At 38.9% G+C, this 72,089-nt stretch overlaps 1 protein-coding gene across 1 annotated transcript; it reads left to right on the top strand.

The window, feature by feature from the left end:
* The first annotated feature begins 24,065 nt into the window (after nucleotides 1–24,065).
* Nucleotides 24,066–59,477, top strand: LOC115429122 (uncharacterized). The gene is made up of 2 exons (XM_030148374.1): nucleotides 24,066–24,124; nucleotides 57,526–59,477. Exons 1-2 carry the CDS (start codon nucleotides 24,066–24,068, stop codon nucleotides 59,339–59,341), a joined length of 1,875 nt encoding a protein of 624 aa, XP_030004234.1. The 3' UTR covers nucleotides 59,342–59,477.
* The last annotated feature ends 12,612 nt before the right edge of the window (nucleotides 59,478–72,089 follow it).

Below are 72,089 nucleotides of genomic sequence, written 5' to 3'. Positions count from 1 at the left end.
TTGACTGAAGAGGCAGCAGAGTTTTAGGACTGACAGAAGATGTGTAGCACAGAAACACACAGATCCCTTGCACATGACATAAAAATCTGATAACTGGGAGTAACCAGATAATTGTAATAATCAGGTCTGACACCTTCATGCACTTCAGAAATATGACCTTGGTTTGGACATTGTAATCCATTATCTGATTTCTTTTGGAGAATGTTTGTACATGATGGTAGACTTAAACTTTGTGTTATTGTCTTCTGCAGAAGGCTCACGTTTGACTATGTAACTTCTCTCTTCTATGATTTTAATGGTTTTTACTTATGCTCAGATGTAAAAGAATCACATAAATCAGATTAACAGGTATAAAGGTGTATTAATCTGATGTCTCATAATCAGATTACTGCTGTTATCGGATAAAATAGATCAGGTTATACAGTTAACACGATTAATAATGATCAGATAACTCCATAAATCAGATAATAATCATAGTATTAGTATGTAAACAGAAGCACTCAAGCACCCACTCATGTTTTATTACATTACCTCTGTTTTCTATGATTTGTTTCTTACTTTTTTCTTTTAATTTTTTTTACATGTGCAAATGTAAAAGAATTAAATAAATCAGAGAATACATGCATGAAGATATCAGAGAATTGGAGAAAAATACAGGTGTGTTAATTTGATTTCTCATAATCATAAAACATATCAGATTATGATGTTTACAAAATCATATGAATAATCTGATAAATCCAGAAATTGGATAATGATCGGACTATTAGTGTGCATGTAAACAGACTCAGTGACAGATTGAGCTCAGTAGGAAAACAGGGAGGCTGAATGCACCATATAACACATAAAAAGGGAGTGACACACTTCACTGATTGTGTTCAGTTCAGAGACAGAAAATCTGAAGAGGGATGTATGCATTATGTCCTGCTGGAATGAGCTAAAATCTTTTCTGACCTATGTGGTTCTTACTTTGGGAAATCAAACAATGGACTAAATCCTTGCAGTCAAGTTGCTGGAACTGTTCACTTCACTTTAGCAGCTGAGACAAATTGCTAATTGTTGCTAATAATTGCTTGGTCCCAGCTGACGACACCAGCAGGGTTCTCTGTGGGGAGCCTTTGGCCCATCTTCTCTTCATGCTGAGAGCCGGCAGTGCCGACTGAGACAAACCAACAATTAGACCAACCTCTCTGCATGGACTCAGCTGCTGGTGTTAAATTAACTGGATGGACTGTGCAATAAGGAATTAGATAATGAACCAGACCACCACGGTTTGGGAAAACTGGAGACTCAGCCATTTTTTTTTTTTTATGAAATAACTTAAGAGCAGAAGGGAATGTGGAAGTAAGATGGACTGTAAATCTAAGACTCTACTGCAGTCTTTATAACAGCTCTCAGTAAATCGCCCCCCCCCCCGTATCATATCATATGCATGTGCAACCATGCTGTTGCTACTGTTAACTGTGAAATTTCCTCATGATGGGATACATAAAGTCATATCTTATCTTATCTTATCTTATCTTATCTTATCTTATCTTATCTTATCTTATCATTCAATTAGAAGAAGTTTAGCTTTTGCTGCCTTCATTTGCTGTTGGAAGATGATCCTTTCACTAGTGAATTCAAAATTACAAGTGCGTTGTGTTCAAGTGCTTTTCTTGTAACAAAAGAACAAATGGCTGACACTAGGGCTGGAAATCTTATTTGTAAGGCTGATATGATACACATCTTGATACAGCATCTCCGATCTGATATATTAAAGATATGTGTGTGGCACCTCTTAATGCGATATGATACGATTCACATCCAAATCACGATACAGAGCTGTTAAGCACATTCTGATTCAACACATTCATTCTGGTAATAAAAAATATGCGGTCCAATTCAATGAGCTTAATTTTTTATGTATCAAATAAGACCATTACTTTTTATAAAGTGTTTTTTGTGCAATTTCAGAACACGTGCCTCACAAACAGTCATGTGAAAAAGCAGTGGCGGACCATACATTTCACACCTAGGCCTTCAGTAGTGCTCCGTCTGAATCAATCCACCCCTCAATAACTATTTTATGGTTATAAAAAACATCTTATTATGCAGAAATGCAGTATAAAGAGCCATTGCATCACAGATAGATAACTCGTGTAGCCACAATAAATGCCTTTACTGAATAAACAAACCTGGGGTGCACAAGTCTCCTTCTACTGCAGCTACAGCTGCGACACACATGAAGCCTCTGTCACAAATGCCGTTACGAACGGCTACGAACACCGTGCAAATGATTTATGATCAGGGTGATGGATGTGTGTGTTGGACAGTTAGTGTTTTTAACATTCACTTCTCTATTATTCTTGTGTATCTTTGTTTTCTTCTTATACCTTCTACTTCAAATTTTTTAATTTGATGTCTTATTATCACTCCAAGTTTCGAACAGTACAGGTCCGTTTTCGCACAGTAACGTGTGATTTCAGCACCACGGGCAGCACATGATCCCAAACACAGAAAATGCACATTGACAAAAGGCTTAATGTAAAAATAGGTTAACGTAGTTTAATGTCCAAAAAAAGCATCAATAATCACCAACTTATATACTGACATCTGTAATGCTGGGATAGGCTCCAGCGCCTCCGCGACTGTCTGGAGGATGAAGCGGTTCAGAAAAGAAATGAATGAATGAAATGATGAATGAACAGTACTCTAAGATTAAACTATGTTCAGTTTTTTTTGCAGAGGTGAAAGTGGACATGACTACAAATGTCCACGTGAACTTTGGTGATGATTGATCACTGTTCTGGGGCATTAAACTACGTTAAGTTGTGTTTTTTATTAAGCGCTTCAGAATGTCCCTCTTCTTCCGCTGCTGTCGGACTGAAACACCGTAAGACTTTCCTACCATCGACTTGGGAGCACCGTGAGTTTCACATAGGGCTGATGTGCATTGACCTTATGACCAAATAATTCATGAAGTGGCCGTAGGTCTGATGTAGGAAGGTTTCAAGGCAGCCTTAGGAACTGTGACAACTGTATACGGTGTTCGTACGACTCAAAATCACGTCATTTTCTCATGGCGGCCTTAAGATGCTCTTGCGTTTTGAACAGCAGCCATACCGACTTCATTAGACAGCCGTAAGAAACTACTGCTCCATCTACAAACGTCTACGAATGTCTACAAACTCCAGACCGCATACGAACCGGGAGATTTGTACGAACCCATCGTTCGGAGCTTTGTAACTGAGGCTTAAAGAAGCATCAATAATAACCTCATTAACTCGCAGTATTATTTAGGAAAATAGCAACATTTTACTCACCAAAAATTCTGATTATTTGTACACAAAATCCATCCTCCTTTCTTTCCTCAAAAAGAGTTCAACTACTCTGTTGTACAGATTATCCGTGCAGGTACTGGGGGTACCGGTTTTAGTTAGTGGAGTGAAAGTGATGGACAAATCCTTTTCCTGGTTGTGACCGGCCTCAGAATTGTCCGACCTTTCTCAACTATGTCCAGCTTTTCTTGAAAAGTTCATCTTGAAAATGGCTTTGACAATAAACCTGAAACCGAATCCATTTCTTCTCCTCCTTCAGCCATTGTGAGTTGACAAAACAGCTATTAAACCAACACAACTATATTTCTGTTCGTGCAGCTTGTTATGGATGCCGTTTGCTAGCTTTGGCTAGTACGCTCTCTGACTATCCAATCGCAGGGTGTGAATACGCTGACATTACCGCATGCCTGCTAGAGGGTCTTGGTGTCGCCAACGCAAAATCTGTTTGGTTGCAGCAGCAGTTTCATCAGCACTTACACTTTGCTTGAAGGCCTGCAGAACTGATTGTGAAGGCCTCCAGGCAGATTTCTTTGACTATGACCCTGCCTGGCAACAAATGATGGCTGAAAGGTGATTGGTTAAATGCTTTAACATGAAAATACATGTTGGAAGCAGCACGACCAGGGGAAAAGCTATGAAAGGAAGCGGACAGACCATTCGGAATTATTTCATAAGTATCCATGGACAAAATATAATTAACATTAGTCTGTGATTCAGATATTTTTTAGGCCAGCAGAGAAGGCCTTGCAAGCCCTGACAGACCACCACTGTGAAAAAGTTAGGACTTTGTTTCCAAAGTCGTTTCTCTGCATGTTTCTAACACTCAACTTCTTACTCCCTTGCCAAATCAATTTGTAATGTAATGTATTCATAATGTAGGCAATACAGAAAAAGGTTCTGTCACTTTAAGAAACACCTGCACAGAGTATTCTGGGATGCACTGTTAAATTTGTATGCCACTGTTTAAGGAAGTATCGCCAGTATGTATGGCAGTATTACGTGCAGTTGATATAGTAAAAAGTACACGTTAAGAAACCACGTCATCACCTCCCTTCTATGTCTTCTAAGATTCAGATACAGACATTACAGTATTCATTGGCAGCGCTCGTGCCACAGTGCATCCATGTAGCTCATACTGTAGTGTGCAGTGTACACATGCATGAATGTGCAGCACACGTTCACATGGGTTTGCAGAAAATAAAAACTTTACCCAAATAAAGGGTAAGACTTTTAAATTCAAGTAAAAATATATTCTATTGAATGGATTGAATTTTATTGATACAAACATTCTGTCATGTCTCGTCAGAGTTGTTAATCATGTTAATGTTTAGTGTTTCATGTCTCGTCTTTGGTTTTCAGTGTTTCGTCTTTGTTTAATTAGTCACTTTATGTTAAGTTAGAGTTTCACATTTTGTCCTGTCTTGCACTTCCTGTTTTATTTTGTACACATCTCCTCCCTCTTGTTTCAGACCCTGACTTCCTCCCTTTGTGTGTTTTCCCGCCAGTGTGATTGTTAGCCCCACCCCTGATTGTTGTCACCTATGTTCCCCTACCTCATGTATAAATAGTCCTGTCTCCCTTTGTCTTGTGCCAGTTTGTCTGAATCCATCAGTGTCATAAACGTCAAGCGGCCAACCTGGGTTTTTCCATGTCTGTCAGTTTTTTGTTACAGGTTTTCTGTAAGAGTTTTTTGTTCATCATAGAGATTTATTAGCAGTTTTTTTTATAACCTCCTTATGAGTGCTTTTTGTTATATCACCTTTTTCTATATTAAAATACGTTTGATAAAATCTTCAGTTTTTTGAGAGTCATGCTTTTGAGTCCTCCAATTTGTAAGTCAAGGAGTTAACACATTCAATAACCAATGCATCGTAAAATCATTCCAAACTTTTCATTCACTCGCAACTTCTCTACCAGTGCACTCAGATTGTGTCAGCGTATCAATACGTATCAGATAATCTTCCAATTCCAAGATGACACCCAATTTATCATGACCTGTCGCTTTGGTAAAACAGTTTTGGATGTGCTATTATATAAAATTGAAGTTGCTTTTCAAGGCTTCCGTGCTGAAACACACAGTAGAACAGTAAAGTCATGCTCAGGTCAGATCTGACAAAGTGTGATCAGTGATTGGTAATTACAGCTGTCACTCACATATTTAAGTCACCCAACCTTTCTGACAAAAATGTATGATTAGACAAAATCAGGACATCACATATTCTACACATAAAAACACAGACCAAGAGTAGCTAAAGAAGTCTTTAACCCTCTCAGACTATTTGGGCAACAATATGCAGACTTGTAATTTTGTAATTGTGTTTTCCAGTGATGCTAAGAAACTACCAAGCACTGCAGATTTAATGAAATGCTAGATCTTTGCATCATATGTGAGTGTAAGCAAGCTAGTTTTACTTGAATGCAAGAACGAGTAAAATTAAACTCAATCAAATTTTATTTCTATAGCGCAACATCAAACCAGACTTAAGCCAATTCACAGACACCAACAGAATCCTCCAGGAGCAAACGCTTGGACACAGTAGGAAGGAAAAACTTCCTTTAACAGACAGAAACCTGGAGCAGATCCCTGCTTTGGAGGATAGATGTCTGACATGACCAGTTGGGGTTAAAGAGAGGGTTAAAGAAAGAGAAAAAGAGAGAGATATATAGAAATATAACAAATACCCATAACTGGTACTACAGCTACTCCAAATACATGTGATAAAGTGGATATACTACTACTGCAGCTGGTAGTACCAGTAATAGAAACCTTTACCATCTATCTAACTATTAGGGGTGCAACGGTACAGGTAGCCCATGGTTCGGCCCGTACCAAGGTTCTTGAGCCATGATTTCGGTCCAGTTTTGGTAAGTGTTTTGTGCGCAAAGAGAATTTTTTTTTTTTTTTTTTCTCCCAGAATTGTATTTTTATTTTGCTTGTCAGCAAACTGAATTTCACAGTAGTAACAAATTATATCACTGTACGGAATAAAACAACACTTTCTTACCCTTGACTCTTTGTATATAGTGGTATAAAACAGACACATGCACACATAAGGCCCAAAGGGGGCTTTTTTAAATAAATGAATTCCTGTTCTTCATAGGGATGTAAAAGAAAATGGCAGCATAAAAACACCACGGTTATCTGCCATACGCATTCACTTATAATAACATGTCACAGTATTGTTTGTGTGCCAGAGTCCGGCACCAGGTCGTGAGTACAGGCATGGGTAGAATTAAACGAAATGCAGGTAGCAGGCAAGGAAATGAAAAAATGAAAGAAGATTCATGGTTGAAAATAATTTGCAGGATATTTAATAGGCCTGTAACAGTACAGATACCGAACCAAACTCTTTCGGCATGCACCTGTTCGGTTCGGTACACAGCTGTACCAAAACGGCACAGTATGTTGAGAAAAAGAAAAAGGAATAAAAGACATTAGTCGATGCGCAAGTTCCACAGGGACATATTGAAGGAGCACACATTTACCCGAAATACGAAATAGCAGCTGCCATAAGGTAAAAAAACAAAACAAAAAAAAAAACAAATATGATGTCAACCTGGAAGGAAGAGATTGAGGACCCTCATCACTTTGGGTTCAGGTGAAAGACAACGATAGGGAAAGAGATGTTGATAAGACTAACATTGTTTGCCGCCTATGTACAGTTGTTCTCAAACACTTACACTTGCTCTCTCTGTCTGTCAGTCTCTTTGTGTCACACACACACACGCTGTATAATAGAGGAATAGAACCTGGGAGTTGGACGTTGAAAGTATGTAAAGTTTCACTTTTGTTTCACGCCAGTGTTAGTTATGGACCACACCCCCACGTATATAATTGCCCCCCCCAAGCTCCGACAAAATAAAAAAATACAAAAAAAATACCCCCCCTCTTTGTTTTTGACCAATCGCACCCTGCGCGCGCGCACACACACACACGGTACATGGTTTTCCTGAGCACCCTTGCACCCCTAGTAACTATATGATAAACACTAACAAACCTATATGGATAAATGAATAATGATGATAGAGGCAGGAAATTTGACCTGAATGGAGTAATATGTTACCATGTTATGGTTCATTATGCAATGTCCATTGTTCTCCATTACTGTCCCACAAAACCTGTGGAAATGCTGATTCATGAGATGGAACAAGAGATACTGAAAGCTCTGTCTCAAAAAACAACAACAACAGCAACAACTAAAAAACATGGGTCAGTCACCACAGGCAGAACACAAGGGAAACACTAGGCATCACAGCAAGAACATGGAGATTGGCGTAGATGTGATGAACTGAACTGACACAAACGGAAGGTGAGTCCAAGGTAATGTCTAGTGATAAGGACAAGGAAACTAGGAAAAAATAAGACAGAAAAGAGGGATAAAAGGGGAAAGAAAAACAGAAAAGACCTGACTAAATCATGACAATAGATGGACTTGTTTACTTGCAATAGAGCAGTGAACTCAGATTCGATCACAAGTAGTCAGTCAAGATGGACATCTGAGGGCTGGAGAGTGAGGACGTCTTATTAAGAAAACTTAGAGCGGCTTGGCTTAGCCAGAAGGTAAAGTGTGTTTTATGTTATTTGCAGGATTACTGTCGCTTTTTATTTCTTTCTTTTGCTTTTAAATATTGATTTTATCACTTTATGCTCTTCATTTTAACTATGTTATCTAGCACCTGGAGATTGGTTTACAGTTGCATAAACATCCCGGGTCAGGAGCCAATATTAAGATATGTTGTTTATGTCAGTTGTATCATCAATATTATCAGGGGTTTTTATGAGGCAGGTATGAGAATAAGAAATGTCTACATAAAACTGTTTTAAAACTAAAAAGCTGAAATCAAGGGGGAAAACATTATGCTCATCTTGATCCTAACTAAAAGAAAAATATACATATAAGTGATTATGTTCCTGTTTGTTAATGCTGTGGAAAAATAAAACTACTTTTCCAAGCCTGAGTGGATTCACAGAGGAGGGTAAGAGAAACTGATGAGTAATTGGTACTTACAGCTGTCAGTCACATATTTAACCCTCCTACCAGGCTGTAAACACTTGTCTTTAGTCCAAGTCTGAGAACAACCACGGGGGGAAATTTCTATAGCTTGAAAATCAAGTGCATAGAAGTGGGTATAAATCTCGTTTCCTCTCAGACTACTGGGTTTACATTATTTTTGAAAGGTAATCATGGTGTTTTTGTTAAATAACAGAAAAATGTATCAAGCACTGGACTTCAAAGTATTTGTCTTCAAATAGTATTTATTCTAAGAGGTTAATCAAGTGGATGAGTGGTGGGTACACCTTGACAGATAAGTAACCTAAACATTTCAGGTGAATTCACATGGTCCTAACCTGATAATAAATTGCTTTACTGTGCAGAGAACACATTTATTTTTAGAATAATTGGACTTTATGCTTCACAATGTGCTGTTGTCCCAGTTTATATTGTCGGTGAGAAGCTATTGCCTCATCTCTCGGTCTTGGACAACTTAAAATATAATAAGTCTTACAAACACACTGTGCTAACTCTGGAGAATGTCACACTTTTTCCGGTCTGTTTGCCTCAGTTCCTTGCTGGGGATGGTATTTATTTCACACACTATCCTCTAGCCTCATTAAATCCATTATGCTGTACTCTTCTTCCACCACAAGTCACAAGGGCACAAACTCATCACTGCTCCTTGCGGATACAATATGGAGTTCTGCCAAACTGGTCCCTCCCCACAAGCACTTCACTAAGGAGTGTCACTCTGCATGAAGTCACACTCTAGCTCCTATGTGTGGAGGGCTCTCTGTATTAAGGAGGACACAATAAATAAGTAAATGTGAGATGTGCCACCTTCTAGCATGAACAGATGCTCCTTTATTATGTGTTATTCCCTGCATATATCAAGCTTCTGGGAAACAATGAGCATGTGCAACAAAGTATGTTTTTTTGCTTCCTATTACACTAAAACCTACTTTTTTTTAAAGCCTAAGAAGAATGCAAAGTGTATCTGCATGTTCAAAGCAATACACACTAACAGATTTGATCCAGTATTCAGTATCTGTCCAATACTGACCACAAACAAGGATCAGGTTTGGAGAAATTTGGAATTATAATCCTTTATGATATGCAGGATAATACGTATGAGAATGCACTTTGAATGACATGCTGTGAAGTGGAACAGTAGCAGTCACATGGTACCTGTCCTGGAGTAAAGCTGTTTGCAGTACGTCAGTGGTGTAGGGCTTTTTCAAGCTGACTGACCCAAAAAACAAAGCACAGGAATGCAATATGCAATGTCATTGTTCCAGAGATGGCATAACAGCAGAAGCTTCAAAACAACAAACCTCGTAAAACATTTGCAGAAGCATCACATAGAGGAATATGATGAATTCAAGCAGGCAGCAGGAGCCAAGAAGAAAGATGACACACAGACTTTGCTATAAGCCTTAAGCAATTTCCCCCAGACAGCAACAAAGAAAGGTGACAAGTCAGAAACATATTTCTTTTTATACCATGGGTGATATTTATTTGATTGTTAATGCTGTACATCATTTTAAACACTTTAAAAGTAAGACTAATGGGATGAAAGATTTAAAGGTTCAAGAAGATTGATGAGCTTTTGTGTTTAAGGCTAAGGTTAACTCACTTTGTTATCCTTGTAGAGAAATTATCTGTATTTTACCCCTAATACACAAAGCACAGAGCATTAGCATTAATTTTCAACACATTTGGCCATTGAAGGGGTAACTCCAGTAACTCCACTCCTCATTAGTACCTTGGCCAATGACACTGACATGAGGATTACAATACATATACTTATTTTTGATGACATGAAGTGTAAGTTGGAGTCCATCCTGTGACCAGTGCTGTTCATTTGTTGCAGTTAGTTAATGGCAGTGGTGGAGAATCCCAGATCCATCAAGTAAAAGTCCTGCCTTGTATTTGTTCCAACCATTCACTGAACCAGCCCATTTTGATGAGCACAACTCCTCATCCAGGTAGGTGGGATAATCAGTGGAATCACCTGTGTTAAGTGAACAGGTAGAACCGACACATGGCAGGACTGTTATTTTATGGTGCTGGGATTCTCCACCGCTGGTTAATGGCACATTGTTGCTGCTGTAGAAGAACATAAATGCAAGCACTCTTAAAAAGAACCACAGGATTTTTGTGAAATAAAGATTTCTCTATAGACAATTAAGTAAAAAGGCTTTTTTTTTGTTTGTTTGTTTTTTAATTAATGATTCAACTCAGAGAGCTGGAGTTGGCTAACCCAAACAAAAGGCTGGCTCCTGACAGTAAGAAACTGACAGAATTGGAAATTCTTACTCTGATTCCACATGATACTAGATGCTAACTCTCAGACAAAATGTGTATTTTCTCACAGGGTGAAAAATAATTTCAGGACAGATAAAATGGTGGAGCAAAAAGACAACACTGTCAGAGCATAATATATCCCTGAGGTTATAGCAGAGTGGTTAAAGTTGCTTACCATGATAACAGGGATGCTCTGTGGCTGTTACTGAACTGGTGCAAAAGGTAATAATTTTACATTTTCACACAAACAGGAGTAAATGCCCTAATCTAATCTAATGTTTTAGGATGGCCAGAGCCAGAGTACCCAGAGAGAACCCACACAGACACGGGGAGAACGTGCAAACTCCACACACTAAGGTCCCACCCCCATCAACTGGTGTTGGAATCGAACCCAGGACCTTCTTGCTGTGAGGCACAAGTGCTAACCACTGCACCACTGTGTCACCTGGGGACACATTCATGTAAATTGCAAAGTCATGTGAAACTACCGTTTGCTATTTTTGACATGTCTATATGGAGAATACATTGAGTAAATAGTTCTGTTTAATGTGTCTTATTGAATGGAAGTTGTTTGTGGTCAATAGATGTGTTATAACGAGAGAACCTGAGCTCAACATTTTGAAGAACCCACATTAACAGCTTAATTCCATGAAATATGCATTTTGACCATTTGGGTGACCTTTGACCTATAATTTGACCTTGAATCTACACCTTTTGTAGTGCAAAGCACTCTTAAGATATGACATGTCTCACAAAAAAACATTTAAGGGCCCAGCATGAGCATATTGCTAAATTGTACTTAATCAAAAGTGAGGAAGGTTTGAAAGTTGCCAAAAACCCCACCTTTTCAGGGTTGGAAAAGTAATTTTCGGGATGGGGGGGGGGGGGGGGGGTTTGGGCTTGATTTGAATTTTTTTTCACATTTTTGTATTCCCAAGACATGGGAGCATTAGAAAATCTGGGCTAAAGTTGAATCAGAAAATTTTCCTGAAATAACCCCCCCCCCCCCCATATCAGTATCAATAAATATTCAAGTTTGTCTAACGTTAATCGGTAACAGAATTGAAAAGTTTTGAGGTGTCTTTATAAAATACCAAGACTGATGCAAGCTCCTAATGGCAGATTCTGTTGAGTGTACAAACCAGTGGCGATTTCTCACAGACTGCAAGGGAAGCCCGGGTTCCCCCAAAATTACGAAAATTAAATGGTTAAATATGTACGATTGTGTTGACATTTATTGACAACAAATGTGTTAGAACACGTTCATCTCAAAGATGAGTTCGTTCAGAATCAGCTTTATCACAAATCAACGGACGTGATGTTGTTCACTTCTCATACATTCCCGTTGCGCTGTTTTCTCATTCGATCTCTGCTCAGTGCATTTGTCCGTAGACTGCGGGCGTCTATGGGCTTCAATGGGACTGAGTGGAACAGTTTTTGTCATTGCCACAAAACTGGACGGTAATTGGATAAATGCCACGATGTTGTCCCGCCCCCGGACGCCGGGCGTCTCTGTGGGTGAATGGAGCTGTGGGCGGAGCTCGGCCAGGCTGGATGCCAGAATCCCGCGTGCTGACTGGAGGATCAGTCGAAAGGCTGAATCCTGTTTGATTGACAGCTGTTTTCAGATCTACTCCTTCACTGACACAGTTCAGTTTAATACCGTCGCACATTCTGCAGTGAAATCAGAGAAACCACTATGAAATTACTCGTTCATTTCTTGCACTGTAAATAAAACACACTCATTGTACTTCCTTGTTTCAATTTAACATAATTTCAGCGTTTTCTTGTTTCAGTTACATAATTTAATCATTTCTTGTTCGAGTTTAATATCGTTTTGTCGATAGTTAAATCAATCAAACTGTCGGCTAGGTCGGAATGAAAGGAACATCTCTTGTTTAAAAAGGCTGAAGTCTTACACCCACAACACACTGGGACAAGGCAATCTGAGCAGTCCCAGCTCTGCTGGACATTCAGAGGACACTGGTCCAGTCCCTGGAGAAAGACGCCTACTTGGTACAATAAGGTCACTGAGCATTTTCTTAAAAAGGAACGGAGGGCCGAATGTATGTTTAATTAACTTGACAATTTTTTTTTTTTTTTTTGTAAGCCGACAATGAGCTTCCCCTGTCTGAAAGACGAGCAGCCGCCACTGGTACAAACATGTCCGTGCTGCCAACTGGTTTTATAACAGAAAATCATCTATTAAATGGCATACTTTAATGCATAGCCTCCAGTTGTTAACTTTTGGAAAGCTGACTGTGCCTTCAGTCTGAATGGCTTTCCATCGTCGTAGCCCAGTGGTTACCAGCCATATGCCAGAGAAGCCCAGGAGCCGGCAGGATTTCATTCCAGCCAATCACAGGAGCAGGTGATTTGTGTGATTACACCTCCCTCTCTGGTTGAAGGTAATAATCGGTGTAATCAGCTGCTGTAGTGTTTGGCTGGAATTAAATTTTGTAAAACTTTGGCACTCTGTGCTGTATTGCCAGACACAATTGCTGTTGAGGATCCTCCCCATTGAAAGCATATCCAACGCTTTAGCCTCAATATTATAGGATGATGCATGGACTGTAATTTTTTATATTAAATGGAAGACATTATCTGTTATCTGGTCCCAGAATAAAAAGGTGAAACATTGATCAAGGCATCCTTTTTCATCTATGGTCTTGCTGTGCAGCTATGACAAATGATATAATACTATTATAATACTATAATGATATAGAGAAAAACAAAACAAAAACAGTATTATATAGTCCGGAACAAATAAAATGCACAACCACACACATATATTCGCATATCTACTTAAGTAAATGCATCTTTTTTATTTTATACTCTCTGCTACGTCTTCTTTACTGCTTTCTCATTGTGTTGTGATTTTCCCATTAATGCTTACTGTAGATACAGAGGTGTAATTGAAAATGAAAGATTGACCTTATCACCAAAACACATGGGTTTGTTATACCTCTGATAGAAAGAAGACAGAGGGGCATTTTTAGCACTCAGGCATTTTACAGTGACCTTATTTGTTGTATTATTTATGTTTTTGTGGTTTTATTAAAGCTTGATTTTACCCCTAAAGAGTGATATTCCACCACAGTCTATTGTGGCCTACAATGCTATTCCTGAAGTCAAAGAAACATCACAATGTAACTTGGGTTATCTCAGCTTCGACTTGTAAACTAAGATGACCAGACACAACATGATCTTTGCATAAAACCAACAGGCAGACACATAAGGTACATCACCTTATGTGCTCAGACTTTTTAAGACATTTCATTCTATGCGTTTTTTGCTAGCCTATATTTTGGAATTCTGACATTATCCCACTTTTGTTACTTTTGTGTTAGTTCCCAAATTATTATTTTTTTCTCTGTTTAACCTTTCTTAAGTGATTTATCACCATTTATTCTGATATTATCCTCTGTATTTGTCTTTTTTCAGTCAAAATCAGATATTTTCCTATTTTTAATTCACTGATCATGTAGATGATCATTAAAACTCAGATTAAAGCTAAGGTAAAATACTGTATATCATTAACTGAACTCAAACCCAGTGTGTCCATCCACTGTCATTTATCAAACTCCATGGGTTTTACTGGTGAATCAATGTTGTAGAAGATGACGGTGTTTCCACCTTCACTACGGAGCCGCTGAACGTCCAAAAGGGTCATATCTGATGGCCATGAAAAGATGAAAAATTGGATTTTATGTAAATTATTCACATGTATTGTTAGGATTAATTGATCTACAGGTATTAATAATTTAAGATCAGTTGATAATTTTGGTCAGCAGTGGATGTTTGGGTCTTTATGGGTTGAAGTGTGTGTGTATATATATATATATATATATATATATATATATATATATATATATATATATATATATATAAACACCCTTTGAAAAGCTGCAAAAAGTTGGAAAAAAAAAATGAGTATGAACATGTCGACATGTCTGTGCCTACAACGTAAATCCGATTCAGAGAAAACATAAGACTGGAGTTATGCACAAATGGCATACGCATATCTATGGATTTTAGTGTGTATTAGCAATGACACTGTGTCTCTTTGTCTCATTGTTCCTTTTCTTTTCCCGTCCATTAGTTTCCATTGTGTCGGCCTCCCATCGTCTCTGTCTCCGGGTCTCATCAGCTTCCATTGTTAATACAATGCTTGCAGTGATGTAACAAAGTTTTTGTTCAACATAGCGGGTTTTATAGTCACATGCTGTATATCCTGTCCTTTTACAATAGAGATTTTCTTTAATTCCTTCAGCCTGACTGTCTTGATCACAGCCCTATAGTTTTCCTTTGGCATCGGAGAACAGTGCAGGCTCTGTGGAAACAGACTTAAGATGAAATATCAGACTCATTCATTAGCATACAGATTAGGATACTGAGCTCTGTCATTGTTTGAACATTGAAGCAATTCAGTGCCCAAAGCCAAATCTCTTTTCTAATCCATTTTAAAGAGTGGAGTGATCAGGAGTCAACAACACAAAGACTAAATCACCTGCTGGTGACTTTAAATCAAACTCTTTAATATAAATGACCTGCCGTTTTATTTCAGCTTCATGTACACTCACATTTCACATATTGTGTATGCACAATCAACCCAGTTAAACTGTGTACATGATACTCCATGTTTGTATGCATCACTACCCTAATTCAAATGCAGCAGTGTTATTGTTTACGAAGGTGCTAGCTCAGTAAATTTAGTTAATACACAACTTTACTTACTCAGTACTGCTGTAACTGACCTTTCAATATCAATGCACACACACTTGTCCAGAGAGTGAAAGTAGTAAACTGGCTTTTAGACAGATTTACAGTCCGTAAACTTTCAATCGCTGGTTTATGCACTGCCGAATGTTTTTGCTGAGACTCCTAAATGGAAGAGAGAGTAAAAGGACAGGCACAGATGAGAAGAAGGTGTGTGGATGGGGGTGCTGTGTGTGTACACTGAGCAGGACTGAAAATGAAGAAGCACAGTCCTTCAAGTGGCCTCTTGAGGCTGGTTCCAAAAGCAGGTTGATCTCCATAGACCCAACTTTACAGCAGAAATAAATATATTTAAAGCACATAAAGAGTTTTGTTCTCTATGGCTAATTTCCCTCTTCACAACATCAATGGAGGGTGAATTTTTACAGAAATCAGCAGTTTATGGTGAGTTATATTAACTCTTTAAGTGCCAGACAGTTAAGGGGCTAATAAGCCTTAAAAGTGCCACAGAATTTGGCCGTTTTTCAGTATTTCGCGTCGTTTTTATAATATTTGAAGAATCCTGCAGAAAACCGCTCGGTAACATCCGACCGATTGCTGATTAGATTCAAAACGCACCAGACGAAGCCGATTCATTATTGATCGTAATTTGCATAATTTATAATAATAATAATGATAATAATAATAATAATCATCTTTATTTATATAGCACTTTTCATACATTAAAAACTGTAGCACAAAGTGCTTTACATATCAGTTTAAAAATCAGTACCGCCCCCCACCCACTCACCCACACACACACACACACACACACACACACACACACACACATATACATGCAAACCCACAAGCTCACACATACTTAAGAAGACTGACTGAGCACGGGTAGACCAGAACAAAAATGTACAAGTAAAACATCAATTTAGGAGGCGCTGTCTCAGGGAGCCATCCGCACCAGGATGCAGCCGCCGACCCCGGCGACCAGGCACCAGCAACACAGCCCCGCATCCCAACTAGTGGGAGAGGGCCAACTGGGACCCCCACCCACCAGAAAGGAGCGGACCCCAGTGAGAGAAGGCGCCACAGCCCTCGGAGTCCACAGCCGCCCCCCAGCATGGAGGGCTCTCTCTGATGAAACACCGGAGAATAAGAAACATTAAAAAGATATAGAAATATTATTCGGTCACGTGACCTCAAATTCCCGTCTGCTTGGTCTCAAAAGGGGGACACAGAAAGAATGTCATCGAAATGTGAGAAAGAAATGGGGGTGGATGGTTTGTTTGTACACAAATGTGGCGTGTTCTCCAAAGCCGATCTGATTGGCCCGTGGCACTTTACAGGTTGTTTTCGTAAAGCCGATTTAATCGGCCCATGGCACTGAAAGTGTTAAGCTTTAAAGTTCAGCATAATTAAAGCTATGACACATGGGTGCTGTTCACGTGGACCTTGACTCATCATTTGGTGTTTTTGGAGTCTAGCTTTCAGACCTTTTTATTGAATTAAACTCACTTTTCTATGAAAAATCAGTTTAGTGCAGAATTATGGATCACCTTAAACAAGAGACACACATTTGTATACATGATTACATTTTCAAAGCTTAAGATCTTATATTTTGACAAGATCAGGCCGTGATGGAACGTTTGTCTTGTCATGAATCTTGAGAGAATATTTATACAATGACTCTAGAGGCCTTAGGGTTGATTTACAAGCCTGCGACCTTCAGCCTGTGATCTTCAGTTTCTCATTTCCTGAAGATAAATAAAATTATGATAACTTATTGTGGGCGGTATATTTAATTTTTTGCCCAGAGAAATTTCCACTTTTTACAGTTAACACATAAATGTGGTAAAGTAAATAGCGCTCCCATGGCCCTTTCATTAGAACATACATTAATAAATTATATGACAACATAAGACCATCAGTAGCATAGTTCCATGACTTTTAGCAGAACTTTATAAGAATACCTGATCTGTTAACATGATTTAGCAAACTTATCTGAAATGAATTCACTATGATGACTGACTGAATACTGCTGTAATGAAGAAAAAATGTTTTATTTGCCTCAGCATAAGCATAACACAAAACTATAGATGGCATACACATACTTACTTAGGTAAATGCGCTGTTTACCGTTTTCTCACTGCATTGTCATTTTCCCATTAATGCTAAATACACACATGTAACTGAAAATGAAAGACTGACCTTACCACCAAAACACATGGGACCTGAAGCTTGTTATACTTCTCAAAGAAATAAGAAAGCAGGGCGTTTTTGGCACTCCGGCATTTTACGATGACCCTGTTTGTAGAATTATTTATGCTTTTGTGCTTTTGCTGCTGTCACAAACTTGGATCCCTGCTGGTCAGAGGGTTTTATTAAAGCTTCATTGTTTCCATAAAGGGCCATATTCCACCACTTTTGCACATTATCAGTCTTCTGTGGCCTACAAGGTGATTCATGTAGTCAAAGAACCCAATCCTTCACTATGTAATTTGGGTTACCTCAGCTCGGTCTCATAAACTAAGATGACCAGACACGACATCTGATCTAATATGAAATTAATTCACCACTGTTGTCAGCATTCATAAGTCTGTGAAAAAGGTCAACTAATTTTCATTAGTATCTTTAAACATTATGTGATGTTGACATTATTGTTATCAATCACAGATGTGTTAACATCTGATATTACTTGATGGCATTTATAACACAACGGTGCAGTAGTTCGGTCAGTTCCCATGACTCCCCAGTTTCACCTTGTCTACATATGATTACTTCTGATATTAACCCATAAAGACCCAGTGCTACTTTTGTGGTAGTTCCCAAATACATTTCTCTCTAGATTTCACATTTTTTAAGTAATTATAATATAAAATCTTTGTACTTTGTGTTTTTTGAGTGAAAATCACATATTTTCCTATACTTAATTTACTGATCATGTAGATCTTCATTAAAGCTCTGATTAAAGTTGAAGGTTATTATATCAGAAACAGAGAAAACTAAATAAAAGGTGATTTTCTCATCAAATATATCCTTAATTGAACATAAAACAAGTGTCTCCACCCACTGTAATTAATCAAAGTCCATGGGTTTTACTGGTGAATCAATCTTGTAGAAGATGACAGTGTTTCCATGTTCACTACGGAGCCTCTGAACATCCAAATGGGTCATATCTTATGACTATGAAAAGGGGTAAAACTGCATTTTACACCAATTACTTAGATGGATTGATAGGATTAGTGGATCAACATTTATTAGACATTTTTTATCAGTAGATGATTTTGGCCACCAGTGGATGTTTGGGTCTTTATGTGTTAAAATCCAAAATGGTGATGACCACTAATCCACGAACCAGTGGTCAATGTCACAGTGGCAATGTTCATTTTTATCCAATCTGTGGTGTACATGTGTCAAGAAAACTGAATACCCCTGGAGAGACCAGTGAAAATAACTGGTTCTGAGGTCTTTTGCTGCTGTTTTATTGAACTTTTAAGTTCTCTATTTTTCTATTGTTGCTTCAGTTTTACATTTCCAGCTGATTAGATTTTGATCAGTTAATTATGTAGTGCCAACAGGAATCAAAAAAAACTTCTAAAACTGGCATTTTCCTGCTCTCATTGTCTGAATTCCACTGTTTGGATTATATCGGATTGCCCTTGTGGCCTGACTTTCTCCCCTCTTTTTAATTTCTGTGTTTTATCTTTATTTCTTCTCTCCAGGCCTGAGCAGCAGGTCACTAATGCACGCCAGTGCTTGTCACTTTTTCCTCTTCCCTCCTCTATTCTAAGTCTATTCCCCAAACATGTCGTGTTCCCCTCTGGGCCTCAGCAGGAGGTGTTGTCATCTACGACACTGCATGTTTTGTCCTCATGTAAAATGTCTTCTTCTCTACTTTCATCTTTCCCTATCCTCCCTTCCTTCTCTCTTCTTTCCCTACAGAGTTCTTCTACTTTGAAAATCATTGCCTGTTTGTCATCCTCTCCGATGTCCCCTCAAAACCTGTACAGGAGGTCTTGTCAGCTTCTCTTGGAGTCTGTCTGGAACCCCTGGTACCAGCCTTTAATAGAATCTTTGTTTCTGTGTATGAGAGAGGATCTGGTGGATTTAAACAGAAAGTGTGTTGTACTTTTTTCTTTTCTTTTCTTTTCTTTACTCTTTTCTTTTGTTAATAGAGATAGAGATGTTTTGGGGACAGAATAAATAATACCTGACCTGGAATAAACAAACACTGGAGACAATGTTAGGTTAGAGTTGTGGAGAAACAGCAAAAGAGACTAAGGGCCTGATTTTCTAAGATCGCAAGTAACGGAGGCAAATTTGCCTGCTCGTGCTAAAAAAATCCATGTGCTGTTGATTTGTGTGTCACGAGTGATCAACTAAGATTGCCTGCACAAATGACAACAGGTGCAAGTCTTGGAGACTGTCCTGCTTAAATGAGGATTTTGTGTGCACTACTGGTTATCATGGAGACAGTATGCTGGAAAAACTGCTCTGGGATACACCAGGACAAATGGCAACAGTGCGCTGGAATGATTCAGATGCATGGAAATGTAACGTTGTGAGGAGTTTTGTCACAGAAGGTATTGCATGACTCCTCCTTGTGACTGGCCCCAAATCATCCCCTAGTTCATCTAGAAGTTCTAAAATGGCATTGCTGAGCAGTGGCGCTGGATTCATTTTAGAGGTGTGTGTGTGTGTGTGTGTGTGTGTGTGGGGAGGGGGTGAATGACTGTCAGGCACACATAATTTTGTCACACTGTAGCCTAATGTTGATGCGTATTTTTAATCACAATCATCAGATCAAGTGGAAATCTTTGCTACAAGAGTCCTGTAAAGTGTGGGGGGGGGGGGCATACATCTCAATTATTTTTTCTTCCGTCATTCCAAAAATGTTGAGGTGAGCAGAAAGGATTGGTTCTCTGTGTTGCCTTTGGTTGTGCCCATGCTGCCTCTGCCACAACAACTGCAGCCAGTTTTGCGCAGAGCTGTGCCAGTTAAAACCTACCTGTCAGACGTGCTAAATATAGACGCAAAATCAGCCACTGCAGTCAGTTTCCGGTTTGGTAAATCACATTGTGCACTCTAAATATGTATTTGCATGTACTCCTCCCAATAATTTTTCACATTCTGGCAGAAATGCCCATATTGCATATTCATCAAGGCAAACACATTAAATGGGTTGTGTGAGCTATTTTGCCCATTTGAGAGGTGCAACCCTCAGTGTGTCCTGTTAGTAGATAAGCTTCAATGTGTTTTTGCATGCGCAGTCAAGTTTGCACACGTTTTTACATGCACAAACTCTTGGTAAATCAAGCCCTAAGAGACTAAACTAAAACAACAATAAAATCTGATTTCAAGGGGAGTGTTAACTGAAGCCGTGGACAGGGAAACCACAGGCATACAATGAAAGGTCTAACCAAAGTCCAAACCAAATATTTTGTCACATATGTGTACATTTGGTTCGCTTAATTTCACTTTCACAATACTTTTTTGGTAGCAGACCTGTGTCCATAACTTCTTCTGAATTGTATTAGAAATCTGTCTTCTTTTTTGTTTTTTTTAGGAGTATAAACACACTCAGGATCCCCATCAACCCCCCCTCACTTGTTGTTGGCCAGGACCATGCATGGATGGATGGATGGATGGATGGATGGATGGATTCCCATTAGCTATTAGCACTATAACGACTATATTTCTTGGAGTCCACACAAAAACAAGCAAAAGATTCACACATTATTGGCAACCACTGACAAAAAAACCAACACTGCAATATGTAGTTCATACACCAAATAATAAATCTCATGTTTTTATGATGATAGCCTTGCATAGCATTCTGTAATTAGTCCAAAAGTCTGATCTATCCAAAAACCGTTACCACACCATACATGAGCCTGACCTTCACTCACTTTGATGTGAATTCATGCCACCCTGTTTGCTGAGACCAAAGAACCTGCTGTGCAGTCCACTCTGTGGTCTAGTGGAGGTTTCACACCTGCAAATTGGGATGAAATTCTGAAAGTCTGGTCAAAATGATGTATGTGTGAAAGAAGCCTGAGATGCCTACTGAGTTGTGTCTGATTGTAGAGAGGCAACTTGTAAAAAAATGTACTGAATATTTTTACATACTGTACTGTACATACAGAATGTTATGTAAAGATATTTCAAGATTAAACAAACATTAAATGAGTCATTGTGGTGAAATTTTAACTCATTAAATGTGTTACTTTTGCTTCCATTAAAAATATTCAAGAACTAGAAAAGCACTCGGAGAGTGCAGATCTCCACTAAGGCAGATCAGTGCCTCCCCCCCGCCAATCACCACCAAAATTTAATCATTTGTTCCTTGCGCCAGTATCAACATTTCCTGAAATTTTCATCCAAATCCGTCCATAACTTTTTGAGTTATCTTGCACACGGACAGACAGACAGACAGACAGACCAATGCCGGCAAAAACATAACCTCCTTGGCAGAGGTAATGATGAACCATGAGCTCCTGCCCAAAAGCAAGTAGTTTTCTATTGTTTATGCTCTTTACTCTTTCATTGTGCAGAATGATATCTGCAGAGTTTGAGGGTTGTATTTTTACATTTAACCGTCCATCCATTATCTTCCGCTTTATCTGGGGCCGGGTCGCAGGGGTAACAGTCTAAGCAGGGATGCCCAGACTTTCCTCTCCCCAGACACCTCCTCCAGCTCTTCCGGGGGGACCCCGAGGTGTTCCCAGGCCAGCAGAGAGACATAGTCTCTCCAGCGTGTCCTGGGTCTTCCCCGAGGTCTCCTCCTGGCAGGACATGCCCGGAACACCTCCCCAGGGAGGCATCCAGGAGGCATCCGAAACAGATGCCCGAGCCACCTCAGCTGGCCCCTCTCGACGCAAAGGAGCAGCGACTCTACTCCGAGCTCCTCCCTGGTGACTGAGCTCCTCACCCTATCTCTAAGGGTGTGCCCAGCCACCCTGCGGCGGAAGCTCATTTCGACCGCTTGTATCCGGGATCTTGTCCTTTCGGTCATGACCCAAAGCTCATGACCATAGGTGAGGGTAGGAACGTAGACTGACCGGTAAATCGAGAGCTTCGCCTCTCGGCTCAGCTCCTTCTTCACCACAACAGACCGGTACAACAACCACATCACTGCATACGCTGCACCGATCCGTCTGTCAATCTCACGCTCCATCCTTCCCTCACTCGTGAACAAGACCCCAAGATACTTAAACTCCTCCACTTGGGGCAGGGGCTCCCCACCTACCTGGAGAGGGCAAACCACCTTTTTCCGGTGGAGAACCATGCCCTCGGATTTGGAGGTGCTGATCCTCATCCCGCTCGCTTCACACTCAGCTGCAAACTGCCCCAGGGCATGCTGAAGGTCCAGGCTTGATGAGACCAACAGGACAACATACTCCGCAAAAAGCAGAGATGAAATCCTGTGGTCCCCAAACTAGACCCCCTCCGGCCCCTGGCTGCGCCTAGAAATTCTGTCCATAAAAATTATGAAGAGAACCAGTGACAAAGGGCAGCCCTGCCGGAGTCTAACATGCACCTGGAACAGGTCTGACTTACTGCCGGCAATGCAAACCAGGCTCCTGCTTCAGTCATACAAGGACCGGACTGCCCTTAACAGAGGGTCCCGGACCCCATACTCCCGAAGCACCCCCCACAGGATATCACGAGGGACACGGTCAAACACCTTCTCCAAATCCACAAAATACATGTGGACTGGTTGGGCAAACTCCCATGAACCCTCGAGTACCCGATGGAGGGTATAGTCCAGTGTTCCGCGACCAGGATGAAAACCGCATTGTTCCTCCTGGATCCGAGGTTCAACTATCGGTCAGATCTTCCTCTCCAGCACCCTGGAATAGACTTTCCCCGGGAGGCTGAGGAGTGTGATCCCCCTGTAGTTGGAGCACATCCTCCAGTCCCCCTTCTTAAAAAAGGGGACCACCACCCCGGTCTGCCAATCCAGAGGTACTGTCCCCGACTGCCACGCGATGTTACAGAGAAGTTTTTGCCTCCACAACCACTCGGGCTGCAGCACGCTTGGCCTTCCGGTACCCATCAGCTGCCTCCGGAGTCCCACAAGCCAACAAGGCTCGATAAGACTCCTTCTTCAGCTTGATGGCATCCCTTACTTCCAGGGTCCACCACCGGGTTCGGGGATTGCCGCCACGACAGGCACCGGAGACCCTGCGGCCACAGCTCCGAGCAGCCGCTTTGACAATGGAGGTGGAGAACATGGTCCACTCGGACTCAATGTCCCCAACCCTCCCCCAGGATCTAGGAGAAGCTCTCCCGGAGGTGAGAGTTAAAGACCGCGCTGACATTGGGCTCTGCCGGATGTTCCCATCAGACCCTCACAACACATTTGGGCCTGCCGAGTCTGTCCGGCTTCCTCCTCTGTCAGCGGATCCAACTCACCACCAGGTGGTGATCGGTTGACAGCTCTGCCCCTCTCTTCACCCGAGTGTCCAAAACACACGGCCGGAGGTCTGATGACACGACAACGAAGTCGATCATCGACCTCCGACCTAGGGTGTCCTGGTGCCAAGTGCACTTATGGACATCCCTGTGTTTGAACATGGTGTTCGTTATGGACAAACTGTGACTAGCACAGAAGTCCAATAACAAAACACCACTCGGGTTCAGATCAGGGAGGCCGTTCTTCCCCACCACCCCCCTCCAGGTCTCACTGTCATTGCCCACGTGAGCGTTGAAGTCGCCCAGGAGAACTATGGAGTACCCAGTCGGAGTGCCATCCAGCACCCCTCCCAGGAACTCCAAGAAGGCCAGGTACTCTGCACTGCTGTTCAGCCCATAGGCCGAGACAACAGTGAGGCACCTGTCCCTGACCCGAAGGTGCAGGGACGCGACCCTCTCGTTCACCGGGGTGAACTCCAACACATGGCAGCTGAGCTGAGGGGCTATAAGCAAGCCCACGCCAGCCCGCCGCCTCTCACCGCGGGTAACGCCAGAGAAGTGGAGAGTCCAGCCCCTCTCAAGGGGTTGGGTTCCAGAGCCCAAGCTGTGTGTGACAGTAAAATGTGTATTTGTTAGTCACCAAAAATCCAAACAGAGCGGGCAGACCAGCCAGTAGTGCTGGCTGGTGTGCAAATTTTATGGGATGACCTGAAACTATGAGTGCAAGAGTTAAAAGTGAACTTGTGGAAACATGTAGTGGCCCATGGTTAAAGTTTTAAAACTTTACAGATGGAAAAAAATTGATTTAAAGCTTTATCTATGGGCAAAGAGAAGATTCAATGTTAAATGTCAATGTAATGTTTTCATTGACCTGCAGAGTATGTCTTTCCATACCTTAAAACATGACAGAAAGGGGTCATTCAGTTTATAAACTTTTCTTCTTTTTCTGTAAAATCTAGGTTTCAAGCAAACTTTGCTCTGTTTAGCTTTCATACTTACAGTAAGAGTGGCTGGTCAAATAACATTGAGAGCAGAAAAAAAAAATGTTTCAAAGCTGAGTGATTTGGAATGGATTAAAATATCTGAAATGTGGCTTCTGTATATCCCCTGGGGTTGAGATGCACAGCTGTTACTGCACAAAATCATATTTCGTCTTTTCAAAGCTGTCAAGGACATTTGTGAACATGGTTGGATTTAAGCAAAATCATTATGGAAGTAACAGAGGAAGTGCTGGACAGTTTCCACTAAAGTGTGTGTGTGTGTGTGTGTGTGTGTGTGTGTGTGTGTGTGTGTGTGTGTGTGTGTGTGTGTGTGTGCATGTGCGTGTACTATACTTTTACATATAAAGCGGACTTGAATAGAATTCAATTTGGGAAAAAACGTTTTTTTTTTTACTATGTATAAAATATAAAGGTATTTATTTATATATTAATAATATCTCCAGGTTTACATGGTCAATCACTGTCAAACAAATCCTTTTTTTTTATAATGCTTCAATCACCATGGAGGGTTAAAGGGTTAAAGTTCAAATGTTTCTCAAGGCGTCCACAACAAACTGTAGACTTAGACACTGCAGATTTAGTGTTGAAGTGTAAACTGGTCAGCAAGGAAATAGTTAATGCTACTGTAATAGTTAGAAAACCTCCTCCAACATCTTAAAAAAATTGTGTCCTTACATGATACTGTTTGTAAAACTTTCTTTCATATAAGAATCACAAGTTGGAATACATCATAGTTATATTAGTTATGAATGATAATTGAGTTCTATTTCATTACTGATGGTTTTACAAAACAGAAAACTTGACACATTTGTGTAAACAACCAAATTATAAAGGTTAACTGAATTATTCCAAGAGGTTATTGATATTTAGTTTGTGGTATAACTTCAACAGAAGTTTCACTGAAACTGAAGAAATATAAAAGGAAATATACTTCTGAAAAATCTCACAATGTAAATGTGAGATACTTGAAATTATCATCTTTACTGTCATTAATGGCTATATACAGCAGGAACCATATACAGTTGCAGAAAAAATTATTAGACCACCCTTGTTTTCTTCAATTTCTTGTTCATTTTAATGCCTCGTACAACTAAAGGTACATTTGTTCGGACAAATATAATGATAACAATGAAAATCGGTCATAAGAGTTTAATTTCAGAGCTGATATCTATCCTTTTTCCATGTTTTCTTGATAGTAACCAAAATCACTTCAGTTCTTATATCAATATCTATGGCAAGTGCCATGCAGGACAACTGACACAATTAGTACCAGGGGTGTCAAACACTCAGTCCACAGGCCAAATCCAGCCCGCCAAAGGTACCAATCCAGCCGGTGGGGTGAAAGTGCTAAAATTACACTGAAGATATTAACAGTCAAGGGTGTCACAATTCTACATACAGACCAATGTGATCTCAAGTAAAATAATGGGATAATAACCTATAAATAATGACAACTACAAAATAATGTGGAAAAAAAAACAAAAACAAAAAACATTACACTATTAAAATATTTGCATGAACAAACTATCATTTCACAATAAAATACAAATAAATACATAAATAAAAGTAAATACAATCAACCTGAAATGTGCAACTTTAACAATATTCTGCCTATTCCTAAATGTTTTGTGTATTTGTAGATTCACTGTGATATGTAAACTGTGATAATAATAAGCTGAGATCAAATATTGTAGAAAATGTTCTTATTTTAGTCCCAAATTTTAAAATTTTAATAGCATTCTGCCTATTACCAAATGTTTGTGCAACATTGTTCTGTTGACAACTGTTCTGTTGATACAAAACAGGGTAGACCTAGAGCTACCAGGCCAACATGTCATCAGTGTGTCAGTGTCATGTTCAGAAGTATGTATCTTGTAAGCAACCAAAATGGTGGACATTTATGATCAGAGACACAGAAAAATGCATCTTCAAAGACCAATACATTGACTTACATTTACAGACGGCTGCATTTCCTTGTCTTCCATCCATCTTCTTCTGCTTGATCTGGGTCCGAGATGCAGACGCTGAAAAAAAAAAAGGAACAAGAAAGTTGTAGATGAAATCACATTGTACTTGAGCTTTGACAATATTAAAAAAATATGAAATCCAACTGACCTCATGACCTGGACCTGTAGTGGGTCTGCAGCCCTATCGTCAGGTCCTGACTGGACATGACACCTGTGACACCAGGTCTGCATCTGGACCGGTCCTGTTCATATGGTTTCTCTCCCCTGGTCTGTCACAAAATTTATGAACAAAATGAACAAATGAGCCAAAATATAGAGAAAATGACCAACAAAAATACACACAAATGACAAAGATACTCCATAAAATGAACAGCAATTTCCAAATGAATCAATTAAATGTGTCATTTGTCCGATTAAGGGGTTCCACAGCTTTGACCTGGTCTGTTCTGGGTCAGCAAGAAAGTTGAAGATGAAATCACATTGTACTTGAGCTTTGACAATATTGAAAGAAAAAAAAAAATTAAATCCAACTGAAGACATGACCTGCACTGATCACATGGTTCATGTCATCCGGTCCTGGTCCGTGTCTGATCTGCATCTGGACTTGTCCTGTTCCTGGGGTCTCTCTCCTCTTATCTGGTAAAAAAAAAAAAAAAAAAAAAAAAGAACAAAATGAACAAATGACCCAAAAAAATCTAGACAATCATCAACAAAAATACACAATAATGGGATATATAATGTTACCTGTCTATAAACTCAATTTATTCATTATTACTTAGCTGTATCAGCAGTTATCTATGTAGTGTGTGTGTGTTTGTGTGTGTGTGTGTCAGAGTGTGTGTGTATGTGTATTTTTTTAATGCAGTGGTGGTTGATCTTCTGCTCCCTCAGCGCAATCACTCATCTACCTCATCCTTGGATTTTCCTTAATAAAAGGCTCCATCGTTCAGTGTTACCAAAGGCTCTTTTCAGTTGCATACGTCACTGTACTTTGCTGGTGATTAATAGCTGCAACATCACCAAGTCAATGTTGCAAAATGAAACTCTCAATATTTAATATATCCTAAAAACAAAACAGTTTCCCCTGGGATGAGCTGTGTGTGTGTGTGGGGGGGGCAACGACAAGACTTGGATCTTTTGTTCATCGTACAAACTGTCTTTGAACTTCAGAGCTCATGACAAAAGCCTTTGCTCTTTAAGTTTAATACAATGCAAATTAGAAAGATGCACTACAAAATGGATTCATCCAGTAATGAAAGGTACATCACAACCAAATTAACACCAAAGGGTGAACTATTTTGGCTGCTGTGTCCTCAGGGTTATGATGATACATAGAGTGAGTGAAAGAAATCCATGCACTTTAAGTAAAAATGAAAATGTGTGAACACTCTTTTATACTATAAAAGTGATTAAAACAATGCAGTTTTCAGATATATCAGGGTGGCTGTGGCTCACAAGGTAGGACCTGTCCAATAACCAAAGAGTTGGTGGTTTGAATCCTGCTCTGTCCTAGTCATGATTTACTTAAATGATGTTTTGGTGGTAAAAAAAAACAAACAAAAAAAAAAACGGTAAAATAAGCCTGGTAACGGATTAAAAAAAAGGAACATTAGTTTTTTTTTTTTTTACTTACACAAATGACTAAAATGCCTTGTTCCCTACAAAACTTCAAATAAAATATAATTAAATATGTTGACTATTATGTGTTTCTGTAACACCAGTTAATCCTGAAAATTTCATGAAAATCCATCCATAACTTTTTGAGTTATCTTGCTAACAAATAAACAAACACGCAAACACGTATGTACACACGCATGCACGCACGCAAACACACAAAGCAAAGTGATCACAATACCTCCTGGTGGAGGTAACTTAAAAAAACAAACAAAAAAAAAAAACACTAATTTCATGGTAATGGATCAAATGCTCAAAATCTCCAGGCCCCAAACTTTACATGCAATAAAGGTAATAATAAAGTATGAAAATCTCAACATACTACATTGGATACACATAATAAAAAGTAAAATATGGAAAAAAAAGAACTTCATATATTACATTTTTCAAATTGCATTAAAAAAAAAAAAAAAAAAAAAAAAAATTGCAATTCTGAGATGTGCTCTCACCGAGCAGATATGCCAGTCTTCATATGGCTGCAACTTTTTTGTCAACAGGAATTTTTCAAAACCAAAAAAACAGAAAATGAGCTATAGTAGGGTACTGGGGGACAATTATTATTTATTTTTTTTACCAAACATGTAAAGAATTATTTGTTGCTTTGACAAATTTGTTCTTCACTCAACAAATAGGCAAAAGCCAATGAATGCAATGATGGCCTTGCTGTCATGGAGTTGTTGGCTTGTTTTTACATGTTTCCCCTATTTGCTCACCCATACAACCCATAAATTAGAACCTGATCAATACACTCTTACTGAGGTTGTCAGTAGAGAGGTATAGCCTTTCCATAGCAGCTGTAGCAGTTCTACTTTGAGTACTATCAAGCAAAAAAAGCTGTACAGAACTACACGTCAATTCACCATTTACCAGTGGGAGTTAGGAAGTGAAGGCGGACGGAGCACTCTCACCCCCCAACCAGCAACACATAATGGGTGCTGTTCCAGTTTACACACCTAATTTTGAATTGTTCGGAGCATTCCAACCTGAGATAAGTTGGTTTGTAACCTGCAAAGTTGGCCCCCAGCTGCTTCTCTTGACCTGAAGTGTGAACCATTGTGGGTGTGTAATATAATATTCGGTACTGGTTGTAAAGAGAAGATGGAGATGTCTGAGAAACTGGCAGAAAAAGAAGAATGTGGAGTAGTCTGCCAGGGAAACCCAGTAATTGGTGGCAATTTGGTCCTTTCCTGTGTGTCAGGAAAAGCTAGAATGTAGCACAAAAGAAAATAAAGTGGATGCAGAACTAGCCAAACGGTTGGCCAAAGCTAGTTTCAGTGAAACATATGAAGAAATTATAAATGATCTTAAAAAAGAAAACTGCCGGACCCAAATCAGGTGAAAACGTGTCTGAAAACACTCATGAAAGAAAAAAAAAAAAAAACATTTAAATGGAAAGGTTTGGAATCGGGTGGAAGGCAACTTTGAATACCTAGGAGGAATGCAAAGAATAAAATTTTTTAAAATTGTAATAAATGAATTTTAACATTGAAATAAAAATGCTAAAAGAAGTAATTACTAAAAAAAACAAACAAACAAAAAAAGACCAGGAGTAAAAAATATAATCAAAGAAATGCCCAGGGGCTTAAAACAGAGTGTACTAAAAATTAGAAGAGGACTATTATAAATCACACATGCAAAATACAACATGTGCTAAACTCAAACAATAAAAAAAAATGAACACTTGAAGTATGCATTAAAAGGATAAGCTACAAGGATAAGATGGAAATACAAATGCACATGTGCTACCACTCTTTGACAGATGGAATTCCAATCTTGTGCTGAAAGATCATTACAGAAATTTTTCCCAATGATGTTAAAAAAATCTTGTGTGCACTGCAGCCTTAAGAGAAAAAAAGAGATATCATAAACATTGTATGATCTTGATTTAAACAGTTCTCCTCAAAATTGCAAATGCTGCTGGTTTTGTAGACATTAAAGAACCAAAGCTAATTTTACAGAAAAGGCCGATCTTTGACACATAAAAACGTACATAGATAAGTGGTTCTCAAACTTTTTATAGTGGAGTACCCCCTGAAATATATATTTTTAGTCAAGTACCCCCAGCTCTTGCTTCAGCATTTTTGATTGAAAACATTAGGCAAAATTTGTTCCTGTTCCAAAGGTGTCTCTTTTTATTTTCAAAACTTTGTAAACAAACAACATATATTTAAGTTTAATATATTCAAAATAACAAATCTTTAGAAGTAAATTTTGTGTGCAAAATATAAACTGAAAAGTGTCCTCTTTCATTGATAAGAAAAATAAATTAAATGGTCATAATGAATATATGAACCTTTCATCAACAAAAATTATTATTTAATTACTCAAATAAACTCATTTTGAATAATATAAAAGAGTTTTTAAAATGTTACCAAAACTTAAACAAGATGATTGACGAAACTAAGAGTGTCACTTTTATTATATAAATGTATTTGTTGTGTTTTATATTTCAGCATTAACTCTCATTATTTATTTTGTACTCAGAACATGATGACTTACTTAATGTAATGTTATTTAATTTTAAGTAAGACTGACATAGATATTGTTATTTAGTGGCTTAAGAATAAGATGAATCTTCATATTCATCAAAGAAATGAGTGTGGTGGACACTTACATCCATCACTCTGTTTATGTAAAATGCACTTCTCTTTTTCCACAGCTGTAGTGTCACAGCAGAAATATATGGCTGAAACACTGGGAGTGTACATTGTCACTAAGATAACCAAGATCGCAATTTTCTCAAAACCCATCAGAGCATGTTTCTCTTTTCACTAAAAGCTGTTTGGTTATCATGCAGTCACAGCAGCAAATCAGTTTCAACCACAGTGCTGTATATACTGCATGACATAATGATTTATAGGTGCATCAAGAATGAAAACAATGAGAGAGGCAGATTGCTTCCCCGAGCTTTCACCACATAGTAAACTTGTGTAGTTACAATGGATCTCTGAACGAGCATGTGCGTGCATTCACGAGAAAGCAGGAAAGATGACACCAAAAAAGCTTTGAAACTGATGAAAGCCAGCCGAGCAGTTATCATAAAGTCACACACATGAACATCTTTACTTAGAAAGATGTCAAGAGAATGCAGTTTGCTCTGTTGATTGGGTTTTGCAGCAGAAGGATAATTTTGGGGAACAGCTCAACAAGAAGGAAAACAACAGGCTTTTTTATCATTATTTTCAAGCATTTTGTGGCTGTTTTTTTTTATTTGATAAAGTGGAGATAAACAGGAAACATGGGAGAAAAGGGGGTAGGGGAATTACACACGGCAAATGGTCTGGCCAGCTGGTAGACAACAGACATGAACAACATGGTTGTCTCACTAATGATGTACACTGTGCGATAGGTTACTTCCTGTTTATGCAGAGATTCTCATTAGCACTTCTATCACGTCTTAGTAGCTTGTGTCTTCTTGACTTACCAACAAGTTGGAAAGGCAACTTTTTCTTTGGAGAAGATCAAAAATGTTGCTTATAAAGCAGAAAAATTGGGGGGGGTGGGATAAAACTACTCTCATAGACATCTTTAAGGACTTAATGATTTGAGTTTTTTGACATCCTTCTTCTTGCTGGATTCCTTGAAAATATGCTATCTTGGTTTTTGTGGTTTGAGTATAAACCAGGGATGGGGACAGCAACATTCTCAAAGTTCCCCATTCTTTGCAAAAAAAAGCCTCGCCAAAAATCACTGGATCCTTCACAAATAAATAATATGAAGTGAAAAGATAAAGTTTGTCGACTCCTGGAGAGGTTTTAAGTTGGCTTCCATGTAAAACGTTGTGGTCCCCTGTTGATGACCTGAAATTGCCTGTTGTTGACAAAATGATGACAATGTAGAGCTGGAAAGAGTAACAGATCTGGATTGAGTTGAGTTTCTGTATAACAGAGATGTCAAGCCTGAAGATGTGTGTGTGTGTGTGTGTGTGTGTGTGTGTGTGTGTGTGTGTGTGTGTGTGTGTGTGTGTGTGTGTGTGCGTGTCTGTAGGGGAGATCAGACTTTGTCCCATGACATGTGTCACCCGAGACATCCATGCCCTAAATGTACTCTCTCTCTCTCTTTACTTGAGATCTTAAAAACAACTGTCATCTTAGCAATAACTAAAAGACACTATTATTATTCTATATTCACACTGTCTGGCTTTACAGCGGTCAACTAGGGTGCTGTGGGTCTACTGCCTGGGATTACAAATCCAGTGTCTCTTCATGTAATTCCATCTCTGCGTAGACACAAAGTAGGGCTGGGTGATATGGAAAAAAATCATATCACGATAACTTTTTTCATATCAGACGATATTGATATGTATCACAATATAAATCAAATCACTATTTTTTTCCAGCTTAAATTTTCTGCTACTCATAAGTTAGTTGTGAAGACATCAGAAGGTTATTTTTGATTTGAACACAATTTATTTTCTGTCAGAGGTTGAACATGACAGATGTGCTGAAGAACATTATACAACTGTTTCAGATAAATAAAACAGGTACGTATACGTTCTGCTTCAAGGATTGTGTGGATAGGCAATAAAATGGATAAATGTGTGTATATAAATATATATATATATATATATATATATATATATATATATATATATATATATATATATATATATATATATATATATATATGTATAAATTTCCCCCTGCAAACATGTAAACAAACCCTTTTAAATAAGTGACAAATAAGCAAACAGCACAGTCAACCCATTTAAATACAGATGTACCTCATATTATGTTTTGTCTAATCTGTGTATATTTGTCCAATCTGAGTGGTGTAGTGTGTGCAGAAGGGGTTCATGGGTGTGTGAGATAAATCTGGTGCCATTTCACTGAGTAGAAGCAAAGAATCTTAAGTATGTAGAAATTTTCTGGTTAGCACTTTGCATACGGTCCCTAAACTAGTGCTCACTAACTGGCTCCACATTCAAGGTAATTCCGTCAACTGATCGTTAAACACTGTTTGGATGAAAGCAGGGTTTTTATTTTCCTCTCTGTGTTACTAAAGCCACGTGGAGCCGTCATTTGTGTCTCAGTGATTACTGACCAATGATTTATTGAGTTGCAAAGTGCAAATCTGTGAATCTCTTGCCAACTTTACCATGGTGAATGTTTGCGTTCTTCACATAGTCTACATCTATCTCCGTATTGTATTGAAGGCCCTGAACCCAAACGGTTCACACCCTGCTTTTCAGTAACCTGGTTGCCCAAGTTCTCAGGCTTGATGCAGAAGACCAGCCTCCCAATAGAAGTGGGCAGTACTTTCACTGGAGGAGAACTCAAGTAATTAAATCAAAGTCCATACATGACTTCCTATCAGTGCTCAATAATAAGTTTATTAATATCTGTAACCATTTACATGTTATAAGCATCAAAATATTGACCATTATAAGTAAAGGCACATTTGAAATATTTCAAAAAATTTCTCAAAACTTTGCAAATGTTGTCCCGAGGAGGCTACATATAAAATTTGAAATTTTACTCAGCTCATCTACTGGGCACCTAGTGAGCTAATAAAAATACAGGGCAACTATTGCAAGTTTTTTTTTTTTTTTTTTTTTTTGTGGTTTGAGTTTTTTGACTAGTGGGGAGCTGTTTCATTTACTACACGTCAACTTAATCGTCTTATATGTTTCTCAGATTTTTGGTTGCTTTCTGCACAATAAATGGTGAGTTAAAAGCCTTAGTTCATCCATTTTATGATTATGGGTATAGATGATATAATAGTCATCTTCCAAGCAACCTATTTTTGTACAATGTATTGTTTTTAATACATTTATTCCTGCTTCTTTTGTCTAAAGGTCAACCTTAGGGGGGGGATACTGTGGCTTTGAGGATGTTACAATAGTTGGACAGCTTTTCCTGACAATGGCAAATATGAAAAAAAAAAAAAAAAAATCCTCATAATAAAAAAATTTAACTAGAGAGCAAGTAACAATATAATGTTCATATTTTAATGAGTAATTCCAAATTGTGATCCCATTCTCAGTTTGCAGTAATTCAGGTGCTGCAAAGGAAATGAAGGTTATTACAGTATTATAGTATATATACAGTATATAGTATGGATGTGAAATTACTTCAGTTTATCATTGATATGCTATCAGTATGGTTTAATTTCACTATAAGTTTTGTACAAACAATTATGTAATTTTCATTAAACCTCCAAATAATAGTGAGGCAGAAAAGGAAGAAAATAGGGGCAAAAGAGGGGAAGTTGTGTACTGGGGTATTTTTTTTCATCTGTGGGACAAATTTAGTGAAACCTGTCATTTACATCATATATTCCTAGTGTTATGTCAGACTGACTCTCACCAGAGCTTTTCTCTGTGTACGTTGGCTGTGAGCTGCTTACTTCACATATGAAAAATAGGAAGTTGCTCTATTTTTATAAATGATTCACTGCTCTGAGACGCTTCATGCCACACAAAGCCAGTGTGGCTGCTCTAATCTGTTACCATGAGTAGCAAAATGAAAATTGACAGGAAATGCCACCAGTGTGTTTCAGTTAAGGAGTTACATTGGCTTCTATATGATGTCAAATGGTAAACTGACTTGAATTTCTATTTGTCAATTCTACCATCATTGTGCTGTAAAACTAATTTCCAGGTCCAAACAGTCACCAACAACAGAGTCTGTATGGCCATTTACAGTGACTTCTTTCTTTAGTAAAGAATCAGTTAGGTGTCAGAAGCTAAACTGATTTATGTAAAGTGGTTTTATTTAGTATGGATATTCCAAACAGCAGGGGGAAGTCTCATGCCAGAACACACTTAGGACTACTATAAACCACCAATAAATTAGCACTATGTATCCACAGACTGCATCACTCAGTGAACAAATTATAAAACTCATGGTATTACTATACTATACTAATATTATCTCATAACCACTCATTTGGGCAGTCGGTCAAACTAACTATTCACTTATTTTCTTTTATTTCATTTATATTTTTACCTTTTTTGTTTTATGAGAATTTTTGAAGTTTTATTACAATTCATATCATTGTGAATTATGGTGGTAATATCAAGACTCACAATAATAATATTGCTATTATCACTATTACACCATGGACAGAGAAAGTATGCCATGTAGGACCAGGGGCAGGAGGATGGGGGGGTGGGAAGAATGGGACATGTTTAATGCCTTTAGAATTGAATCTTTTAATGTTCAATGTAACTTAAATCTGCATCAAAATAAATAAATAGATTAATAATAATAATAATAATAATAATAATAATCTCAATTTTTATTTCTGTGTGTCATGGTTCCTACTTATGTATTCACATCTCGTCTTTTTATTTTACCCCACATTCATTTTGCACTTCCATTGATTTTGTATCACTATTTTTTGACCACTTTTTGTTTGATGGTTGTGAAATGTGGGTCAACTGACATTTAAAGAACTATTTGTTTTTAAAGTTTAATTTTCAACTAGATTAAATTAATATTTTAAAATAGTGGTGCATGTACTTTGGTGTATCCTAGTGGTGATATACTGCAGCTGAAAACTTGCTTGGATACTGTGCCCCATCAAAAAAATCACTTCATCAGTCACCACTGGTGTTCAGCTGTGTGTGTTGGCATAAATCAGAGCTTTATTTACCTTCTAGTGAACTGGACAGCACAGATAAAGGACTGACTAATCAAAAAAGATGTGAAACACTTCATAGAATCCTTAGTCTATATCAGACAAATCCACAAAGGTTAAGTGTAGCAGATGCAGTGAGAACAAATGATTGTTAAATGGCTAAAACCAAACTTTCCTTTTTTCACAATTAATTAAATCATTGCTCATTAACTTCATCCACTTCCTCAGCTGTTTATTATTACATGAAGTAGTACAAAGGCGACTGGATGTGTTTTATGGACTCAAGGACACAGTACTCCAGGATACTGAACACACAAATGAACACAAGTGGACCTGAAAACAATTGAAGACACCTCGACAAAACAAGAAGATAGCACTTTTCTACCTTGATGGTACTCGATGTGCCTTACAATATGTTGCATTCAGCCATTTGCCCCTACATTCAAACGCTGGTGAAACAGTCACTGGGATGAGTCGGGCTTCATCAAATTGCTTATGGACTCTGTCATTGTTTCAGTTTGTGGATGGCCCACTCTTCCCCCAGAGCCACAGCTGCTTCATCAAAATATGACACTAGAAGAGCACACAGTGCAATGAAAACTGAGGTCAGGGGGTCATGACCAGTCATCAGTATGTGACAACTTGAAAGTGAGAACAGCCTCCTTTATGCAACTTGTTATGCCTCACTTCCTTAATTTAAACATCTCCCTCTTATGCCTCTTTGTCATTTGTTTGTCTGTGCGTTTCTCCACCAGTCTATTAGTCTGACTTAATTTTCCTGCCGACTTGATTATTCAGCCAGTTTTCTGTCTGCTCACATATTTATGCGTCTGTCTCTCTGCCTGCCTATTTACCTGCCAGACTGTCCGTCTATCATTCATCATAAGTGTTTATGCTTTGCTCCACGGTTTGACTCCTCTCCATGCAGTGAGTTAATGACATGCATAGGTAATACACAGTAAATGTGGTTGTGGGCCATCCATCCATCATGAGCCTATAACATATTCAAGGTTTCAGCTTCATCTGCAAAGTCGCTCTTGTCACAGCCTCTCCCTGTCTTCTTACACCTGCCATGGCAGTCTAGTCCTTTATCTTTCTTTCTCTGTCCCGCATTTCCATCATTTTTTTCTCTAACCTTCTTGTAAAAGTTGTTTTTCCCTTTTTTCCCCTTACGTCAGCTTTTGTCTCTGTTGCACTCTCATTTGCAAAGCTGCCTATGCTAACTCATAGCTACAACAAAAGCCAAATTAAAATTGGAGAAACACATAAGCATACTTAATGATTGATCAATAATTACACCTGAAAAGCTTTAAAAAGACGACAAAAAAAGAGCAAGGTTCAGAGCTGCAGAGAATTTAAAATATGGAAGTGCAATACTGTAACTGGAAATGATGCATTGATCTGCAAAAGTGAACAGGTATAGTTTCAACACCACAAATGCATCTTTAACATTCCATGTTATATTGATATAGAATTTGTGAATGGGTTATTTGCTATTATAGAAACGAGAGTTAAAAAAACAAAGATGAAGAGAGTGAGACTGTGAGCATAATAAAGGTGTCTCTGGCCTCAATGTTCAGCTCTGAGTAATGATTGTACTAAACACATGTAATTATCCAGAATTATCATTTATTACCATGAGAGGGATGGATTGAAGGGAGAAAGAGAGACAAGAAAAAGAAACAAGGGTGTGATATGGGTGAAAGCCACATTATGGCAATGGTGGTGAGGCTGCTCTTTGCAGTAATTATGGGTATCACATTGACTTATTGATGTCAGTTACATGTTTTTGTGCTTCCTTCTTTTTACATCTAGAAAGTTTCCTCTTCAAATGGAAAGACAGGAAAAGGGAATGAAAAATGCCTGCTAGTCATCAGTCTTCTGCATATACCTAATGCATTTATCAGTCAAAAACAATATTATCTGATCAGATTGGAGCTGTGAACATGCCTATATGCAGACTAATTTGTATGCACTTTATCCTCTGTGTGAGTGATGGGCATTCACAATGTATTAAGCCTTAATTAATCACAGGACCTATATTGAATTCACCCTAGTCTACATGTGTGTGGATGTGCACATGCATGCAGTATGTGCAGGTATGGATCAGAGTTTAGGATTCAGGCAGTACGCTTCCTCATTTGAAGGATGAAGCCATTTGGCATAGAATCCATTTAGTACAATAAGACGATCTGGAGTCTGTAACAAAGCACTGTCAAACCTAATGAGCAATTAATGTCTAATTCTGAAGAAGGAGCATGAGTGTTGAAATGAGCATTCATTCGTTCTCCTTTACACATGAGGTACTTTGAACTGTAGCTCCAGAAAACGTATTTATTTTCATAAAACGGTGTTCTTCAGCCTCAGGCAATTAATGTCAGAATATAATGACTCAGAGTGGGTATGAATGCATCTGGCAAAATTATATTGAAAAATTACCCACTTTTGTTGCAGCTATTATTTGCTGTAATTGACTCAGATGTTATAGTCATTATTCATTAGTCATTATTTAAGATACATGAAATTTTGGATTTTAAAGAAGATACATGTAGTTGTGACGTAGGCTGGCCATTTAGCGGTTGGAGGTATGTGAAACAAGGAAGGAGACGAGGCAGAAGATGGCGTGGTCCGCAGTATTTTTAATATTTTCAATGTTACCTATTTCAAACAAAGTGCAAGTGCTGAAAAAGTGCAAATGCCAAAAAGCACGAGTGCATATGGAGGTTGGAGCAGCAGCGTCTTCTCACACAGCAGAACCACAACTGATGAAAATGGGCGCCTTTTATACTGTTCCTACAAACTGAACAAAACCACTACAACTCCACAGGGGAATTACAAATCTACATAAATTGTTAAATCTAATCTAAAACCTCCATAACTAAAACCCACAACCTTAACCTATCTAAAACCCAAGCTATATACCTAAAAACTCTAAATCCAAACACCAAAGTTAAATAATACCCATAAACCAATAAAATACACCTCCCAGTTCCCCCACACATTTCCCTGCCTTGGTCCAGGCCGGAACCTTCTTAAGGGCTGTTGTTCATGCAGGGACTCTTTTCGCTGACGGACCTGGACACAAGGACATGGTAAGTACAAACACACCAAACACCATTCACTAAACACTTTAAAATCCACTATCACAGACACTAAACAAAGTTAAACTTAAATATTGCACATTTATATTGCACTGCCTCTGTTTGTGACCTAATTCATGTCTCCCCTTTTCTCCAGGGCCAAGCAATCATCAATTAAAATAGGGCCAGTGCCACTGGATGTAAAACTGAAAAGGAAAGACAATAAAATCAATAAACTACTTTTAAAACTAATTATGTGCAATTATTTTGTTAGTGCAAATATGTTTGTTTAAAAGTGCTGTGCTGTCAAACTACATGCGCAAGTTAAAGTGCTTAGGTGGAAAAAAAAAGGTGCCTGTATTCATACTTAACAGTGACAAACAGCTGTTTGTCACAGTAGTATTAAAATAACCTAAAATTATCATTATGGGGTATTGAAAGAACCTGGACAAAAATAGTCCCACACCTTTAGCTCTGATTACAACACACATTTGCAATATCATTGTTTCAGTCATTTTATATATTGTCATAACATCTATTTCCTTCCATAGTTGCATTAATGGTCAGCCAATGTCTTGTATTCATTGTATAGGTAGAGTTGGACCACTGTGTAAAGTCTTGCCTATCACATTCGACAGAGTCTCAGTGGGGTTCAGGTCTGGACTCTGGTGGCCAAGCCATGTGTGAAAATGTTGTCTCATGCTCCTTTACCACTCTTTCATAATCTGATCTGGATGAATTCTAGTGTTGTCATCTTGGAACATGTGTGTGTCAACAGCAAATAAAAATCCATAGATGTTCAGACCTGGTCATTGAGTACATTGAGGTTTTACGGACACATAATGGTGCTGAACCCAGACCTGACCAACTGAAGCAACCTCAGATCATAACACTGCTTCCAGATGCTTGTACTGTACTGTTCTCACTCTGATGCATCCTTCAATCTGGACTCATCAAACCACATGACCTTTTTCCACTGGAAAACAGTCCAATCTTTATGCTCTGTACAAACTGATAGTTGTTTAAGAAATGAGAAACTACTCAATGTAAATAACTTGTTGCAGCTAAAACATTAATAACTGCAGTAACTATCCAATGGAAGGTTCTTATCTTATGAAAAGTGTTGAAAACGCCTTGTGACTACATCTCTTCACTCCAGTTTCCTGAAAAATAACCATTTTAGATATGAGGTTTCCGTCCGACAGTGACGATATGAAAATCAGAAGGCAGTGCAATCATTTTGGGTGACTGAGTTTTGGTTTGAAGGAGAAAACTTGGTGCCATGACAAAGATGTGTATAAACCAGGACTTTCATACTTTATTCAGTGAGTGATACAGTTTGTGGTGATGAGGCATAAATTTGATGGTGTTATTTTGTTTTTTATAGCTGTGAGTGTGTTCTGGAAAACAACTCCCCACTGCTGCCTTTAAAGGTGAATGACACAAAAACAACACATCCATTTCATTTTCACAAACATGAAAAAAGTGCAGTCTGCTGTGAGAGTGCATATCAGAGGAGATTTCAGAATGTGACACTCTGTTTTAGGGCAACCACATAACTTTCGGAGAGCGCTTGTCACATGAATTTTCAACATCAAAATCTCAATGTAGATGGTAGCTTTATAAATGTAGAGTGTGAACTGATCTGGCACCAATCCATGTCTAAACACAGGGGGAAATGCATGAAGAAAGACTGACACTAGTCTTTCAGACCTCAGAATAACGCAGTCTTTTATTGTAATTAAACCCAAGCACAGGATTTTTTTTCTTTTGGGATTTCATGTACAATTAAAAACAACTTGGGTCAGGTTAAATCACCGTATTTGATCTACTGTCTTTTTTATTTGTTTATTCCAAGTTATTTATTTATTTTTTTTACAAATCATCCCTGGCCACTGTTTGCTTCCATGCCATTAAATCTGTTCTGAAGTTTAGTTCCAATTAAAGCCAAGATAATTCTTTAACCTACATTTGAGGTTTCTCTTAGTCATGTCTTCCAAAAACTCTTTGTTTTCAAACTTTATTAATAATAATAATAATAATAATAATAGATTAGATTTCTATAGTGCTTTTCAAGATACTCAAAGCACTTAACATTTTTCATCCATTATTCATTCACTCATTTTCACATACTGGTGGTGGTAAACTACATCTGATCTGAATCAAATTCAATCATTCAATCAATCAAATTTTATTTATAGAGCACCAAATCATAACAAAAGCTATCTCACGACACTACAGAGCTGGTCAAACCAGACTCTCAAGCCAATTTACAGAAACCCAACAGAATCCTCCAGGAGCAAACACTTGTGACTGGTGACAGTGGCGAGGAAAAACTTCCTTTTAACAGCAGAAACCTCGAGCAGACCCAGACTCCTGGAGGATGGTCATCTGTCTTGACCAGTTGGGGTTAAAGAGAGAGGGTACAGGAAGAAAAAAAAGAGAGAGAGATAGGGGGAGATGGGGGGGAAATAGGGGGAGACATATGGATGCACAGCAAACTGAACTAGAACTGTTAGAAACAAGGACAGCTGGTGCTAGTATAATTACCAATAGCTAGAACAAATGTCCATAACTGTTAATACTACCACTACAAATACAAGTATTAACAGTGGATGTACTACTACTGCAACAGTTAGTACAAATAATAGAAACCTCTACCATCTATGTAACAACATAACACAACACTATCACAACTGTATGGATAAATATATGAGGATGATGAAGGCAGGAGAGACGGACCACAACTGCAGGTCCAGAGATGATCCAGGGAAAATCTGTGAGGTGATAAAACACAGAGACTCCAGGGAAGAAGTCAAGTCAGTAACATGTATTTGCTACAGCATGAATAGAAGAGAAGAGGAAGAAAGAGAAGGTCAGAGAAGAGGAGGAGCAGAGAGGAGGAGGAGATCGGAGAGGAGGAGGAGTAAAGAAGCGCTCAGTGTATCATGATGAGTCTCCCAGCAGTCTAAGCCTATAGCAGCGTAACTGAGAGCAGCCTGAGCCACCCTAACTATTCATCAAAAAAGACAGTTTTAAGCCTACTCTTAAACATAGAGAAGGTGTCTGCGTCCTGGACTGAGGCAGGGAGGTGGTTTCACAATAGTGGAGATTGATAGCTTAAGGCTCTAGCTCTAGCAGAGTCAGGGTCTGCTCGAAGTTCCTGCCTGTTTAAAGGAAGTTTTATCTCACCACTGCCACCAGTCACAAGTGTTTGCCCCTGGAGGATTCTGTTGGGTTTCTGTAAATTGGCTTAGAATCTGGTTTCAACCCACTCGATATGTAAAGCGTCATGAGATAACTTCTGCTATGATTTGGCGCTACATAAATAAAATTTGATTGATTGATTGATGGAGATTCTAGGAACCACCAGTAAGCCTGCATGTTGGATTGTATGGAACTAAAAGCTCTTTCAGATAAGTAGGTGCCTGGCCATGAAGGGCTTTGTAAGTGAGGAGAAGTATTTTAAAATCTATCCTAGCTTTTACAGGGAGCCAGTGCAGAGAAGCCAACACAGGAGAAATATGGTCTCTGATACCGTTTCTAGATAGAACACGAGCAGCAGCATTCTGGATTATTTGGAGGATCTTTAAAGACTTTTTGGGACAGCCTGAGAAACGTGAGTTACAATAATCTAGTCTTGCTGTAATGAAAGCATGGATTAATTTTTCTGCATCATTCTGTGTTAAAATATGCCTGATTTTAGCAGTATTAGGGAGATGAAAAAAGACAGTTCAAGAAATCTGTTTTATGTGTGAGTTAAATGCTAGAGCTTGATCAAAAATAACACCTACATTCTTCGCAGTGGTTTTGGGATCCAGGGTAACACCATCCATGGTGACTACTTCGCTAGACACTGCATCCCTAACAGTTTTTGGGCCAAACACAATGACTTCAGTTTTGTTTGCGTTTGACAGCAGAACGTTGTTTGTCATCCAGTCTTTAATATCTTTCATGCACTCCTGTAGATTAGTGAGCTTATTAGCTTCATCAGGATTAATAGATAAATATAATTGGGTATCATCAACGTAGCAATGAAAGCTGACGGAGTGTTTCCTCATTAAGTTGCCTAAAGGAAGCAGGATGTATAAGATAAACAGTATTGGTCTAAGAACCGAGTCTTGAGGAACTCCACAACTAACTGTAGTGCACTTAGAAGATTAATATTTACAAACTGAAAACGATCTGTTACATAGGATTTAAACCACATTAATGCTGATCCTTTAATACCAACTGATTGTTTCAATCGTTGCCGAAGGATGTGATGGTCGACAGTGTCGACAGCCTCTAGGTCTAATAAAAGCAGTATAGAAACAAGACCCGATTCTGAAGCAGTTAGAAAGTCACTGGTAACTTTGAACAGTGCCGTTTCTGTACTATGACGTACCCTAAAACCTGAGTGGAAATTCTCAAATAAACTGTTGGCTTGAAGGACGTCACATAACTGACTACTATTTTCTCCAGAATCTTTCAATATGAATAGAAGATTTGATGTGGGTCTATAGTTAGCTAAAACTGGAGGCTCAAGGCTGGGTTTTTTAAGAAGAGGTTTGATTACAGCTACGTTAAAGGACTGTGGTACATAGCCTGTTGATAATGACAAGTTAATTATATCAAGGAGGTGGGTGATAAGTAAAGGTAAAGCGTCTTTGATGAGCTTTGTTGGAACTTGGTCTAAGAGGCAGGTAGATGATTTAGATGAAGAGACTATCAAAATTAGCTGACTGATTTCTATGGGTGAAAAGCAATCCATAAAACTAGATGGTTCAATGGTCAACTCTGTAGTTTCTGGGTCCGAAGGATTCAAAGGTGGACTAGAATTTGTGGAGGACAAGGGGCCATTAATTTTATCTCTGATGAGCAAAATCTTCCTATTGAAGAAGTTCATAAAATCGTTGCTATGGAGGGTTGCAGCAATACTAGGCTCATATGCACTGTGGTTCTTTGTCAGTCTGGCTACAGTACTGAACAGAAACCTGTGATTGTTCTTATTTTCCCCTATTAATCATGAATAATAAGCTGCTCTAGCAAAACTAAGTGTCTTCCTGTATTGATTTAGATTGTCCTGTCACGCTGAATGGTGTTCTTCCAGCTAAGTAGAATGCCACTTTCTCTCAAGTTTTCGGGTATGCTGCTTTAATTGGTGAGTATGAGAATTAAACCAAGGAGCCCACTTCCCTTTTTTTTTATAATTGTACTTTTTAGTGGAGCAAAAGCTCTAATGTTTTTTTGCAGAGAGTCTGCCATATTATCAACAAACTCATCAACTTGAGATGGACTGAAATTGAATGAGTTGGGGAAAGAATCCGCTGTGTAATTCAGAGGCAAAATTAAATTAAGCGCTGTTCGGATTTCCTCCTTAAATTTAGATATATCATGATCTGATAAATGTCTAGTATAAACATTTTTGGCGGGAAGGGAATCATTGAATAACAAAAATTCTAAAGTTATCAGGCAGTGGTCGGAGAGATGATTTAGTGGAAATACCATTAAGTCTTCAACTTCCACACCATGAGTCAATACAATACATCCTCCTTCTAATGCGGACCTCTGAGGACCGCGTTAAAATCAGCCCTCTAGTGCAGAATTGGGCGAGCTCACACTTTTAACCAACTAGCCCAGAAATGGGATAGCGCATTTTGCGTTGCATTGGGGTTAACGAACTAATGCACAAACGCATTTAGCGTTGCGTTAGTTGTTAACGAACAAAGAGCAAGCCCAGAAACGGGATCGCGCAAAATGCATTAAATGGTCACATTTTGCATTGCGCTGGGCTTAATGATTTAACGAGCTAGTGCAGAAATGAGCCCCTGATTATTTAGGTGACTAGGAGGAGTAGCTTCATTTAAGGACACATACTCCTCCTCACAAAGCCAGGTTTCTGTCAAACAAATAAATCTATGTGATAATTTGATATAATATCATTGATTAATAAAACTTTGGAAGATAGAGATCTAATATCCAGGAGGCCACATTTGATTTTCTTGTGCTTTGTAACTGTTGAAGTATTGGAGTTGATTTTTATTAGGTTTTGATGTACAGCTGTTTTCCTCTTTACTTCAAAAGTATTAACTTTACAAGTTCGAGGGACAGACACAGGGTTAAAAGTGGGTACCTGCTCTTGAAGTGCAGAGAAGTGTATAAGACTGCTACTCTGAATCCCGGTCACAACTCTGGGTCAGGGTTTTGGATCAGTAATAAACATTTCCAGATTTTTACTAATGAGAGCAATGCCATTCCAAGTGGGATGTATGTTGTCTCTCCTAATAAGACCGGGTTTTCCCCAAAATGTCCACCAATTGTCCACAAATTGTATGTCGTTGTCAGGACACCACCTAGACAGCCAGCGATGGCGTGAAGACATGCGACTAAACATGTCATCACTGGTCAAATTAGGTAGGGGACCAGAGAAAACTACAGAGTCCCACATACTTTTATCGTAAGTACACAACAATTCAATATTAATTTTGGTGACCTCCAATTGGCATGTCATTACCCTTGATGTGAATTACTATCTGACAGTATTTACGTTTATCCTTAATCAGCAGTTTTAAATATGATTCAATGTTGCCCACTCTGACCCGCGGAATGCATTTCACTATGGTCACTGGTGTCTCTAACTTCACATTTCATAAAATAGAGCTGCCAATGATTAGAGTTTCTTCCTCAGTGGGTGTGTGGCTGAGTGGTGAAAACTTGTTGGAAACATTAAGTGGTAGGTGGTGAACCCAAGGCTTTCGCCTGCCTCCATGCTTCCTTCGAACAGTCACCCACTGTTCCTGTTCTCCCAGCTGCTCGAGAGCTGCTGGGGGATGGCTAACCTGAGCTGGTGGGTCCACTCCAGCTAAAGATACCTGGGTAGCTGTCACAGCTATCACTTCATTCATGGAGCTGACCTGTGCCTCCAATTAGCTAAACCTTGCTTCCATGGCTGCAAATACACTGCCTTTATTACAAGTACCATTCTTGCTAAAGGAAGAGGAGCAGCTACTAAACATCCCACACTCCAAGCAAGACAGAAAAGGAGAGTGGAAGGGAGAGAGAGTAGCCATATTAAGCTACCATGGATTAGCCAACTGAGACTAAAAGGATCGTAAGACAGTGCCGTTTGAGTGATAGCTTTTGATATCTAGTTGAAGCTCTTATAACGGGTGACTTTCTAATACACAAGCAATCTAGAATGGCACTAGATATTAGCAGTGATTATACTACAACTACGAAGCAATTCACTGCCACAACAAACACACAACAGGAAATGATCCAAGACACTTTTCGCAGTATGTCAGACATCAGAGGAGGACACTTCTGTAGCCACAGCTGCCCTGGGGCAGGCTGACGGAAGTGTAACACCATCCGACAACCACCAAACATTCGTACACATTCATACACCAGTGTGAGTGATTCTGGAGGCATCATGGGTGAAGGACACAGCACATGACTGGGACAGAGCAGAATTTGAACCACCAACGCTGTGGTTATTGGATGACCTGCTCTATCTCGTGAGCTACAGCTGTCTCGCCATTGTTGCTCAACTTTTTCTGCCACCGCTGTCTGCTTGCCATCTTATTCTGGTAGAGCTGTCAGTCTCATCACAGTTGTCCCCTGCCTGCCCTCTCCATGCGAACTCTGAAGAATCTCTGGGTAATGTCTGCCATCTGGAGTCTGATTCTTTCATCATCGCCCCACCTGGCTGTGAAGATCCAGTGGCATTCTGTTCCATCTGCAGACATTAGTGTCTCACTGAGACAGAGAGTGCCAAGTCTGGACGTCACCCAGAGACCGTCTGGGCACATTATTCCCACCTGACCAGTGGCCTCTCCATAACTGGTCACACACAAGAGAGTATGCTCCAGATTCTATTCCCTTAACTAACATTTCTTCTAGATGGCCTCCCTTTCAGCAACATCCATCTGTTCACAAATCATGAGGTTTTGCCAGGTCAGAATCCCTGAACCATATTCTTTGCCTGGTTCCAAGGCTCAAAGGCCCAAAGTGCTTCCACAAGAAACTCTCAGGAAGTCAGTGAGTTTCACAAATCACTGCAGCAGGGATTAAATATTTTACACTGGATACATTTTGCCCTATAGTGATTAATCTTATTTCACCTATAGAGTTTATATAATAAAGTCTACGAGGGACAAATACCTTTAAAATATATCTGAGGAAAGTACTGCAATGTGAGGCAGTATTGTACAAACAAGACACAAATAAAGTCAGAAATAGACATGAACTATCAGTGTGTGACAGGACAGATGACACCACATCTAGACTCTGTAATGATCATGGATCCACTGGCCTTGACCCATGCACAGCATTTTTTTCTGCAGCAAATGGACTACTCCAGTTAACCACATGAAAATTAAATAAGACACACTTTACAGCTAATTAAATGGCTAAGGAGCTCCTTCATGATAATGTAGTAGTTGTGTGATAATATCATTACCATGGATTAGCGTAGCATTTTTCAGTCCTTCATCCTCTGTTTTATTTTTTAGCAGGTAGCATCCAACATTAAAGTGTACCTGTACTGGTCATGCTAATGACATTAGTTGTGCATTGTGCATTACTTATAAGTAAGAGAAGCGCAAATTCAGCACACACACACAAAAAAAATGCCATTAATGCACCACACTGGACATTTTTATTATGTGAATTACCGGTGGGGGTAGAACCTATGGGGTGCAGCCATTACTGGACGTATGTGAAGTACCATCGTTGATTCCAGGTGATCAGTGCAGGTTAAGAAGTAGCAGTCAGTGAGAGAGATTGAGTGGAAACCACATGTTTTTGCTGTTTGTGCAGCCGTAAGCTTTGGACTCTGCCATTGTCCCAGGGACGTGACCCAGCACTGGCCGAAAATTTGTAATCTTAGACTGGTGTCTGCTGCATGGGTCAGTGACCAGTCCGTCACACCCGAGGTAATCGGATAATACAATGTTACTGTATCACTACCGGTGCTGGAACAGCCCGTGAATGAGGCAGCATGTCGCTGACCATGACTGATTGATGGAGCAGTGACTTAGTACTAGCATGTACTTGACAACGGGCTATAACGTATCATAAAATATATAAGTTATAAGTTAATATATAAGTTACTGGATGGAGCCGTTAGTATATGTGATCTTTTGAAATGGCTAACAATGAAAATTCACTACAGGCACCTTTTAAGATACCTTACTGTCACCTACTCTTGAACCAGAATTAATATCCCCTTAACTAAAGAGCCAAGCATGGATAAAAAAGTAAAAGTCCAGCAAAGTACTTCCATGTTTTTTGCAGACGCTGTACTTGAGGGAATATTCATTTGGTTGCAATCTGCAGCTTTACTGTCAGACGTCACTGAATATGACAACCTTTAAGTCTAGTATTTTAAATAAGCATATACCCAGTTGTTTTGTGTGTGATCATATCCTCCATGTGTCTACATGAGGAAAAGACAGGATATTGAACACAGTCTAAAAACTGCAGTGCATATTCAATAAACCATCTGAGATTACTGGTCTTCCCTCCAATCGGTTGGATCATTATATTACAACACACAAACACAAAGAACAAATAAAATAATCTCCAACCCCTCTCGCTCAGTCCACCACCTCTGGCAGCTGCAGCCCTGTGGGAGATGCTTTACAGTTCCCCGTCTGCCAAAACCTACTGTTTTTAAAGAATGTTTTCTTCTTTTTCCACACTGCAGTAAAGACTCTGAACACTTGTCTCAAACTCAGACAGTGTAGTTGCACTTAAACCTTATGTGAGAGTCGTGTAAATATTGGCTGTGTATTTTGCCTCCTCTTTTGTCTTTTGTCACATGTCAGTTTGGATGGTTAATGTTTTGTTGATATTCCTTTAGGATTCTGTCTGGCATTGATTAACTGATGTTATACCAGAAGACACTGTATTGAAAGAATTGTAGGGTAAATAGGTATATGGCTGTTATCCTAAAAGGTGTATAGGTATGTAATTAAAGTATTAAGATAAGGGGGTATTAACAATGTTCCTCAGCTGGAAATCACAGCCTTGGGTGGCTCAATGTTTTAATAAAACACTTAATATCTGGTGAAAGGCAATAAACCTACATATAACAAATAATGTTGTTTTTTTTTCTGCTAATCAGTGCAGTTCCTCAAAGACATGTAGCAGAATGGGAAAACACAGATACTGTGGCAAACAAAGTCAAAGTCTGGGGTAATTATTAATATGTATCTCACCGTTAATTCTGCCATTAATTGTGCAATAGCTGACTCAGTTTTTATTTATGTTAACACTTAAACAGGGCTGTTTGTCTGTTTTGATGGTGTGAGACCTGAAGTAAAGATATTGCTACATCATCTTCTCTTGTTGCAGGTCAGTGAACACTTAACATTACCTGAACAAGTCACATTTCACTATTCCTTTCAGCATCAGAGAGTTTTTGTTCAGTTCTCAGCACACCAGGTCTGAAAGCAGTGAATGGAAGACAGAGTCACTGCTTTGTATCTCAGTTTTTCTGGCTTTTCAGCTGCTCTCTCATTCATTTCTGTGTGTCCTCTTTTTCATGTTCATCCTCTATCCTGTCCCTCTCTCTCCCCCAGGAAATCAAAATTAACAACAAAAACAGACTTTTCGACAGTCTGTTTGGCACAGAGCTTTGCTATAGTTTGGCCAGACAGACATAAGAGTTGGTCACAAGGTTCTTTTCATCCACTTGTTCACAACTTCAGTCTATCCCATCCCAATTAGAGCTCTGTGTAACTCTGTTTGCAATCATTCCTTCTAGGCTTTACTGCACTGTCTACGTTTTAGTCATCAGTCTACAAATCTGTGAAAAATCATGTCCTCTACTTCAGTTAAATTACAATTATTCTTGTGCATATAGGCGTAATTGTTCATATATTCTTTGTTTATTCATTTATGTTTGTGAATCTCAGGCTCTGTGAGGTGGGGTATGTCATCTCAAGGACTGTCTGTGTCATGTTTGTGCAGATGTTCCAGGGTAAAATGCAAATGAGCTATTCAGTAGAAATACTGAAATGTGTCGCAGGTGTACAGCATAAAGTGTATTGTGGTCAGAGGTGTGTGTTTAGATCAGTTTAACACGGCTGCAAATGTGCTCAGCTACTTATAACTAAGACTTAAGAGCACCTTCTTAAATATGGATTAAAATGTTATGATACAACACGATACACTTTATTGTACTGTGGGAAAATTTGTTTTTGGGCTCAGCAAAAGGTTTAAGGTTTAACTTGGATTATTATCCCAGTAGGGAAATTCAGTCTCTGCAATTTACCAATCCTAACACATACACACGCACACACACACACACAAACGAACACACACTACATTGCATTAGCTTTAGCAATTAGCTAAAGTTACTGCTTTAGCTAATTGCTGCCATTGAAAGCTGCCATTAAGAGCATTCAGGGACCAACTCCAAATTTTCATCAACATTACTGTCAGAGGCAACAACAACAGAATTAACCTATATGTACCTGTTTTTAATATAACTGGAGAAAATGAAAGTGAAAGCTACAATCAATGAAAAGTAACTGACAATGAATAGCCTAGATTAAAAAAAAATAATAATAAAAAAAAAATAATAATAATAATAAACCGCATAACTCTTAATGGACAGGTATTCAGACCCTGTATTGTACTCCTGATGATATTGTATAAGGTCTTACAGTGTTAATGATAGCTGCTACATTTAGGGACTCTGTAACTTCTGTTTGATGGTAAAGGGCAGGGCAAGTCAAATTTATTTGTATAGCACCCTTCATACACAAGGTAATTCAAAGTGCTCTACAAAGGCATAGAAACACATAAAAGGATATGGAAACTGTAGACTAATACTAGGACAAAGCAGAATAAAACATTAAACAAAAGTAAAGTGCAAAAAAGATGAAAAAAGGAAAGAAAAAAATTAAAACAAGAATAACAGACAGTTAAAACAAAAGCTAAAAACAGTCTTGATTAAAATTAAGAGTGTAATGTTAAATCAATCAAAACAGTTAAAATTGTGAGTTGCAGTGCAGGTATTGGAACTGAAAAATAAAATATTGGGGTTTGTCAAATACAAGTACATTTCAAACAAGGTACAATGAGATGCATACGGCATGAATATACTATAAGTTCCCGAAAGGGGAAATAGAAGATGAGTGAATGAATAAATATGCATGTAATATACGCACCAAACCAAAAAAACAAACCAAAAAAAAAAACCAGACAGAACACAGAAACCACAGGAGAAAAACAAACAAACAAACAAACAAACAAAAAACACACATGGAGGATGTCATATGCTCTTTGTTTTTTTGTTTGTTTTTTTAACAAATGAGTTTTTAACCTTAATTTAAAAGAACTGAGAGTTTCAGCAGACCTGCAGTTTTCATTCACCATACAGAGCAACATACAAAGAGAAGTTATTTCTTTCATTAACTAGAAGCACTCGGAGAGCGCAGAGCTCCGCCAAGGCTGATCAGTGCCCCCCCCCCCCCCCCGTGGGCCCCCCCCACCCCCGATCACCACCAAAATGTAATCATTTCTTCCTTATCCCATTTCCAACGAACCCTGAAAATTTCATCCAAATCTGTCCATAACTTTTTGAGTTATGTTGCACACTAACGATCAGTGCCCCCCCCGTGGGCCCCCCCCGTGGGCCCCCCCACCCCCGATCACCACCAAAATTTAATCATTTCTTCCTTATCCCATTTCCAACAAACCCTGAAAATTTCATCCAAATCTGTCCATAACTTTTTGAGTTATGTTGCACACTAACGGACAGACAAACAGACACACAGACAAACAAACAAACCCTGGCAAAAACATAACCTCCTTGGCGGAGGTAATAACACACTTTACCACTGATAAACAACAACAGAGAAATACCTATCCCCCCACTCTGTGTGGAAAAAGAGCAACTTCATAATCATGAGTGCTGCAGTTCATTACATACATTCATATTTCTGTTTTTAAAAGACAGACTCTTGTAGCAAAGGTTACTTTTCCACTTCATCTGATGATTGTGATTAAAAATATGCACCAACAGCCCCCCACTCCCCATTCCAACTCGCCCTTGGTCGGAGAGCCCGCACCACCACCACCACCTCTAAAATGAATCCAGTGCTGTTGTACTATGGTCAACTGTCAAATGCAGCACTGAAATCCAACAATATTAGGATAGAGGTTCTGCCACAGTCTGCGTTTAAGCGGATGTCATTAAACACTTTGACCAAAGCAGTCTCAGTGCTGTGGTGAGCTCTTAAACCCAACTGGAAAATAGCTGTTGTTTAGGGTTAAACGTAATTTAACTGTTCAAAGACAGCTTTTTCAATAACTTTGCCTAAAAATGGATTTGATAGAGGCCTGTAATTTTGCATTAAGATTTTGTCCAAATAGTTCTCTTTCAGCAGAGGTTTGATGGGCGCTGTTTTTAATGCCTGAGGGAACATGTCTGTTAAAAGAGATGAGTTTACATTTTGAAAAAAGTGTTTGGCAAAATATCTAGACAGCAGGAGGAGGAATTCGGTTGTTGTATGATATCCTCCTGGTTTCTGAGGTTTACTGGGTGAAACTGTGTCATGCTTTCTAAATTCATTTTAAATGGACGCAGCACACGACCTGGATTCAAAGTTGATGTACTGACTGATTATCTTATTTTCTGGATTTTCTCAGCAAATTCATTGCAGGCTCTGATGGACTGAAGTTCAGGAGCTGCGGCTACAGGAGGATTTGTTAATCTGTCAACTGTAACAAATAAAGCACGTGTATTATTTTGTTTTTGGTGATGAGGTCAGAAAAGAAAGACTGCTGTGCATTCTTCAGTTTTAAATGGTAATTATGAAGTCTTTCCTTGTAGATGTCATAATGGACCTGCAGGTTTGTCTTTCTCCACCTTTGTTTAGCTTTACAACACTCTTTTTTTCCTTCCTGACCAGTAATTTTTTTTCTTACTGGAGATAACCTTCACTTTACTGTGTGCAGTGGAATCAGATATATTTGAAATCTTGAAGTTGAATTGATTTTTCAGCTCATTCACTGAACCACATACAGAACAGCGGACAGATGGAAGAGAAAAACTGATTAAAAATTTCACTTGTGTCTTCTGTGCCAAACCTCTTAGTTCTTATTTTTCTTTGGCTACTTGTGTGCACAGAAATGGAGCTCTCAAAGAAAACACAGGAATGATCACACATGGCAACATCAGTTACAACTACCCTGGAAATATCTAAACCCTTCGAGATTACCAAGTTAAAAATGTGTCCCTTATTGTGTGTAGACGTTATTGTGTCACACTCTTGAAAATTTTGGACTGGCTCAACCTGTGACACAGTTCTTCAGTTCCTTTGTTTTTGGGGTTATCAAAATTGATGTTAAAGTCGCCAACACTTATTAAACACTCATGATCAATACACATCAGAGAGAACAGTTCATTAAAATCATCAAAAAAGTCTGCACTGTATTTGGGTGGATTTTAAACATTCAGTAACATGACCTGAGGAGAAGACTTCTGCTGAAGAGCTAAATATTGAAATGAGGCCCCAAAATAGAGTTGCTTACTCTGGAGAGAGTGTTTAAACAGAACTGCTAATCTTCCACCTCTCTTGTACTCATGTACTCTAGCCTCACTTAAAAACGTGAAGTTGGGAGGAGTAGACTCAATAAGAACAGCTGCACTGTTATTCAGAGCTAACCGGGTTTCTGTTAAAAACACAAAATCCAGACTGTGTTCAGTGATAAAATCATTGATTAAAAATGTTTTTCTTGCCTTTGATCTGATGATTAACACAGCCATCTTGAATGTCTTTGGGCCTCTATCCTCATTCATTTTTGAAAAAAAGCAGTGACTCACAGGGAATGGATATCAGGTTAGAAAGAGTCAACCATACCTGTTGCTTTAAGATTACTGAAACAGGTACCCAATGGTCTCTGATTACTTCTTTGTCTTTCACCTTGCTACTGGCTATTTAGGATCACTGGTATGGTAAAGGAAGTAGCACAGGGTCTGTCCCATCTCTGGTGGACACCAAAAACTCATATTCAGAATGAAGGACATGGGATGGGTCCTCTAAAATTCTATGTGCTCCTTGTAAGATTGTTTTGCAAATGCGGGGGTTAAGGTAAGCAAACCGGTTGCATAAGCAAACCGGTTTCACAGACTGTATAGACCCACTGTGATTTGTGTACAACTTACACCCTGACCTCATCTACACTATTGACAACATGACATGAAAACAAGACCCTAAATGTATTCTTGACAAATTTGCAGGCATTTTTAACCAGCTGTTTTCTTGTCTTTTCTGTTTTCTGTCCGCATCTCGGCTTGTTATTTCTGGCAATAATGTGTGCAGTATTTTCGTCCCGAAGGACTAAGATGCTGCTTTTATTCCTACTTTAATGTGTTGTCGTTTTATAATAGTACACTGTCCATGCCCCCACTTCCGTCTGTCTCTCGATGTGTCTCTCATTCTGTCCCAGTCCCTTATCCAGCCTGTTAATATTGCCTGTAATGTGTTGCTTTCCTCCAGGAGGAATAAGCAGGTAGTTTTATCTAATCCCTGATTTCCCATGTGACTCCCCTCATGCTGTTCATTGAATTCATCCGACTATCCGACCACTTCAGTTTTCACACTGCCACTAATAAGCCAGACCCGCAGTAAGAGCTGCCGGCTTCTAAATGAGCCAAAATAAAGCACACACACACAGATGGAGAGGTACTGTAGCTTATTATGCAAGTCAAATATAAGTGTGTATGTGAGTGTGTGTGAGTGTTGGTAAATTAGGTGATCAGTGTGTTGTGTGTTAGACTACACAGTGCATTGCAGTACATCCATTATAATCTCTTGTTGAAAATCTCAGCAGGCTTCAGTCCCTTAATCCCTCTTTGATAAGGCTAAAGTAACACCATTATTCTGGAAGTTACACGTTCTTTTACCTTCGGTGGAAAATCCTTTGGAAGTATTTTATCAGGTGTGGAAAGGTCAATGTCAATAGAAAACACTATTAAAGTACTTTCTGTTTCCCAAAAAGGGAAGAGTGTTAAGTGGAGAGGCTATTTCTGACCACTTAACACAACCTGATAACAACAAAAAGTCTAAGAGGTACTCATCGATCTTGTCTCTCCATCCAACCATCATAAAATGGGACACACACAAAAAAAAAAATACATCTAACAACATTCAGCTTCCCTTAACCCATAAAGACCCAATGCTACTTCCTCCTTCATCCTTAAGTGATTTATCCCCATTTATTTTAATATTATCCTCTTTACTTTGTGTATTGTTCAGTGTAAATAATGCACTTTCCTATATTTAATATACTAATCATCTAGATGTAGATGATGATTTTATATCAGAAATGGAAATAACTGAAGAAAAGTGGACTTTGTAAGTAAAATCTATCATTAATTTAACATAAACCAAGTGTGTCCATCCACTGTCATTGATCAAACTTCATGGGTTTTACTGGCAAATCGATGTTGTAGAAGATGACGATGTTTCCATGGTAACTACGGAGCCTCTGAAGGTCCAAATGGGTCATATCTAATAACCATGAAAAGATGAATAACTGCATTTTACACCAATTATTTACATGTATTGATGGGATTAGTGGATCAACAGTTATTAAATATTTTATATCAGTAAATGGTTTTGGTCAGTGATGGCTGTTTGGGTCTGCATGGGTTAAACTGATTTTTTTCTCAACTGTGTCTTTATCAGCACAAAGATAACAGCATAATTCCTTCAAGAATGAGCTCTTTTTCTGATTCACCGATGCATTAAAATTTGTCCTTGTAGGAGAAAGGTGCAATCTCACCAGATCACCTGGCATTTAAGAGAATTTATTCTCCAACATCAACAACATCTGCCAGAATCATTAAAACACCATAATGCTCAGAGTTAAGGGGATGAATGCTCCCAACGATTCACAAACACACAACCGAGAAAACATGTACTTTCACAAAACACGTCATTTTCCAAACAGCTGTGCACCAGTATTTGTGCATTAGCACATGTAGTGAAACACTTAAGTGGATTGAGAGGGAAATTCATTTTAATAGTGGTTCTACGCATAATCTTTTCTTTTGTAGTTTCAATAGAACACATTCTAATAATCTACAATTACATGACAATGACAGTTTCCTATATATAAAACACCTGTTGCAGAGAGACCACAGCATGAAATAAGCTGGCAACGATACACAAACACACCTACACAATTTAGTTGACAGTGATTTGCGTAATCCAGTTTGCTTACAGTATAATGTATATTTATATTTGGTATAAAGTTGCTAGTTTAGAGGCTTGTGGTGCTGACAGAGAGACAATCACTGTAGCTCTGTATTTACTGAAGTGTCTGTGTGCACTTTGTGGGTATTCATTCTGAATCCCAGGACAATGGTTAACTCAACATTTTTTTACAAAGAGATGAGGTTCAAATATGGTTTATGAATGAACTTTATCAATATGCACAGCTTGGCAAAAGAAAATTCCCCACCTGGATTTAACTAAGCAAAGATGTAAGAGCATTTTATTGGATAATTACTGCAGTGATTAAAGTGTTTCAGCTGCAACATGTTGTTTAGCTCTCACTGATAGCTTCTCATTTCGTAAACATCTATTTATTTGCACAGAGCATAAAGATTAGACTGTGTTTCAATGGATAAAGGTCATGTCGTCTGATGAGTCCAGATCAACCTGGTTCCAGAGTGATGGGTGCATCAGGATGAGAAAAGTGGCAAATGATGTGATTACCCATCATGAATAGTGCCTACAGTACAAGCCTTTGGGGGCAGTGTTATGATCTGGGGTCAGTTCAGTTGGTTCAGGCCTAGATTCAGCAGCATTACGCATCTATAAAATCAGTTAACTAACTATCTGAATATACTGAATGACAAAGTCTGAACATCAGTGAATTTTTTTATTTGCTGATGATAGATAGATAGATAGATAGATAGATAGATAGATAGATAGATAGATAGATAGATAGATAGATAGATAGATAGATAGATAGATAGATAGATAGATAGATAGATCTTTTATTGATCCCGAGGGAAATTCAAGACATTCCAAGATGACAACACCAGGATTCTTTGGGATCAAACATTGAAAGAGTGGTTCAGGGAACATCAGTAATCGCTTTCATCAGTCCAGACCTGAACCCCACTGAGACTCTGAGAGATGTGCTGGAGAAGATATTTCTTAAGTAATTTGTCACCATTTATAAAATCACATATTTTCCAATATTTAATTTACATCATTAACTAAACATAAAACAAGTGTCTCCATCCACTGTCATTTATCAAACTCCATGGGTTTTACTAGTGAATCAGTGTTGTAAAAGAAGTTGGTGTTTTCACATTCACTATGAAGCCTCTGACTGCCCCAAAAAATGGATCATATATGTTGACCATGAAAAGATGACGAACTGCATTTTACACCAATTATTTACATGTGTTGATACAATTAGTGGAGAAGAATTGTTGATACAATTAGAAGAAGAAAGGTGGAGATAGGCATTATCACAGGGTGCACTATCTCAGTGACTCTCTTCACCTTGGCCATGAATATGCTCATCAAGGCTGCCGAGCCGGAGTGCAGAGGGCCCCGAATGAAATCCGGACAACGACAGCCACTCATCAGGGCTTTCATGGACGACCTTACAGTCACCACGGAATCCATTGCAGGCTGCAGGTGGATTCTAAAGGGACTTGAGAAGCAGGTGGAGTGGGCCCGGATGCATTTCAAACCTGCCAAGTCTAGATCCATGGTGCTGAGGAAAGGAAAGGTAGAGGACAAGTTCAGGTTTTACATCGCAGGCACAGCCATTCCAACGATCACTGAGAAGCCAATCAAGACCTTGGGCAAGGTATTTGACAGCTCTCTGAAAGACAGAGCATCCATCCAGTCAACCTGCTCTGAGCTGGATGGCTGGCTGAAGTCTGTGGACAAGTCCGGCCTACCTGGAAAATTCAAAGCCTGGGTCTACCAGCACGGCATTCTACCCAGGATCTTGTGGCCCCTCCTTGTCTATGCCGTCCCGATCTCCACAGTAGAGACCCTAGAGAGGAAGGTTAGCAGCCACCTTCGGAGATGGCTAGGACTACCAAAGAGCCTGAGCAGCATTGCTCTTTATGGGAACAACAACAAACTGCAGCTGCCCTTCAAATCTTTGGAGGAGGAATTCAAGGTGACGAGAGCCAGAGAAGTGATGCAATACAGGGACTCAAGCGATCCGAAGGTGGCCAACGCTGGAATATGCGTGAGGACTGGTAGGAAGTGGAGGGCAGAGAATGCCGTCTTAGAGGCAGAGGCAAGGTTGCATCATAGGGGCCTTGTGGGAGTGGTCACACGGGGACGTGCAGGGCTGGGATCCTTTCCAACTCCTGAGTTAAACACCAGAGGAAAGGCGAGGAGGCACCTCATACAGGAGGAGGTTAGAGCCACAGTGGAGGAGTCAAGAACATGCAGGGCAGTGGGGATGAAACAGCAGGGTGCGTGGACAAGATGGGAGAATGTGGTTGAGAGGAAAGTGACCTGGGCTGAAATCTGGAAAGCCGAGCCTCACCGCATTAAATTCCTAATCCAGGCAGTTTATGATGTGCTTCCAAGTCCATCGAACTTGCACTCATGGGGCCTGGCAGAGTCACCAGATTGTCCTATGTGTTCTAAGAAAGGAACCCTAGAACACATCCTCAGCTGCTGCTCTATGGCACTTGGAGAAGGGCGGTACCGGTGGAGGCATGACCAAGTCCTGAAAACCATCGCTGAAGCCATCAGCACTGGAATTGAGCGGGCAAAACGGTCCCGTCCCTCCAAGAAAACTATCACCTTTGTCAGAGCTGGGGAGCAGGCAATCCCGGCTAGAAGACCACCAGCTGGCATCCTGACCACCGCAAGAGACTGGCAGCTGCTGGTGGACCTCGAGCGGCAGCTGAAGTTCCCCAGACATATAGCTGCCACCACCCTACGCCCAGACATCGTCATACTATCAGAGGCCACCAAGCAAGCCGTGCTGCTGGAGCTGACAGTCCCGTGGGAAGATCGGATAGAAGAAGCCTTTGAGAGGAAGCTCTCGAAGTACACAGGACTGATCAGTGACTGTCAACAGGCTGGTTGGAAGGCAAGGTGCTTCCCAGTGGAGGTGGGATGCAGGGGTTTTGCGGCTCAATCCTTGGCCAGAGCCTTCAGTAACCTGGGCATCGAGGGAGAGAGTAGGAGGAGAGCCATCCGCAATGCCACCGAAGCGGCAGAGAGAGCCTCAAGATGGCTGTGGCTCAAGAGAGGAAAACCATGGAGCCATGGTAGCTAGTTGCCATCTGGACACAAGCCGGGGTCTGATCAGCCCTGGCTGGGTCACCTGGATGAGGGTGTATGATGTTGAAAGACCCGAAACACCCAGTGATTCCAGGAACATCACTGAAGATGTGTCCAGAGGCATCAGTAGATGTATTCCCACAGTGGATCAACAGGTATTAAACATTTTAGATCAGTAGATGGTTTTGGTCGCTAGTGGATTTTTAGGTCTTTAAGGGTTAATGCAGCTATAGATGGGAGTAAATGTTACATTATTTATTGTGATATTAAAGCTGCAGGAGCTGAAAGTAAAGGAAAACCCACCAGAACTTTGAAGTCCAAGTCAAAAGACCAAGTATAAAGATGTCCTGATTCCATTACTATGTGGAGGTCAAAGTCGAGTCACATCTGACTGACTCACAACAACTTATTTACCTGTCCTACCTGTCTGGCAACACCCAAGACCTTTTAGAATTCCAAGGGGTTAGAATACTTTTTTCCTGTCTGTCCACTTACATTACATAATGCTAGAAGGTAATTATTGGATTTGTGCATAAAACTGCACTGCATATTTGAGTATATTTTGGACATTACACCATTGTTAAAATTTGTCAAATACCTATTTTCTCTGCTTGAAAATTCATGGTCATAGTGTAGGACAAATGCATGATAAACTGTCAGCAGTGGTCAAAGAACTATTAGTAACTCCAATAAAACTACGATTTTAACGAGAAACTCCTGCTGCATCTCATTGAAACAAAACTAAACATGCAGAACAGGTAACTGGAAGGTCACTTAATCGTTTTGTTAATGAATAAGCTACAACTGCCTCGGAAATACAGGAATTTAATCATTGGTAAAGCATGCATCATCATTCTAAGTACTTTATTTGCAGATGCATCTCTGCAATTTACGCAACACAGGGGTACAGAAAAGCATGAATGATGAAATCATGGTGAAGACAAAGTAGAGGATGGTGCATGTGGATAAAGACTGAATGTATGTGCATGCAATTTATTCTACAGTAATGTTTGAGTCAAACTGGATATAATCTGCAACACACATACATGCATACAGCCAGTCTAAAAAGATCAGAGTTTATGAACCTGACACTGAATATCTGTGCATGCTGCCTTTTAAAGCTACTTGAGGTTTAATAATTGTCCTTAGTTCCTTTATCATGAGATATTTTGGCAGGTAGGACCAAGCTGCTTGGGCTTTAGAGAACACAGTTCAACTTTTCATGAATGGAATGAATAGTGTTTATTATTTCTTCCCCCAGGAATTGCATTGTCTGGTTTTGAGCAGTGAGAGTAGAGCTTTTATTTTTGCAATTGCTGTAATTCAAAAGAACCTTTCAAAAGAACACACTTGGAGTGTGACTTGTTCTCTCTGTTTTCAGCTAAGTGAGTTCAAAATGGTAATAGCAGGTCAGTCAGGACTGGCTGTTTGCAGCAGGAAGCCTAATTATCATAAAGAGTTTAAATGCTGAATGTGTTTCAGAGAGAGGTTTAACAAGCTGATGAGACAGTGCAGACACGACCTGACCTCAGTATTACAATCCATCAGAAATAAATTAGCACAGTGAGCATGTGTCTGTGTGTCCTAAAGGAGCATTATGAATCTGCTGGAATTCAGCCTAAAGGGAGTTATGTAAATAAAATGGCAAATTCTACCATTAAAACCTCTAAAAGACAACTATTTACCACTAAAAATGAAGTCTTTTCTGGTTGCTGAAGTCCGTGCATGACTGAAACATGTCACAAGTTTCATAATTGTCCTAAGCATGTTTCAAAAGGAGGTTTTTCCTTGCCACTGTTACCAAGTGTTTGCTTCTGGAGGATTCTGTTAGGTTTCTGTAAATTGGCTTGAGAGTCTAGTTTCAACCAGCTGTATATGTAAAGTGTCATGAGATAACTTTTGTTATGATTTGGCGCTTCATAAAGAAAATTTCATTTGATTTGATAAGCTCAAAAATCCTGCATAGGTTGAAAGACTTAACTCAGGGAATAACAAGATCCTCTAAGGCCTTAAATTATAATTTTTCACAGAGAAAGTAGATAGCTCTGGGGAGAGCGTGTTGAATATGTGTATGAAAAATACCATTAAATGATGCTGTTTCTTGAGCATCATAGCTTACCTTGTCCTATGCTTAATTAAGAGATCCGCAGTGAACATTAAAGTGTTTACTAACTAACCCTGGAGGAAAAGCATACAGAGACTAATCCAAATTAATCTCAAGGAATTCATTTCTCTAATGAGATGCACTGGGAATATCTATCCTCTATTTTATTTAACTTTATATAAATTATTAGCATATGTGTTTTCCTTAGAGCACAGCAAATATATCTGTAGGTTGATCATTTTAACATTAATCATGTGCACTTTTAGTTTTTCCAGTTCACTGTACACACTGCATTTTTGCCCTTTGACCATCCATATCATGCATTCAACATTTAGATGAGTTCATGCAAATCAGTTATAGACAAACAGTACGTATTACAAAAGAGAAATTTAGGATAAAATAGCAGTGTTTTGTCATAGTGAACCATTTCTTTAATACTCCAAAAACACAAGAATCCTCACCACTTCATGTTCTGGTGTTGTTCCTCCTGTTTGATTTTAGCAGGTTCCATTGTCTGGGTTGAATTGCCTGAGGGGTGAGCTTTAGGCTTTTACACAGGAAGCAAAAGGAGAAGCATAGACAGGTTGGTATTTACCCAGAAGCACCTGGGCACTGTTTATATTGTTGTGTAGAGAACAGAGTTGTGCAAGTTACTTCCAAACTATAATCTATTACAGATTACTTGTTACTGTTCTTTAAAAGTAATTCCTTACCTTGAGTTTGCATGTTCTCCCCATGTCTGCGTGGGTTCTCTCCGGGTACTCTGGCTTCCTCCCAACATCCAAAGACATGCACTGATAGGTTAATCAGTTAATCTAAATTGCCCATAGGTGTGAATGTGAGAGTGATGGTTTGTCTCTATATGTCAATCCTGCGGTGAACTGGTGACATGTTCAGGGTGTACCCCGCCTTCGCCCATAAGTAGCTGGGATAGGCTGCAGTGACTCCCGTGACTATATTGAGGATAAAGTAGGTTCAGATAATGAAAATAATAAATGAATGAATGAATGCCTTACCTTACATTATTACTGTCTCAGAATTGTAATGTGTTACATGACTCCTGTATTACTTTTGAGTTACATTCAGACTTTTGTCATAAATGATGCATACCCCCCCAATACAAGAAGATAGGAGAGCCTTTGGACGCATAAATTTCCGCTCCGAAGTATATGTGGACGGATAGCTCAGTAAGTAACACAATGGTCTATGATGTCCGAATCCCAGCAAAAAGGCTGGCATTTTCAGCATTTTACATGTTCAAACAGGGGCACAGCGCTGAGGACACCGGTAGATAAATCTGAAATCAATAAAGAATTCTAACTAGTCATAGAAACATTAGTTTACCTTGTCATTGCTGATTACAGGGATCATGTTAACTAGCGTCTTGAAAGCAGGGTTAGGGTTAGTAATGAGCATACGTCCATGTGGCCAGTGTACTGTCTTCTGCCATCTTCACCCATTGTCTGAACACCAACAGGAAATAGAACTTTCCTGATGCCCTTTTGATTCCTTAAGTTCTTGTGGTCTTGCTATTTTTTTTTTTTTTTTTTCATTTAGGCAATTAAATTATGGACGAACAATGTTACAATGCAAGCACTACTGAACATGTACAGAGTGAAACATTACTGAAAATTGATTAGTAATGCCTTACGCTACTGTGTTACGGCAAAAAGTAATCATAAGTGTTACTGTAATACATTACTTTTGTAACGTGTTACTCCCAACACTGGTGGAAAACCATGTAAGTCAGGTAACAAGATACTAGTTTGTAGTACATTGAAATCAGAGCCCATGATGTAGGCATGAGGACAGGCTAACTCTACAAAGAAGATGGGAAAGTTTGTGTTATTTCTTTTACTCTTCTCATCAGGAGGTGTCAGTTTCTTGCAGCAATGAAAAACACCCCACTGACACACTGCAGAGAAGCACCATGTGACCACTAGACACTCTTCAAGTTTTTTGCTTTGCAGATATCAAACAGCAGCTCCCTAGATCTTTAGTTGGAGTTTTATTCAATTAGCTTGGACAGTTTTTGTTTGAAAGTCAAGAGTCTCTCATCGGGGCCTTCCCTCACTTCGAACTCCTCCAAACACTGCACCATGCCAATTTACTGTCCTTGCCTCAGGTCAGAAAAAGATGAGGCTCCAGCTGATGTAGAAATAATGAAAAAAAAAAAAAAAACACATGCAAAAACTGATGAAAAATAATACCCAAATAGAAAATAGAAATGTCACAAATATAAAGAAGAAGGATTATTGAAAACATGACCAGTCTATTGTAATAAAGTACAACAGCTTTTTTTTTTACACTGTTCCTTATGAATGCTGAAAATTATTACTTGATTCTGTTCAGGCTTGAAAGCATTAACAGTGCAATCCACAAAAGGATTGTGTAGCTTTGGTGCATGCAAATGAGTCACAAATATTGCATGTATAACACAAAGCTCCCAGACAGAGTAAAATTTGCTAAGCAGATATCACCAAAGTCATTTGCATGGATGTAAATTAGGGAATACACACATTCAGCACAAAATCGGTCGCTTTCAATGCAAATAAACCTCTGTGCAAAAATCATCTAATTCACAAAAGACCAACGCAAATTGCACCACGCAGTTTGGTTGATGCAGTTTCCGTTAACTGTGCAAACTCCATCCTAGCCCACTGTTTCTCTCCATATATCTCTATAAATCTTCTTCATGTGATGCTTGAATTGATACTGAATTAATGTTTAATCATCTCAAGCACAAAATGATATATAAAAAAATTGAATACTACCTATCCACATATGCTTATCTTGCATTTCCAGAGTTTAACAACTGCAGAACATGCAACATTAATGACCATCAGATCCTGACTGATCTATAGCTGCCGCACCAAGTGTAAAAGCACAAAACCTCGACTGGGGCTCAGAGATGCCCTGAAACACATCTATATAGAGAACAACACATATAGAAGCCCACACACTGGTTATAGAGAGTTTTGTATGTGCATCCCTACCCATTAAAGGAGCACAATCTAAGTTTTTTCTGTTTTTTCATTGTCATTATACACCGATCAATAGCTGAAATGCAGACAAAGACCTGAAGCACTAGAAACTGGTGCAAAACAAATTGCACTAAAGTATAAAACTTTATGGGTGTGTTTGTGCTGGCAAATCGTTAGTGCAAAACCTTTGTGAATATGTGTTAAAAAAAAACAAAAAAAAAAACAGATTGTATGTGCAAATGCCTCCTGTGCAATTAACTGGTGCAGGCTGTCCTTTGTGGTTGTGGTCTTGAGTTTGAACCACAGCTTCTGACACCCTGAGGCACTTTGTAAAAATGGACTTCTGTGAATTCTTCAGGTGATGTATCGATTATATGACTGAAATGTGCAAAACACTTTTTTAATGAAACTTGTAATATGTTTTTTCAGTAAATAAATCTCTGACTCTTTTTTTTCTCCTTTTTAAATTAATATAAAACATCTGTTAATGCAGAACACTTAAAGTGTTTAAACTGTCATAACTTAACTGAATTTAATATTAAATTTTCCCACAGATACCCACCTAGTGCTTTCTGCTGCCATGCTAATATGAAAGTGGTGAAAGCACATCCACACTTACAATGTGTAACAACAGCAGGGTCTACTGTTAAGGTCTTTAAACATTAACAGTATTTTTTGCATAATTAATTCACTTGTCAATATGTTTCCTCAGCCTCTTGTTTTTTGGGGGTTACTTTCATACAGAATGCAAATACTAGGTGAAAAAGCAAAATACTTATCAGAACAAGAGTGATTTTTCTGAGCTTTTGCACTGTGAATAAAAACAGCAAGCACTTGTCACATCAACAAGGATTAGTTTTGTGCCAGACAGGATCAGCATCACCAAACAGCTGCAATGGTAGAATAGGGAGGTTCTCCTGTAATGTTAATGTCATATGAGGCAAATACTGTCTGCGCTGCATGTCTTTATTTCTAAGCAACAATCCAACGGAACAGATACTGGAACTTATTGGACCACACACAGGCTTTATACGAGAGCTCTCAATAATGACTGATCTATTATTATTACTGAAGAATGAACAGACGTCAATCTTTTTGTACATTTCATTAAAACAGCTTTGTATATGGCTTTTTCACATTCAGGTCTGTTTTTCTCTAGTTGCCTTTTCACACATATAGCACACAACAGGGACTGTCCCCATGAGGCATCTTTTCACTTAATTATGAATACTCTCTTTAGTTTGGAATGCATATAAATAGTGAGTGAATACTCTGTGATGTCACCCATTGGTTTGTGAACCTTTGAAACAAGTGGAGTTGGAGAACAGTGCAGGATGAAACTGGAACATACTGGAAACTTTGAAGAAATCCACTGATGGTGTAATAATTAATGCCATCAAGTCATTTCAGCTGCTGACCCGTGTTTGATAACAGTAAGATCAGTTGTGAAATGTATAAACACACTAATTATGACTACCTGAGCTTATTATCAGGCTAGCTGACAGATCATATAATTCAACACAAAGCAATGCTAACATTTGCTAATGCAGCTAACGCAAACCAGTTATCGTAATTAACCACCAGTAAACTTCATGACAGTATCCTCTGGTGGTCTTGTTAGTGCAACTCCTTAAACACAAGTATGGCAAAGCTGCCAGTCAAGGAGAAAAATGAGTTTTCAGTTAACTGAAGCTCTGAATATCTAATTTGGGAGCTAGGCTAACACTAGTGTCAAATGGGAACTAACCCTTTTGGAGCCAGCTCCCTAGTGGACATTCAGTTTACTGCAAGTTTTGACATTGGCTTCACTTTTCAGCCTGGAGGTAGTCACTTGGACATGACATACAGGTGAAACAACTCTTCAAGCTCCTGTTTGATGATGCTCACTCTTATAAGTGTTTCTCTCTGTGATAGTGATAGTGTTGCCATCTGTCCCAGAAAATTTCTAAATTCTCCCGGGACACGGACTATCCCAGTTTTTAATGGACTTTGTTTTTTTTCTCCAATCAATCTTATTAAAATACATAACATTTAGCACATTTAATATATGAGGCACATAATTTCTAAAAAAAAAAAAAAAATGTCGACCAGTGAAATCAGTGCATACATTCTGCAAAAGACAATTCTGTTGCATTGGTCGGATGTCTAAGGGACATTTTTGTTCATGCAGGTGGGCTGTGGTCAAGGAAGTAGGTTTGATTTTGACATTGGTGGAGACACAAAAGTGCTTCAAGGCAGCACTCCTGAAAGTTGATGGTTTTTTTGCATTTGCAATCATAATTTCACGTCATGTAGAACTGATCAAACAAGCAATCATAGTCAGAAAAAAAAGTCAGTAATTGACATGTTTATAATGCATATCTGAATATCTATAGACAATATAAGAATTTAATGCGTTCTGCAAAGTTATTCTCCTGACTAACATATCCATCATTATTTAACCTCACCTGTGAATTTACATCCTCTCCTCCTCTACCTCCTCCTGCCTCTCCTCCTCCAGCCTCTCCTCTTAATCTGCTCCAGCCTGTCCTCCTCTACCTCCTCCTGCTTCTCCTCCTCGACCTCTCCAGCCTCTCTACTGTCTCTACTGATGCATGACATATGAACAGATAAGGGATACAATGATCATACAGTTTGATGGTAGAGTTATTGCCTGAGCAAAAAAGGCTTTTATTTTCAAATATTACATGTAATTTATTCCTCCAAAATATGGATAAATTCACATCTAGAATCACATTTAGAATCTGAGGTTTTATTGTAATTTTATGGAGCCGATTTAGGGCCATAAGTTTTGTATATGAAGATATAAAATTTGAAACTGAAAATTTAAGTTTTGATCTTGAATTTTGACAAATACAACAATGTATTCAAATTAAAAATAAGTATGAAAAGTTTTTTCAGGTTAAATAAAATTTTGATTAACTTCAGTAATTTCTTTTGAATAAATTAATTATTTTCACTTTCATATATATATATATATATATATATATATATATATATATATATATATATATATATATAAATATTTGAGGTTTTATTTTTCTTAGCTGCATGTTTTATCTTTTTCAGATCCAGATCTTTGTTTTTAACGGTTTCAAGTCTTATGTTTTCACTTTCAGAACTTTTTTTTGCTTTCAGATCCTTTTTTCAGCTTCAGATCTCCTTTTTTTTGCTTTCAGATCTCTTTTTTTTTTGCTTGTTCAACTTTTGGCCCTGATGTAGCGTGGAGGGCGTGGTCTCAACTGACAGGGGCATGGAATCATGACAGCATGACAATAATCTTAGGGACCTTCCCGGTTCATGTGGCCTTCAGAGTACGTAGGACCTAAAACGATTCAGACTCAACACTTTATATACACTATATTCACGTTACTGGTAGTGAAAAAACTCATGCCAGTGACAAACCTACATTTAAAAAGCTGTTTTAGACAGTACTGAGCACCATTTGCGGTATAAGAGTAATAAATTATGCCAGATTATGCAGATAAACAGTCACACATTAAATACACAATATTTCCGATTTCCACATAGCACAGTGAAGGCAAGTCAGTTTGTGGTTAACTTCCTGCTCCAGTCACAACAGCAGGGAAATGAACAGATAATAAAACTCAGCGCTTCGACTGTCAGAAAAAGGAGTAAATCTAATACGAGGGATACTTTTAAGTTCCAGAGAACAGTGGGTGGCTCCAGTGAACACTGCTGTGACACTGCACTGGATCGAGTCGCGTTCCAGTTCCGTTCTCGGAACCGGTTCTGTTTAAGGATTGTGGAACTAGTTTTGTTTACAGAACTCACAATCAAGCCGTGCTCCGACCTCTAAGCCCCGCTTAGCGGCCTCAAAGCCCTGGCTCCTGTGGGGCTCAGAGGGGCTGTAAACTGCAGTGAACTGGGAGACCGAGCTGCACCTCCACGGACCTCAGATCTAGTTCAATTCTACGCCTCTGGCAGTGGTATGTCGCGCCATCGATTTGTCCAGGTTTTTTGTCAGACACAGGTGGCAACCTTGGATGGTGAAATATTTTATGATAGTAATGATAAAGAATATTTTAGATACATCTACAGTGTTGATGAAAGAGCACAAGACATTAGCCCTTAGATGCATAAATGGGTCATAAATGACCTGGTGAGGTTGTTTTTTTGCAATATCTTTATAATAAAAAGTTGCTAAACCAAAGGACTTACTCACTCACAAAATGGATGTTGACATTGTTCTGTCGCTGTTACAGGCTATACTAGCGTGTTGACCCTTAGGGACCCATGGGTTCTAGATGTGGTTGTTTTTATGCTGGGGAGAGCTGACTTTTGGAAAAAGATGTTAGTCTCTATTTTATAAGCACTGATGCTAAAATACTATTATATACATACCTGATCAAAATTTTAAGACAAGAGGAAAAATCGCATAAGTTTACATTTCGCTATGTTGGATTCTTAGATTCTTAGAAGGTTCTAAGTAGAGTTTCAAAATGCAAAAAGAAATGGGAGTGAGAGAAAAAAAAAATTGTGTAAGCAATTTATTGAAAACAACAATTAAACTGAAATAGGCTGTTTATCAGCCGATCAAAAGTTTAAGACCACAGCCTTTAAAAGCCAAAGTCTGTACAAAAATGTGGATTCAGTGTCATTTTCTGTCAGTTATTCACACTGTCATGACCTCCCGATGGCAAGGTCAGATTGTTGAGTGCATAAGCAAAGCCTCTCACAACACACCATCAACACTGCTGTGGTTGGACGCTCCAAGATCCTGAACCTGGTGCTTTTTCCTTCAATGGAACATTGGAGCTACAGGTTGTGCAGGAGCATCAAATGGCAGCTGCCTATGTAGAGATATTGCAGCAGACATCCCTCATGACTGAGGGCCCCGTCTGTGTGATAATGACTAGGTTTAAAAACAGGACAACGCTGCAGTTCTCAGTGCCCGCCTGACAAAGGACTTCTTCCACAGGAAAAACGTCAGTGTTTTGGATCGTCCTGCATGTTCCCCTGTTCTAAATCCAGCTGAGAACATTTGGGGATGGATTTCAAAGGAAGTTAACAAAAATGGACATCAGTTACAGACAGTGGATTCCCTCTGTGAAGCCATCTTCACAACTTGGAGCAACATTCCCACTAGCCTCCTGGAAACACTCCCATAATAATAATAATAATAATAATAATAATAATAATAATAATAATAATGATCAGCCATTCCAAAACAAATGTGTGAGGTAATCAGCAAGAACAGAGGAGCTACTCATTACTGAATTCTTTTTTGATTTTTTTTTTTTTTTTTTTCTATTTAAGAAGGGTTTAGGGACTGTGGTCATTTGATCGGCTGATGAACAGCCTATTTCAGTTTATCTGTTGTTTGCAATAAATTGCTTTTTTTTTAAGTCTCACATTTCTTCATTACGCATTTTGTAACTCTGCTTAGAACCTTTTTAAGATCAAAAAGTGCAAAATGTGAATGCTTGCAATTTTTCATCTGGTCTTAAAATTTTGATCAGGAGTGTATTTTGCTTTTCAAATGCTTAATATATTTTGAAAAACATTTTAGAATTGTAAAAAAAAAAAGAAAAAATATTTCAAGCATAAAATATTTTTCCAAGCCAAAATATAATACAAATGATTGTTTTCAACATGACAGAATGACAAAAGTAACATAAGAACACATTGATTGTAACACGGGTCATTTCTGAACCATTTGTGGAAGACTATAAAGTCCAGACACTTGTGTATCTAATGGTTAAGGAAGGAGATACAGGAGTTTTACAACATGTGATGCAGTGATGTGGTCTAAAGACCTACTGCCTCTGATTTTATTTAGTTCTTTTTATCCATGAAAGATAATTAAATAATCAACATGCTGTCTTGCATGTGAATAGGTCAGACATCTCCTTTCGCTGTTCATACATGAGCTCTCCCAGACAATGTTCACAGGAATGTCAGAGCCCACTTATATCTTTTGTCTGTATGTGTTCATACATCCAAGGCTGTGCGTTAATTCTTCAGTGAACCTCAGGTGGAAAAGGCACTTTAGACACAATACACACACAAGTGGACACACACAAACCTGTATGTCAATGCATAAGCACACTTTAAGTCCATCTACACAAACACAAGAATATATAGTATATACATTTTTAAAAGGACATTCATATAAAAGATTTTGTGAATGGAATAGACATTTAGGGTCAGTTTCCTTGAGCAGAAGTCTGGATGTGATTGTCTGATTGTCCGCTGTGCTCTTTTTGCATGCACACAGTTATCAACACACAGACACACACGGTAGAAGGTATAAGGTCATTCTTTTCTAATACATCTCTGACCTGTTTTGGCTTCTCCTTTCCTTGTCTTTGTATCCATTTCTGTCTGTGTATTTCTGCTCTTTTCTCTTCTATTCAGCTCGTCGTTTGCCTCTGCCCCCATGACCCTGTACATTTTTTCTGCACCTGCTCTTACAACACCTTTAGCCTGTATATTTTTATAGTTTGTCTCCTATTCCACACTTCATCTTGTGCCACAATTTCACAGCCATCTGCAATGTTTTCAATGATTTCAAAAAATAAGAAAAAATACTACTGTAGTCAAACCAAATATTTCAGACCTTAGGATATTTTCATTTTCAACACAGTCACCCCATAATATGATGAACAATTATTACTGGAAGCTGTAATTTGAAATTAGAGAACAGAGGAAATTGGAGTCTGGAGCTTTTCTCTAATTCTTAACTACAAGCTGTTGTTATGATTCCATGAATCATAATAACAAATGAAAAAGTTGCAAGAAAATTCATAATCTTATTTATGTCAAATCCTGTCAGTTGTCTCTAAAAATGTGTGTGCAAGCAAAATTATTTTGTGGTAGGTGGTCAAAATAATTAATATATTATGAGTCTCAGCTGGAACTAGACTGAGACACTACCTTGTCCAAGGCACCACACCCTGGTAATTCAGTGAAACATCTATATTTTAGAAATTACAACAATGTTTATACCCCTCCTCCTTTGACCCCCACCAGTTTGTCTACAGGGCGAACCGATCCACAGAATACCCCATCACCATAACACTTCACAGCACACAAAGTCATCTGGAGAAATGGGAGAGCTACATAAGGATGCTCTTCATGGACTACAGCTTAGCATTCAATGCCATCATTTTGGACATACTTGTCTCCAAAATGGACACTTTGAAGATCCCTCACTCTAGTTACACCTGGAAAAAGAGCTTCCTGACAGACCGCCCCCATCTGTCAAGCTCGGCCCCCACTTTTCTTCCAACCTTAAACTCAGCACTGGCTCCCCCCAGGGCTGTGTCCTGAGCCCTCTTCTGTATGCCCTGCATGCTCACGACTGTACTCCATCCCACTCAGCCAACACCATCATGAAATTTGCTGATGATACCACCGTGATTGGACACATATCCAACGGAGACGAGACAGAGTCCAGGGCAGAGATCAGCAAACAGTCTGTGTGGTGCACAGAAAACAATTTGGCACTGAATGTCCTCAAAACCAAAGAACTCATCATGGACTTCAGGAAACACAGACAGGACCATGCCCCCCTCTTCATCAACAGTGAAGACTTGTAAAGGGTCACTACCTTTAGGTTTCTAGGAAATCATGTTTTTGCAGATCTCTCCTGGTCATCCAACACCAAGGCCATGGTGACAAAGGCTGAG

This window comes from Sphaeramia orbicularis, chromosome 12 (assembly GCF_902148855.1).
Source record: "Sphaeramia orbicularis chromosome 12, fSphaOr1.1, whole genome shotgun sequence".
Taxonomy (NCBI): Eukaryota; Metazoa; Chordata; class Actinopteri; order Kurtiformes; family Apogonidae; genus Sphaeramia; species Sphaeramia orbicularis.
This window is presented reverse-complemented; position numbering and strand designations above follow the sequence as displayed.

Bases quoted from the DNA above. Each gene is read 5' to 3' on its own strand.
- LOC115429122 (XM_030148374.1), top strand. From the start codon at position 24,066: ATGGAGTACCCAGTCGGAGTGCCATCCAGCACCCCTCCCAGGAACTCC. The intron at 24,125-57,525 runs GTACTCTGCACT...TGATACAATTAG, and splicing joins AGGAACTCCAAGAAGGCCAG to AAGAAGAAAGGTGGAGATAG.